Source organism: Macaca thibetana, chromosome 14 (genome assembly GCF_024542745.1).
Source record: "Macaca thibetana thibetana isolate TM-01 chromosome 14, ASM2454274v1, whole genome shotgun sequence".
NCBI classification, from domain to species: Eukaryota; Metazoa; Chordata; class Mammalia; order Primates; family Cercopithecidae; genus Macaca; species Macaca thibetana.
In genome coordinates, this window is record NC_065591.1 from 42,988,609 (window position 1) to 43,060,697 (window position 72,089).

Sequence of the window (72,089 nt, forward strand, 5' to 3'; positions counted from 1 at the left end):
GCTTAGCTTATATCCAGATCAGTTATGTTTTACTCTAACACAGTAAAACTATTCAGTGTTATCAATGAGTTCACAAAGTAGTCAAAAGGTAAACTATACCTGAGATATCAAGTATAAAGAAATAAGAGGTTTTTAGGGTAACAATATAAAACAAATTATAAATGTGCTGAGGTCAATAAATCAGTGACCAGATAATTAGGGCCAATCAGAACCACAGACATAACTGAGAAAGACTATCTGTAGGTCAGCTTCACTGCTTCCCTCCCAGCCTTACTGCCCCAGTCACTCTACAGCTCCCAGGTTTAGTCACACCAGACTAGTTTCATTTCTTTGCACACCTCATGCAATTTCAACATGTCTTCCTACAATTTGTATTTCCTTTTCATCTTTTCTTGTGCTTCTATTTTTTAAAAAAATGACTTACTTATCATTTTATTTATCCTTCAAAGTCTACTTCAAAAGTGTCCAAGACTGACAAAACTACTGTTGTTTAGGAACCCTCAACCAGTAACTGGGGCCTTCTAGGAATTTAAGAGACTCTAGGAAATAAGAAGGAAAAGTCAGTTAATAATAACTTCTCATCCTCATGAAGTTTCTCATCCTCATGAAGTCAGGAGACCATTAGAGACCAAGAAAGTGATGATGTGATGTTTCCTGCTCATCCCCTAATTCAACAATTTTATTGAGCACCAACTATTTTATTATTCTAAGTAAAAATGCATCATTAAATAAGACAAAAATTATCCTCTTATGATGTTTTTATTATGATAGCAAGGCAGACAATTACATATATATATATATATATATATATATATATATATATATAAAACAACACACATAAATATATAACTTAAAATTGTGGTGAGTGTAAAAACTCAAAAAGACAATAAGATTATATTTGAGGGAAATGTAGACATTTTGGTTGAATCTCCAGCACTTACTTCATCATCTCTTGATGAATAACAGCAATGCATGATTTGGAGAAGGATTTCAGTTCAAATGGTGATGACTCATATCTCATATTTATAAATTATTCCCATCTACTTTATCAATGATTGGTTCAAGCATAATCATATGACTCAGTTCCAGTCAAAAAATGTAAAACCAGTTTACTGCAGGCATCAGAGAAAGTTTAAAAAAAATTTTTTATAGAAGAACCATAACAAATTAATAGTTTTATGGTATTAACAAGGAGCCTTGTGGCCCAGAATTTTCCTGAAACCATTTTTACCATCATGAAGGGGGAACCAGCTGTAGGAGGAATATAATGATATGGAAGCTGGACTTAAAAAAGGAACGAACTTGTTAGGGTACTAAGTCAATCACCTGAAACTCACCTGACCTCAGGATCTCCTCCTGTAGGATCTCATATTTCCTGCTGTTAACATAAACTTGAACCACATTTTCTTTTACCTGTTCCTGAAAACAAATGGCACAAAAGGCTAGATGGTCAGGCAAGATCTCTCTAAAAGGTGACGTTTGGACTGAAACCTAAATGATGAGAAGTAGCTAACTGACCAAAGATCTGGAGGAGTTGGAGACAGTCAGGATAAAGAGGCTAAGGAGTAAAGAAATAACAATCAGCTTTTTGAGGGACAGAAGGAAAGCCAGTGTGGCTGGTGAAGTGTGAACCAAAGAGAGAATGGGATAGGAACCAATTGAAACATACACAAGAGTCAGAGTTTTAACTGAGATTTTAATAGATTCAACGCATCTCTTCTTTGAAAGGTTTAGCAGAAATCGAAGTTTTTGTTATTCTTTCTGAAGTCATATATTTGTCATGACATCCAAAGCAAAGAACACCTTAAATGCTCTCCAACCCCTCAGCTAAGATCCACGTCTCAAATTTGAAGATCCTAAATTAGGCGATTCTGACAGAATGCTGAGTAATATACACCCTTTTGTTGGGCTATAAAAATCCAAAAACATAGGCAGAAAAGATTTGATGGTAAAAAAAAAATTATTGTAAGACAAATGGGAAGGGGAAAGAGACAGTCAATATTCTGACATCCGGGCATACAAACAATTCTGCTTAAGTTATTTTAAATATCCAGAGCCAAATGGAGAATTACAGACAGTGTTAAACTATCACCGTTTATCTTCATAGTTTATTATTGCTTCTAAATCCTTAACATATTGTAAAACTAAATGCTCCATACTTTACTCACCTGTATAACACTTGTACGTATTCTATTTTAAACCTAATTTTGTTTAGTTATGTGCATATGTATCTATGTCTTTCCCAGCAGATTGTAAGTTCCTGGAAAAGAGACAACTTTGAAATCTCTTTTGTATTCCCTCATCCTCTGACAGCTCTATCAATTTAATAGAAACTCAGTTCATTTCTGATGAATTAAATGCTCCTTAGTTGCCATTTAACACTGGCAGACAGGTGCTAAGATTCCATTTCTCAATAATTATATTATATAGAATGCATACTAGGTAAGCTCATTCCAATAGTTTGTGACAAAATTTTATATAAAAGAAGGATTCTATTTCAGTTTATAAATAATTACAGGCTTTTTTGGTCTAACTTCAAAATTTAACTGATGTCTGAGTTTCTGAAACCAACAATTCCTTCATTTGTTTCATAGAAACAACTGCTCTAAATTGCAAACAACTGTCTAAAAACGTACCCACATTCACATGGTACATTCACCTCATTCTTCAAATATTGGTTTCCTTAAGGAATCAGTATCTGGCACCCAACATTTGGTTTTGATGTCCTTCCTATGTGTTCGCAGAGCAACCTGGTTTGTATGACTCAACCTATGTAGTTCAGTCTTACTCTGATAGATACACAATGCATGTTTGGTTGATTAATCAAGAAAAAGTCTGTGACATCCAACTTCCTTCCCATCTGCAAGCTCTTATCAGAGAGACAGTCAACATAATAATGTCTGCCGTGTGACTGATACAATAAATAAATAAATAAATAAATAAATAAATATTAATGCTGTTGATATTAGCAAAGTAGCATATATTATGCCAAGAGCATTCACACACATTATTTCGTTTCATCCTCAAGACTTCTTCTAAAGCCAGTGATCCTTCCTCTGCTCTTCTCCACTTCCATCTACAGGCTAAGGCAATGGAAATCGAAACTCAAAATGAGCTTTTTTTTTTTTTTTTTTTTTTTTCTGAAACTGAATTTAAGTCTGAAGGATTCTAGAAATATATATATATACACACACACACACACATATATTATATATATATATATATATATATATATATATATATATTCACTTGTGTTCAATGTACTCTATTTATTGAGTCTAAGAATTCCTTGAGAGCCAGGGGAATTATTTATTTATGGTATTCTTTTCAGCCTCCCACTGTAATGCCCAGCATGTGTTATGTGCCCATTAAAGGCCAATTGAATTTAAACAAGGAGGATCATTTCTTAAAATTCTCAACAGTGAGGCTACAAGTGCAAGAAAAATCTACTTTATTTTCTAGCCAAATCAAAGTTTTGCTTACTCAGATATTTCTTTTTTCAATTATTCTGCTTAACCAATATTTTACTGAAGTAAAATAAGTCATCAAATAAAATCAGTTTCTCTTGCAAACTAACATTTTTCGTTTTGCTTCACATATTCATTAGTAACCTTAAAGTACGCTATTTTAAATATATTATTGATATAAACTTATATATTTAAAACTGAGTATATTACCATGTTTATCTTGCTATTTGCTGGACATCTTAACAAGTAAACTTGATTCATTTTCAAGCTTTTGAAAGAAAATGTTCCGGCAACTGCTAGTTGATCTTGGTGAATCAGGACTAGCTCCCACAATTAACTTCTGAGATTTTAAATTTGTCAAAGAGAAAGTACAAATGACTTAATGTGTGGAAGAATGTCAGTGTCCACTGTATTATGATCTGATAGTAAGCAACCTCAGTTCCTCTTCCTGGTTCCAACTGAGGTTAAAATGAAACTTTCTGGATCTGCTTCTGAATATTCTCTATTTTCGGAGATAAAAACTACTAAATTGTTGACATCTCAGTTGGCTCCATAACTGATATATTTCAAACTGTGTATTTACTTTAAAGTATTGCTTTACCTTTACAAATTTAATACACTTTAAAAATCCCTTGAAAATGTAAGTTTAGATTTTGTCATTATTGGGTAATTTGACATCGAATAAGGAAAATGAAATATTTTTATCTGTTTCAAACAAATGAAGATATAAAAGATGCTGCCATTTTTTCCCCTGGTTTATCATGTAGTTGCTGTTATACAAAGAGGAATGAATTCAACATCAAACATCTGTACTTCAATGTCAACATGCGGTTCAGTAGCAAACAAATGATTCCATGATTTACATGAAGAGCTAGCAGGTTTTAATTTTAGGTTGAATCAGTTTCTAGAACTTCTTCTAAAATTTGAGCCAACAATTCTGGGAAAATCATCTCTGATAAGTGATGAAGATAATATGTCATTGTTGTTGTTTGTTTTGTTTGTTTGTTTGAAAGACATCCTGGGATTCCTGAGGAACATAAAACAGCTAGAGTCACTATCAAATCAGGCTGGGATTCTTTAGCTCTAATGCCAGTCCATATCACTGTTGAAGCATTCTCACCACAGATTACTCTCCTGTTAAAGTGGCAATTTGAATATTTCCTCCAAACCTTTTGTTTTAATTATTAAATACAGTTGCCCAGAGAGATTTTTGTTGTTGCTGTCAGACTTTATATCAGGTAGGCTGTATTCTCTGCATTCCCTAAAACATTTCGGTATCTCAATAATCAGCTACTTGGTTGTCTTTCAGTTTCTTAATAAGGACAGTCACATGTCACAAGAGAACTCAGCCAGGTATAAACAGACAATGAAATCAAAGCTGTACCAACCCCTTCCACCATAGAATCATGGACTTTAAGAAGTTTCAGGGACCATCTAGCCCAATGTTTCATTTTACAGATGAAAAATTCTGAAGGTCACATTGGTTCAAGACTTTTTTAAGATCATAGCGTCTACTAGCAGGTATATCTTCTGGCTCCTAGATTTGTTCGTCCTAAATCTCGTAGTCCTCAGATCTTCTCGTTGCCATTCTCGTATCCTCCTGTGAAGGACTAGCATCTTCCAGACTTCTTTTTCATATGGCTCCTGCTGGTTTAGGCCACTGGGAGGCACTGGTAGAGGACTGGAGGACTAGAAGAAGAAAGAAGCAAACAGTGCCTTAACAATATCTGTACATGGTAAAGCCATAATATTGCATTTTTCATATATGAGTATGATTAGAAAATCAAGATTTAGTCTATTAATCACAGATGGAAAATTTCAATGTTTCAAGGGGCTGGTTAGGTCACATAAATGAATAAGGCAGGCACAGTAGACACCATGGAGAACACTCAACCTATCTAGAGAAGACAGACTAACACACAGTTCCAGAAAACTACTGCCCTGTGAAAAGCTGGCCCATGCTGCTGACTTCTCTGAATTTTTCATTGAAAGGAAACACCTAGAACTGCATGTGAAATTTTCTTTTTTTCTAAGTGATAGCAAGCATTTCAATTTTAAAACACAACTATATGGACCAAATGCAATTTAACTGTGAGTTAAATCTGGCAGGCAGTTTATGATTCCGGCTTTGGGACAACAGCTCACCTCTAGGGAGGAAAAGTGTATTTAAATATTCACCAAGAAGTGCAGGATTAAAGCACTCACTGGAGTAGTTCCTTTTCCCCACTGCCCTGCACGTTGAATATGTGGTTATTTCAAATAATCATTCTATCTTGCTAAAACATCTTAACATAGCTGCTTAAATATTGCACTTTACTTAGTGTGTTTAAACACAGACTAAGCATGATCATACAGAGTTTTGGGGAGTTAAAAGGGCAACATTTGATAAAGACCATCAAACTGAGTTGCCAAAAAACCAAACAAATCCTGCTGTAAGTACATGGCATACCTTCAGTTATTATCTACAAATAAACCCTGGTAATGAGGTTTGGGATTCCTCTCAGTTGCATGTTGATGATAGATTCTCTGTGGAACTGACTCTAACCCATTAAGCAAGCTTGTTCCTGCCACCACGGCTGTTAATTTGACAAGACACTGTCGCATTAAGTAGAACAAACATGTTTTCATCCAGTCAGCCATCCAGAACCGACATGGCTGTTACTCTAACAACTGGATATTGATTGGAATCACTCACCCCTTCTGACCCTCCACTGGGAGGTGGAGACCAGGCTCAAGCTGGCTGAAGATTTGCCTCATTGGCACACATGGGTAGCATATTAAGGATAGCCACAAATTTTAAACCATTTAGCTCCTTGTCATGTTCATCCTTCAGGCACTGTCTGGTTCTCAGTTTCTTCAGTGGAGCAAAAGGCTCCCAATAAATCATTGTTTATTAATTTTATAGATCTACACATCCATTTGTGAGGATGAATTTGTGCTGTTTTAGAATTTAAAACTTCATAAATGCAAAACATCATAAGGCACACAAAGATATTTTACAAGAAGTCCAAAAGATAAAAAATTAAAACTTTTTAAATTCTAAAAGGTAGGATGGAGTCTTCCCTCTCTTTTTAATCTATGTGATTGAGAGACATCCACTTAGTTTTTGAATGACCAATCCATTTAACCCAGATATAATCTTAAAAGGCTATAAATCAAGCTAACTGAAAAAAAAAATGATATTTACCTGATGTTAACTGTTTTTAATCTGGCTATTTTTAACCTGCTTATTAATATGGGTACCTAACATTTAGTAGAGCTTGCTTTTCACTCAGTCATTCATTTACCATAGATAAATTTTAACATGTGAAATTGCTGGGGTATCATTTACCTGTGTCTCTATGTCAATCTCAGCATGTGTTAGGCCCTGCTCTGTTCACTAAACTTCACATGCATGACAGCATCCCATGGTTGAAAAGGACCTTAAAGGACATTTAGTCAAATTGTTCACCAGACTCCCTTGCCTGCTCTGGAACAGTCTCAAGAATTGGGCATTCAATATTTGCTTGAACACCTCCAGTGTCGGTAAACTCATTAAACTCATAACCATCTGGAGAATTCTATTAAAATATTAGACATATATCCTCTGTTTTTTCTAGTATAGGTCAAATCCTTCTTCTGCAGGGAAGTGATTCAAATATCGAAAAATAGTAATGATATTCTCTTTCTGTCTTCTTCAAGAGATATGGTTTGAATTTATGTCCTCACCCAAGTCTCATGTCAAATTGTAATCTCCAGTGTTGGAGTTGGGGCCTGGTAGAAGGTGACTGGATCATGGGGGCAGATTACCCCTTTGGTGTTGTAGAGTTCTCATGAGATCTGGTGGTTTATAAGTGTGTGGCACCTCCCTGCATCTCTCTTCTGCTCCGGCCATGTGAAGTGCCTGGCTCCTTCTCTGCGTTCCACCATGATTGTTAAGTTCCCTGAGACCTTCCCAGAAGCTGATGCTGCTATGCTTCCCCACACAGCCTGCAGCACCATGAGCCAATTAAACTGATTTTCTTTATAAGTTACACAGTTTCAAGTATTTCTTTATAGCAATGTGAGAATGGACTAATACACTCAGCTAAACACCTCAGTTCTTTGAACTACTTATCTTATAGCAGTCTGCAAACTGTGATCTAAGAGCTGTATCCAGCCTTTCACCTGTTTTTGTAAATAAAGTTTTATTAGAACAAGTCCATTCAATTACATATTTTCTAAGCTGCTTTTATACTACAATGGCAGAATTGACTAGTTGTGAGAGAGAGCGTACAGCCCCCAAATATTGAATAACCTGGCCCTTTAAAAAATAGTTTGTTGGCCACTGTCTTATACCATGGTGTGCTAAGAACCCTCATCATCTGTATTCTGGATGTCTTTCAGTTTTTCACTATTGCTATAAGCCCGTGACCTGCAAAACTCAAGAAGCTTGTGTTACTTGTTCTGGATACATTTTCTATTAATGTAGAAATAAGTCCTTTGGCTTACAAAAATTCTCCATCCTAAAGCACAAAGAAATCCTCAGTTAAACCATTGAGATTAGCCTGATTTATAGCAGAAAATATAAAGTTTTGCTGTTTTTCTCCAAGTGTATTCTCATTTTACTGTTCCATCGTTGCTTTAAAATATACTTTTGAGTACCTGTTATTGCAGAGCATTGTTCTAGACACTACATAAAATACTAAGACAGGGTTCTTCCCAAAAGAGTTTGCATCTGGTTGTATGGAGGAAAGTATTTATAAAATACCTGATATATTTGGGGTTTTACAAATCTCCCTTCACTGGATTATCAGCTGCATAAGGTCAGGCTGCCTTGTCTGCTTGGCCCTGTAACGTCTCCCCAGTGCCTAGAATGGTGCTCAGCATATGGTAAATTATCAGCAAATATTTGTGGGATGAGGGAAACGATTAGAAGAGGGAGACAAAATGTAATCAAATATTAAATTATGTGATTAAGACTATACAAACAACAGGAACTCTGGGAAGAAATAGATCAACATGGTCTGGACAGAGTGCTGAATGGAAACTTCATCATGGAATCTAGCTTCTCCTTTTAAAATAGATATCTCTTCTACAATCTGCAGATTGTTATTTCTCACCCACATCAGAATCCTCTAGTTGGCTTATTAAAAGGAGACATTCTTGATGCCTACGAGGACCTCCTGAATCAGAATCTGGCTGCCATGCCCAGAAATTATTCTTATGAATTCTAAAATTTGAAAACTACCCCTCTCAACAGAAGGTGACACAGTCTCTATGTGAATACCTCTAGTGATGAAGAACTGACACTCCCACAAGCTTCTGTATTTGTTAGCTTTAGTTGTTGAAAAATAATTTTTTACTGAGTTGCAATCTGCCTCCCATCATTTCTAATCATTGGTCTCAGCTGCATTCATTAGAGTCACAAGAGACAAATTTATTTTTTCTCTTGCATATGACAACTCTTCAAATGTGGAGAGTTCTATTAAATGTCTTCTCCTAAATCAACATGACTTAGATGCTCTTATCTTTGTAGTTGTTGTTCACTAGCAGAACTTCCCGAGATCTATCAGTTACTCCGACATTCTGCTGAGGTGCCAGAGGAACCCGGCACTCAGAGCCAAGTAAGTGGTTTGGGAATCTGCAGATGAATCTCTTTTCCTTCTATACCAAATGAAACTGTCTGCCACACCCATTCATCATTCACACCTAAAGCCAGAGTGTGTACTTCCCCCTCTAGCCCTTTATGTTCAGTCTCAGCAGACTCATTGGAAGGGGTTGAGGAGACACGTGTTCATAGATTGTGGATTCCCATCTCCACACCATTCTTAACACTCCTGTCAAGTTCCATATTTCCCAACATCCATCTTAAAATGTGTCTCCCAGAACAGACTAATGTAGAGGTCAAGGTCTAAGTCAGAGTTAGACTTCACCACTAATTAGCTGTGCAACATTGGGTGGTTATTGTTTAAATTCTTTTACCCTCCATTTGCTTAATCTATAAAATAGAAATAATAGCACTGCCTCATATGGTTGTAAGAATTTAATGTGGTAAAGCAATCAACATAGTACCTGGTGGTATACAGTAGGAAATATAGGTAAAGCAATCAACATAGTACCTGGTGGTATACAGTGAGTTTTCAATAAATGTCAGCCATTATTACTACCTTCTTGGTAGAATGAGACTATTACATCCCAGCAATCCTGTGAGTGTTGTAATATTTTTATTTACATTTCTGTCTCTTTGTGCAGATGGTGAACACAGGCAGGGGCCACATCTGACTTATCTCTAACTCCAGGTACTAAAGAGCCACTGGGGAGTCACGTAATCCAACACTACCTAAGTAAGTTTTCAACCTCTCCAGTATTTTGCATATTACCAACCCCCTACTTTGTGCTTCTAAACTAGGCCAACCTAATACATGCAACTCTGTGGGCAATCAATTTTAGAAAGCCACCATCACAACAGCCTCTTCTTCATAATTGTCTGAAATCCAGCTTCCCTGACCCTGCCCTTGAGCCTAGGCTGAGTCCATCTCCCTGTCTTACACCTGATCCCCTGGCTTGGTCACAAATTTTTACTTACATGCTCACTTATGGACATATGGACTAGATTTGAGCTTGCTCTCTGACTTGCCCATATTCTGACCCTTATGAGTAGCCATGCTGGTTTCCTGAGTTGCAAACTCCCAAGCCTAGAGCAGTACCCTGTGTTGGACGTCTGGCCAGCACTCCGGTCATGCCTGCCCTATCATCCCAGAGAAAAGCAGTCAGGGAATAAGAATGATGCCACAATACAGGGTTTACTACACATCAGACTGATCTGGCTCACCATGTCATTTTAGTTTCAACTCTTTTGCTTTGCAGACAAAGGGTAAGAGCAACACATCATTAATATGTTATTGCATTATCAGTGATGAGGTGCTAATAAAGTTAGTTCAACAAGACATGGGTTACACATAGGTAGGTCCCAGAAAATTTTATCAGCCTCAGCTCTGGAAGTCAGGATGATGATGACATCAGGTCTTAAAAGCAAACTGCAGGGGCTGAATCTGACCTCCTTTGTCTTTGTGGCGGTGGCTCAACACCCAATCAATCTTACAACAGCAGTGTGATGCTTTGCGCAAAAGAGGCTGGCACAATTCAGCTGAGGAGGCGGGTTGATGGAAAGTGACTCTGGCATTGCTGAGTTCAAAAGGAATTAAGGATTCATGAGAATGCTGCACAGGCAGGCAAGCATAGATCCCCGGATGAATGCTGAATGAGTCACAAGGGAGACCTGGCTGGGCTTCGAATCCCAAATAAGCAAGGAATTGCTTTTTGATGATGCCGAACTATAAATATCATCACCTCAGAAAACCAGGTTCTCCTCTTAGTGTCAGGAATCAGCAAAGAGGACTACAAGGCCAAATGTGTACGTTATTGACAAACATAATGCTTTACATAAAGAACACTGCCACTCTAAAACCAGTTGTGAAGCAATTTTGAATTTTTCTTAATATTTTAATTGTACTTTAATCAGAGTAAAAAATCATGGGTGGAATTCAAAAAATTTCATTTTTGGGGGCCACTTCACTGGCAATATAATTACAAGCATTTTCTCTGGTCCTAATCTGGGTTTGGTTATGAAATTGCTAATGTCTAAGTATCACATATCATAAAAATGAGTGTGTTTCAGGTTTGCCTGCCACTTTTTCACTCCAACTCCTTACATTTTTTTGAATTTCTTTCTTTTGACCACGGATGGAAAACAAAGAAACAAAAATTGTATTTTTTTGCCAAAATTTTCCAAAAAGCATTGAAAAAAATGTGTCCAAAATCCTTGGGTTTTAAATACTCGTCTCTGTTGTGCTTGTCACGAGCAGCTCTTGTGGAATCCCTCACTGCAGGACTTGATGAATTAGTGCAGACCTTGCTCACAATCAGGAAAGGTGTTAAGGGCTGTATCCTTGTGACTTATTCAATTCTGCAAGGGTGGATGGGCCTTATTTTCAGCAAAGCTGGGCCCACGTAATTGTCACAATAGAGGAAGTCAATATCCTGCTTAACATCCAATATGGTTCTGTATTCATCAAATGCCTGGGATAGGGTGATATGTGTCAACACTGGAGCTTTATGTATAATTTTTTAAGTGTATACAGAGACACATACGTACATAAACCTCATACAACACCATATTCTCACCATTGTGCCTTCAATATAACGTGTCAAACAATGGGACCTAATGTAGGGGTTAATAAATTATGTATGTAGAGACCTGGATCAACATGGCTATACTCAACCGTAATGTTCAGCAAGCTGATTAAACCAAGGCAGGTCTGAGCTCTAGACTACGTGACCAGAATTCCATGAACAGGGTCCCTGCATCATCTGGGAAGAATTCATCTACTTTCCCTGCTCTCTTCCAATTTCTGACTGTTCTTTCTGTAGTTATTTGTCAATTAAAAGGAAGGAGACAGTGTTGCTGCTACACTGTGTTCCTATCTTCACTAACATCTACTAAGAAAATTCCAGCACCTTGCCTGACAAATGCAAATAAATATTGTATCATTTTGATTAATCACAGTAATATACACAGACCACTCAACTTTTTTAAAAAAAGAATCACTGGCTTTTCAGGACTTTCTGGGAGTTTTTATTGTTTTCCTTCATTTTACGGTAATGTAAAGGAGAATCATGCTACAAAAATTTAATACTTATCTTTTCCTTGAATGTAATTTATACCATCTAAACTCCTCTTTGATACTTTAAAATTACTCTGTTGGCTCCTCACCTGGGATTTTTATAATATAAATAAAATGTTCTCTGCATTAAGACTTAGGCATATAAATAAATAAATTTATACATTCCTTTCTCTGAAAAGAGTTACAGATCGGAATGTACAATACATGATATATTTTTATTCTTACAATCTTCTCTCACAACATGCTTATACATTGTACATTAAAACCAGGTTTGGGCCCTGCTAAACTTCATCTGTGCATGTGACATATATTAATGTAAAAATCTTATTATTTTCCTCATAATAGAAGCACTTGAAAATTTGCTTAGAATCTCCAGAAGCAAATAATAGAAAAATTGGTATCTAAGAAAGTTGGGGGAGTATCAGAATAGCATTAAAGGCCTTTTTGAGTTTTAACAAAAAATGAAAGAAAGAAAAAAGAAAGAAAGAAAGAAGGAGAAAAAAAGAAAGAAAGAAAGAAGAGAAGAGAATGAGAAAGAAAGAGAGAGAGAGAGAGACCCTCCTTCAGCAAGGTGTTTAGAGGTTCAAGCTCTAAGATACCATGCGCCATCTGGCCTCAGCCCGTCTTCCCAGTCCTCTCTCTCCTCCTTACCCCTTCCACTAGCCTTCCTCTCCTGTCCTATTGGCTACTGTTTAGTCCCTGAATATATGCACTATCATACCACTATGACTTTGCCCATGCTGCTCGCTATCTTTCCACCTCCTCACTCCTCCTCTACCTATTGGGGTCCACTTAGTTTCTGAGACTTCATCCAAATCTCACTTTTTCTGTGAAATCGTCCTCAAGTATACCTTGTTCCACATCTCCTACTCACCCAACTAAAAAGAATGTCAGCCCCTGGTGCATTAAGTACAGTTTGTCTGTCTCTTTCAGCCTCTAGGACAGGAATTGGCATAAGCAGTGGATTATGAACAAATTAACCAATTGCCAATGTACAAACCTTACTTCAGTCTCTATGACCTTTCCTTTTAGAACCACACTTTGCATTTTATTATTTTTGTTTTTTAACTTTTATTTTAGGTTCAGGGGTACACGTGCAAGTTTGTTATATACATAAACTTGTGTAAAAGGGGTTAATTTACAGACTATTTCATCACCCAGGTACTAAGCCTAGTACTGAATAGCTATTTTTTCTGCTCCTCTCCCTCCTCTTAGCCTCCACCCTCAGGTAGGCCTCAATGTATGTTGTTCCTTTTTTTGTGTCCATGAGTTCTCATCACTTAACTCCCGCTTATAAGTAAGAACATGTGATATTTGGTTTTCTGTTCCTGCATTAGGTTTCTAAGGATAATGGACTCCAGCTCCATTTATATTCCCATGAAAGGTGAGATCTTGCTATATAGTATTCGATGGTGTATATGTCCCACATTTTCTTTATCCAGTCTGTCACTGATGAACATTTAGGTTGATTCCACGTCTTTGCCATTGTGAATAGTGATGCAATGAACATTTGCATGCATGTGTCTTTATGGTAGAATGATTTATATTCCTCTGGGTATACCCACAGTAAAGGAATTTCTGGGTTGAATGGTAGTTCTGTTTTTAGCTCTTTGAGGAATCACCACACTGTTTTCCATTATGGTTGAACTAATTTACATTCCCACCGATGGTGTATAATTGTTCCCTTTTCTCTGCAATGTCACCAGCATCTGTTATTTTTTTCCTTCCCTAATTTCCCAGTGAACTCTGCTGCTTATTGGTGTTTCAAGTGTCCTTGTCAAGCCCTGGATTTCTTCCTGTTGATGTAATATTCACGTTATCACCAATATTAGGTCCTCTACAATTTCTTTTGGAGGTTTCCGACATGTCTTAAGACTAGAGAACACCATACTGAGTAAGAGTTAAGAAACTGACAGTCTGGACCTTAATATTTTACTTACTTACTCCAAGGCCTAAGACAACCACTATTTATTTCTGGGTCTCTGAATACTCACTTGTAAAATTAGGAGGATACACTGAGTGTCTAAGGTCCTTTGCAATGCGAGAAAAATCTGTGGCTGGTAAGATTTTCAAGAGTAGTGCCTCCGGTAGGAATAATTTCAGCTTGATAAAGATTTAATTTATTCATGTATTCATTCAACAAATATTCATTAAGTACCTATTTCATGTCAAGCATTTTTTCTAAGATCTGGGAATACAGCAATAAGCAGAATGTAAATGTAAATACCATCTATGTAGCTTACATTCTGATAGAAGTAGAGAAAATAAATTATAACTCATCTATGTATGTGAATGTGTGAATGAATATTTATTCTATCTTTCTATAAAATCAAGCAGTTTTAAATGCTGTAGCAGGAAAAAGTTTAAGAGCAGTTTAATGTGGAGAGAGAGGGAATATTGTTCAGGGCAAAGGTAGAAAGATAGATGGACCTATGATTTCATTCAGTATATCCAGTGAGAGAAAGACAAAGTGTGTGTGTGTGTGTGTGTGTGTGTGTGTGTGTGTGTGTGTCCCAGGCAGATGGGACAGCAAGTGCAAAGGGCCTGTGGGGTCAGAGTACGACCACTTGCTCAAAGAAGATAAAGAGGTTAAATTGCAATAGAATTAGACAGTGAATGAGAAATGAAGTTAAAGAGGCAGAGGTAGAAGAAATAGGTCACTAGGGCCCTGTGGGCCATTGTAAATGCTTGACTTTGAGTGCTGAGAGATTCTTGGAGGAATTAAAATAAAAGAGTGACAAACTCAGATTCAACCCCTTGGAAAGATCACTGTAGCTGTTGACTTGAAAATAGACAAGATATGGTCAGTGAAGTAGGTAAAGATAATTAAGAGGTTATTATAATAATCTACATATAAAACTACAGATAACTTGGACTTGGAAAGAAACCATGGAAATGGTGAGAGGCTGTTGGATCCCACTCATATTTTGAAGACAGAGCTGACATAATTTCCATAGATTATTTATGTGCAGTGTAAGGCAGAAAAGGAGTTAAACATTGCAGTATTTGTGGCCTCAAAAGGGTAAGGAGATAGTTGGCACTTAGTGAAATAGGGAAGAGTGCAGGAGGAGCAGGGAAGGAATTCAGGAGGTTAGTTTGGGACAAGATAAGTTTGAAATGCCCCTCAAATATCCAAGTGGATGTTTCAAGTAGGCTGCTGGGTAAGAGTCTGGAATTCAAGAACAAGTTCTTTGCTAGAGATACAAATTTTAAAATGATTAGGACAGAGATGGCTTTATGAGATCTCAGAATGGATGATATTACTCAGGGAGTGACTACAGATAGAGAAGCGAATAAATGCCCTAAATATCAAATACAGTCCCAGGACACTCTGAAAATAAGAGATTAAGATGATGAGGAGAAATGGGAAGGAGTGATGAGTGAGGTAGCAAGGGAGCCAAGCCAACACGTCCCTGAAGCCAAGTGAAAAGTGTTTCAGGAAGCAGATGGTATACTATGTCCAATGCAACTGAGAAGTAAAATGTGGTAAAACTTGAGTCAACTCTCAATTCCCATTGAATTACTGAGAGTCTTTCTAACTGTGGTCATTGTAGATCCTGAGCAGATATACATGGCAGCCTGGGCCAGATATAAAGAGCCAACAGATCCTTGCCTCAAGGCCTCTTAACTTAGCATCAGGTAGGGGACTAGATAATAGCCAGCATATAAGCATTCCTCTCCACCATCATCACCACAACCACTATAACATACACACACACAAACTTGTCATATGTAATTCTAAATGTGAAAAGCAAATAACTTTGTAACAACAAAGTGTAACTTTCGTGTGAGTTATAGCACATCAAACGTTTGATGAATTACAAAGTATAACTTTGTAGCACTAATTGTTAATGTTGCTACTATGTTATTACTATTAACTGCTTTTTTGACTGAGTGATTAGCAACTATCTGGCATTATTTTAATCATTTTACATATATAATTTTGTTAAAACCTCATGATGCCTTCTGAGATTATTATTAATACCACTCTGATTTTCAAATGAGAGTATGAAGCCTTAGAGAGGGGAGGTGGCTTGTCTAAGGTCACATGGCAAGTAACTGGCAGATTCTGTTTCAAAACCAAAAGTCTTCTTCTAGGTCTCTCAGCCAAGAAATAAGAATGGGAATGTTCAGGTCTCCTAAATGCCCTGTTCTTTGGATAATACATGTATTTTCAACTGTCTATTACCAAGTTTACTTCTTTGTGATTCACAATAGGGATGGGTAATCTGGAACTAACTCCAGAAGTTTCCTGATGTTTAAAATACAGGCAATAGCTAGCTTTGCCATCCTTTCTTAGACAGTTAGTCATTGCTGAAACAAAGTGTTCCATGGTTAGACTGACCCATGAGTAGCCAAGAGACATTTGAGTGGTAGCCTTCCATTCCCTCAAGACTGTAAAGCTGACCTAAATAAAGTTACTAGCTATCATTTCTAGAATTACATGACCATGTTTCCCAGCCTCTGAGTTTACTTTTAAGAAATAATACTCCAGAGGTTAGATATCAGACCTCTAATGACTGGGCAGTAGTTGGAACTTTACTATTATCAAGTATTGATTTGGTAAGATATGATAGAATCCTTTTTCTTAAGTGATTAGTGGTTGAGATGCCTACTTTGAAAATAAACAACAATCATACAGTAGAAATGCCAAGCCATTTGTTAGAGAGGGAAAGGAATCACTCAAATCCCTTAGTAGACAGAAAGAACTTTAAAATGTCTACACTATTAAAAAACTGATTTAGAGCACCTTTCCCCCCAAAAAAGACATACTTATAAGTTCAGACTATCAGTTTACCCCTTTGTATGCTAAAAAAAATATATTCTTGGAAAATCTTATTTCATGGAGAATATAGTGAAATGACACTGAACTCCATGTTTGGTGAATGCCAACATGCTGTTCTTGGACTGTTTTCATTATTCTTTATGCTCTTCCATTTCCTATGACAACCTTGTTCAGGTAAACCTTTGAAGTATTAGAGAAGAGAAAGAACAACTGACTCATTCTCAGCAAGGCAAGTATGGCCTGAAATTGAATTTCCTAACAATGTGATAGGTTGTACTGAGTCATTCATATGCTCATCTGGTCTCCTCTATTCTTCATCAAGACCTTCCACATACCATTGGAAAAAGTCTCACTGGGATCAAGCCTGTGATGTCTAGCTGTAATTGTGTGTGTGTGTGTGTGTGTGTGTGTGTGTGTGTGTGTGCGCGCATGCACAGGGATATCAGAACCATTGGCCTTCACTAGGAACAAGATTAGGGGTCCTACTTCATTAACAGAACAGTCTAACTATAAGAGAGTTGCCTGATGCAATTTGAATCTGGGCTCTGATCTCATCTTTCCTTCCTCAGAGGCATAAGGTAACCAGAACACCAGATTTGAAGTCAGATACAACCAGGTCCAAATCCTCATTCTGCGGTCTTATTCCTGTAGCATCTTAGAAACTGATTTACATTCTCTGAGCTTTGGGGCTCTCATTTGATCAAGGGGAATAAGTAGACTCATGGCACGTGAAGTGTACTTATATATAGCAGGTGAACACATGTTCACCCCTTTATTTTGGACATCGGTGAAACTTGAGCAGTAGTATCTTTTGTCAATTTCTTTAAAATTATCATCCTGCTCTAGAAAGTAAAGTTATCAAGCTGTTCTTTACCCAGTGAGAGCATTTAACTCATCGCTAGTTCTAAATTTAGAAACCACCTCAAAATCCGGTCAAAGCACTTACACAAAAGGATTTGTCCAGCTTTAACCAACTGGAGCTTTATGGGACTCAAATTAAAAGATGGGTGTGCTCAGGTGCCTCAAAACAACTACTGAGAGTGAAGGAATAATAATAATGACTAACAAATCTTAAGTGCTTATTACATTAATCATCATCTGCTGCTGTATAACAAACAATGCCCAAACATAAAGCAACAAATACTTATTATCTCTCACAGTTTTTGAGGGTTATGAGTCCAGAAGTGGCAAGCTGGGTAATCCTAGCTCCGGGTTTCTCATGAGGTTGCCGTCAAGATGATGACAGTTTAGTCATGTGAAATCTGTAGGGTCTGCTTATAAACTTGTTCACATGGTTGTTGGCAGGATTCAATTCATTGCTAGTTATTTACTGAAGACCTTAGTTCCTCACCACATGCGCCTCTCAATTCAGCAGCTAAGTGCCCTAGTTACATACAGTTGGTTTCTCCCTGGAGCAAATGACCCAAGAGAGCAACCAGGACACAGGAAATGACTAGCACAGGAAATGACATATCATGAAAACTTCCATGGCCTATTCATTGGAAGTAAATCACTAAGTGTAGCAGCTGTCAATGGAATGCGAACTAAGCTCCACTTTGAAATTCACCACACCTATTATATGCTCTGAAGCCATTCCAAGTATGTGATGTAAATTATTTCTATTTAGTTTGTACCATAATTCCATGAGGTTAGAAATTATCATATTCCCCATTTTGTAGATGAGATACATGAAGCTTAGAAAGTTTGATATTCACTCCAAGATGCAATAGTGCTGGGCTTCTAGACCAATCAGTCTGAATCTAGAGATAAAACATTTTGAATAATCAAAAAATTTACTTACTTCAGTAAAAGTTTTAATATTTTTCTTTGAAATTGATAATGTATATCTAGAGTATTTAGCATGCTTTAGTAAACAGAATTTTTGATTAAGCAGAATATATCATTTTCTGACAATGTCAAGTAATTAAATATTTACTGTTTATGAATTAAGATGTATTGTGACAGTTAAATCTGAGTCTACAACATTTTTCTATATGGCTTATACTTCATTCTCAAACATCTATCCCAGAAGACTATTATTTAAAATATAAGCAGTAGTGAAGAAATTTAGCCACATATTCAGGTACAGAAGTTAAAAGTTGTAAGAGATTCTAATGGATTCTGGTATAAAATTATCTTAGTATCTTTTCACTCCCTTTTTTTAATTCTCACAGATTTATTTCCAATTATCTCATAAACGTGAGGGGGGAAAAGAGCCCCAGTGAGAAATAACTTACACGGTCATTTAAGAGCTGCTTTTCTGCCAGCAATTGCTTGAGTTTAATTTACCAGGAGACAAAATTGCAGTTGTTGAGACAGTCAAAGCAGAAGGGGGAAGAGTCAATGATCCAGATCAAGGCTTCAGTAACGGGCAAGAAAAATGTCAGAAAGATGTTACTAGGATATGTAGAAGAAATGGGAGGGGAGAGAGAGGGAATGGAAGGGAGTAAAGAATGGAAGGGCAGAAAGAAAGGAAGGAAAGAGGACAATGAACAAATGAATGAATGTATAAAAGAATGGATGAAGGAAGAAACTGGGGCCTGCTATGATCTGATTTGTCCCCCAAAATTCATGTGATAAAATGTAATGGGCAATGTGATAGCATTAAGAGGAGAGGCCTTTAAGAGACGATTAAGTCATGATGGGGAAGCCCTCATGGATGGAACCAGGTTCCTTACAAAAGCCTAGAGAGAGTGGGTTCAGTTTTTTTTTTTTTTTTTTTTTTTTTTTTTTTTTTTTTTTTTGTCATGTAAGGACACAGTGTTTAATCTCCAGAAGATGCAGCAACAAAGTAACATCTTAGAAGCAGAGAAACTTGGCTCTATTAGAATCTCAACATGCTGGCACTTTGATTATAGACTTCCCCATCTCCAGAAGTGTAAGAAATAAATTTCTGTTGTTTATATATTACCCCATGTCAGGTATTTTGTTACAGCAGAAATAATGAATGAAAGGAAGGCCTGAAAGTAAAAGAAGGGAAATAATGGTGTAGGCAAAATGCCCTGCGGTGTCATGGAGAACGAACAAGTTTTGTGCAAAAGCTTTCAATGGGCCTCCATTGTCTAGAGCAAGTATGAATGAGCAAACTACTGCCTACTGCCTGCTGCCTGTTCCCAAGAGGGTTAACAGCTGAAGGGTGACAGCCAGAGCTTGACAACAGCCTGGGGAATAAGTTATTTATTTCTAAAGTGGGAACTTGTAACTGTCCAATAGGTTCTTCCTGCCTGCTGCACAAGTAAAGACCACAGCATTTCAGTAAAGAAAGAGTTTAACTGACATGAGGCTGGCCACAGCACGTGGGAGATGGAGTTATTACTCAAATCAATCTCTCCGAAAATTTGGGGATGGAGTTGTTAAGTACAATTTGGTGGGTAGGGGGTTGGAAAGTGGGGAGTGCTAATTGGTCATATCAAAGATGAAATCATAGGGAGTGGAAGCTATTCTCCTGCACTGAGTCAGTTCCTAGGTGGTGGCAAGAACAGAAGAACCTGTTTATTGATCTGGTTGGTGCCAGCTGATCCACTAAGTGTGGGGTGTGCAAAATACTTCAAGCACTGATCTTAGGTTTTATAATAGTGATGTTATCCTGAGGAACAATTTGAGGAAGCTCAGAATCTTGCAGCCTTCAGCTGCATGACTCCTAAACCATAATTTCTAATCTTGTAGCTATTCTGTTAGTCCTACACAGGCAGTCTAGTCCCTAGGCAGGCAAGGGGTTTGTTTTGGCAAAGGGCAGTTACCATCTTTGTTTCAAAGTTAAACTATTAACTAAGTTCCTTCCAAAGTCAGTGTGGCCTATATGCAGGAATGAATGAGGATAGCTTGGAGGTTAGAAGGAAGATGGAGTCAGTTAAGTCAGATCTCTTTCACTGCAATAACTTTCTCAGTTATATTTTTTGCAATAAGAGTTTCAATCTTGAGGTCACAGCATAGAATCCTTCCCCATCCAATTATCCTTTTCTGCTTTAGACAGTACCATTTTTATGATGCTTTATCAATAAAGGGAAATATTTTCATTCAGAGAAGATACAAGACTCAAATCTCAGTTGTTTATCTGAAAGCTGAAGATAATACATGTATTCATCAAAACTAGTATAATGAAGATTCAATGAGATAAAACAAGTAAAGTATTTACCACAGTATCGATGTCAGCTGCAATTATTATTATTACTACCTATATTGCAGGCTTTTGAAATACATTTGTCTAGAAAAATGCTCCAAAGTTAAAAATGAATATATAGTTCACAAGATATCCAAATCCTGGGTTTACAGCTATTAACATCTTTAAGCCTGCTCAATAAATGGCACGTCTGTAATTTCCCCAGGATTTGAACAAATTAAAAAAAATAAGGCCAAGGAGTGACAGGTGGTTGCCCATATATCTCATTTTGACAGATAAAAGCTGAGGAGGGCCAGTTGATGTGTGTATCTGGGAATTAGGCAGACTTACCAATCTAATCTCAGCCTCAGTGAACTAGGATAAGCTCCCCCTTCCTGTCCCTCACAGGGGAAGAGCCTAGCCTTGGAGGAGCAGAGCAGGAAGATTCTTTCAAAAACTAGATGAAAGTAGGAGAGCTGAGCACGCCTATACCCTGTTCACTCTTTTCAAATGTACTAAGCAGATAAGTCACTCCTCCTCCTTCTCTAGATTGAAGTAAGCCAACATGCAAGAAAAATGTCAGAAAGATGTTAATAGAATAAATAGATGAAGTGGGAGGGGAGAGGGAAAGAAGGGAATAAAGAAAGAATGGGAAGGAATAAGGGAGGGAGGGAGGACAATGAACAAATGAATTAATGTATTAAAAGAATGGATGAAGGAAGACATGGGGGCCTGCTATAGTCTGATGTGTCCCCCAAGAGATAGACTAAGGTCTGCAGATTCACTGAGTTCCCTTCATATGGAAGAAAACAACTAGCATGCTAGGTAAGTGTTCCCCAAAACAGATTTTCATAGAGAAATTCTGAATGTTCCCACCCCTGGGTCAGGCCTCAACTAGCCAGAACACTGGACCTTGGAACAAAGACACTAAAGGGAAATTCAAAAGTTCTTAAATTCTCTAGATTTAATACAGTGTGTACTCTATAACATTTTTTTTAAATTTTAGTAATGTACTTTCTTTTTTTGCAACATTTATTGGAGAGATCATTACCAGTTTTAAAGCCTGAGGAATCACTTTATTTTAAAAAAATGTAAAATATATAACCAAGGAAATAATTGCATTAACAATTACCACAATCAGAGAGAGCCCTAAACTAGTAATGCGAATATCTGATTTTCTATCCCAGTTCCACCACTTCCTAGCTAAATATCCTTGACTAGTAATTTAAACTCTAAATCTATTATCACATCTTTAAAATGCAGAGGATACCAGGATGCATAAGATTTTTCACATGCTGCTGAACAGATCACTAAAGGATATATGAGAAAGCACTTTAAAGGTGTTGCGAATGTAAATATGGCATCTTCAAGAATGCCAAATATATTTTAATATAACAGAATTTTTAAAAAAAAAATCTAGTATATTGGAAACATAGACCAAGAAAAAGCATCAGTGTTTTAGCAGTATGTAACAACAAAACACAAAGAGAAAAGAAAAAAAAAGATTCCATTTTCTCCCACTCATAAATCCATTAATTTTTCATGATGGGCTTGGCCTTGGAGAGATTTTACATAGAAGAGGAGTTTCTCATTATGTTGTCCAAGGACCAAATATTTGGGAATCAACAAATAGCCAAACAATTGGATATTTCATATAAATGTAAAACCACTGTATTTATCCTTTAAAAAAAAAAAAAGTCAGACTGAATCTACCACGAGCTTCTTCTTTCAAATGCTTTTCATTCAAAAATGAAACAAAAGATGCTGCTGCTAAGAGCTTCAAGGTCTAGAATGCCTATGTGCTCCTTATTATAATTCCTTTCTTCAAAATAGGCATCTTGTGTCCCAGAAGGACAAGCCTTGTGTTCACTCAGCTCTAGGAATTGATTAATGTCTCGGGATGTGATGTATATTTAAGCCAAACTCGCGGCCTATTAGCAATTCACAAACCATGACTTGCACAGTGCTGTGCTCAAATCTATTTTGCATTACAAAATGTTTATAAATCAGCCTCTATTCCCAGAATGTTATATAAACACGTCAACAAATCACATGTGTATTAAGGGGAGAGAGGTAGAAGGCTGGGAATTTATCATAGCCTCAGGCTGTTCTAGGACAAATTAAATACTACCCTGGCCACCGAGGTCCCCACTAGGCAGTCGTTCAGAATGAACTGTAGATAAATTGAACTTCTCTTATTGGAGACAAGCCAGCAGCTCACCCAAATATGAAAAATTGTATCCCCACACTAAAAAAATTAAACCATGCTAAACACAAGCTTTTCATTTCTGCAAGACTGCAGTTTTCCTATTTCTTTAGAAAATGAAGATATTTTATGGCTCAAAAATAAGTCACAAGAAGTAGGTGAGTAACAGGGAGAAAGGATGGTGAGGACATTACCTATTTGTATTCCCAGCACCTGAGACATTTTTGTGGGGAGATCTGGGAAGGCGGCTTCAGATTAATTAAATATATATAGTCAACTATATATATATATATATATACACACACACACACACAAATACATATATGTAATCGCATAGTTTAAATGTAGAGGATGCCAGTTTGCCTAATACATATATATTATGTTTCTAGCAGGTGAATCATTTTTCCTCTTATATTTGGAAACTTAAAATCATTTCCTCTTATATTTCCTCTTATATTTGGAAACTTAAAATCATTTTCCTCTTATATTTGGAAACTTAACAGGCAACAGAAAGTGGATAGAAGAAAGGCCCCTAAGCAAAGGGCTCACAAATTGTCCCTGAACCCCCCCCCCCCAAGAGATAATTGCATAGATTCTGGTCTTCAATGGGATTTAGTCTCATACAACCCTCATTTTTCTCTGTTAATCTAAAAGTATGCAATTGGACATAAAACATAAGTGGTTTCTGTGCAGTGACTGGTGTGAAGATATGCTTTGAATATGAACCAGCTCTCCTAAAAGGTCTTTTAGTCAATTCAAAGGTTCATCTGATATAACACTTTAGCTTATAAAATAAGGTGTGTTCTTTTATATTATACATATTTTACCACAATTTTTCAAAAAAAGAAAAACTGGTTTCTCCTGGAGAAGCACACACACTAACTTATAAAGGGGGAAATGTTTTGTGTAATTGGATCATAAAATTGCAGACTTTCAGAGCTGGAAGGGCTGGAAACTCATCTGCTGCAGTTTTCCAGAATGTAATTCTACAAGCTAGTTATAGCTTTTACAATAATAAAGAGTTCCACAGTTGTAGTCATTAGTCCTGTTCATCGCCATCCAATTTCTCTGTCCTCTAGGCTCTTCCTATCTTTCTCCCTCTTAGTAGACCACAGTCATGTGACTAGTTCTGACCAATGAGTTGTGTGTGGAAATGAGATGCATCATATTTGGGAGGTAACCTTTAAAGACTGGTTTGAGACTCCCCTAAACTTCTTTTCTTACTAGCAAAATGACCTGCAAGTTTAATTACGGTGTCTACTCCACCAGCTGGTATCCCTAAGTAGCTATGAAAAAAAGAGCTCTTCTCCATGGTAGTTAAACTATGTTAGACATATAATGGGTAGGGGGAAACTTTCTTATTTTAATCTGATGAGTTTTTCATGTGTTTTTTTATTTCAGCATAGCCTAGTCTATACTGATTTATACAATGGTCAGTTAAGTTTGAAGAATACAGATTTACACAAGTTTATTTACTATGTAAATCTATAAGGCTTCAAAATGCTAATAGGAAACATAAGTCTTCAAGAGAGGAATATATTAGGAAACGTTTATCACACCTGTTTGACTATGAGAATTTTTGCTTTGCTTTATTTTAGTATTTGTGTGTTGTGCAGAGCACGTGTTAGGATATCAATGATCACAGTGTTCCACAGAGCAATTACGGAAATCACTTTTGGTCCAATTTCAGCACTTTACAAAATAATTTAACAAAGTTCTAAGGAATGAAGGTCTTTTCCAAGGCCATCCTCAGTGAGGTAATCAGTGAGTGGCAGACATGGCAGCTGATGCCTCTTGGTCATGCCCTGGACCTAGTAGAGTAGCTTTACAACTAACTATACCAGGTGTTTGCCTCAGCTTCCCAAGTAGCTGGGATTACATGCACCACCACACCCAGCAAATTTTTTGTATTTAGTAGAGATGGGGTTTCTCCATGTTGGTCAGGCTGGACTCCTGACCTCAGGTGATCCACCCGCCTCGGCCCCCCAAAGTTCTGGGATTACAGGCATGTGCCACCACGTCCGGCCAATGATCAAACTTTTTACAGAAGTCTTTAAAGAGCCACACCAGTGGAAACATTCATAACACCTTACCACCCAAATTAACATCAACTCAAAGTTATGTTTTGCCCACAGAGAATTAATATGAAGAAATACCTATAAGAAAACCTCAAAAATTTCACATCAAAGACAAAAGCCAGAGATTACAGAGTTAAAATATTTTTGGAGCTGAGGGGGAAAAGTCTCTCAGCTAGATCTTCTGAACCAGAGCTCCACAACCTCTTGCAAAAGATCATTTCCCCTGCTAAAAACCTGGCAATAAGAACCTCCTTTTTTTTGGTGGGGGGCGGGGGGGAGTATTTGACCAAAAATGAGATTTCAGCCAGAAACAAGGGGAAAAATTTCTGATTCACTGAACTTGTTAAGCCACTGAAGACACTGCTTTCCTTTGAAATAACTTATTTTGACTGATGCTACAGGCGCTAGTAGAATTTCCTTCCCTTCATAAAATCACTGTAGTTGCAATGATAGCTCTGAAGTTGTGGGAGTAAAGATCTGCTAAAACATCATTTGGATTTAATCACAATACCAGAGGAAAAGAATAAAAGCTGGTTTTTTTTTTTTCAACAACAACAACAAACTGCTGGATGGATATTGCCAGAAATTAATTGATCAAGAAAAGCTCCTAGAAATCTTTTTCTTTTTTTTCCCAAAAAAGTACCTTTTGTGACAGCTTCAAACTTGATCTCTGAGCTCCAGCAAAGCACAAATTACTGTGTGGCATTTTATCTCACAGATTAGAGCAGGTCCTAAATAGCATGCTGTGCCTTTCTTAAAATGCTGTCTCCAATGCAAGTTTTTTTTTTAGCTTCTTTGAAATTTCTCGTATTGCACTGGGTTCTTCACCCAAGGGAAATGACATTTTTAGTTAAAAAGTAATAAAGTATAATTAAAACATAAATAATTTATAAAGATTTTGAAATAAGCCTGAAAATGGGCATGTGAATAAATTTGCACCATGTCCCAGGAAGTATATTGGTAGACATATTTGGGAAGGATGAACTCCAAGTACTGCCTGGAGGGGTCCAGACATAATGTCTAATACCCCAAGTTCTCCAAGTACTCTCTTGAGGTTTCCAGACAAACTGCTTTTTTAGTCACAGAGCCTCTACAGAAAGCCTGCTGCTGCATCACCTCATGGAGAAGAGAGAGTCCCACCACTTCTCGTCAGCTGCAGAAGCACTCTCTCTGCCTCAGCAAACACAAATAACTGCAGTATCTAGCCAGAGAGGTCCTTCCCACAAAACAGGAGGTGAAATTAGCATAAACAGGACTTGGGGAAATAATTGATTTTACAGAATGTGGCTACTATAATAAATGGTTTCCTTGGAGGACCTAAAATACAGACGGAAACCACAACTAAAATATGGACAGAAGCAGTAGACCTGAACCTGGAAGCCTACAAACCCTTTTTCTGTTATCATTCATTCACATATCCACCTCCTCTCCTCTCCCCGCAATAGGATACACACAAAAGGGCTACTTGTCAAATAGCAACAATTATGCAATGACTAAGCACCATTGCCTGCCTTCCACATTAAAATGTGATTTTAAAATAAAATAGAATTGGAGACCCTTTTCTTGCTCTTGCGTTGTGTCCAAGCCTTGCACAGAGGTTCATTTCAAAGCTCATTTTGCCTTCTTTTTTTTCCTTGTGACCCAGTTCTTTCATTTTCTCTTTGTCTCTGAGCGGATAAATGTATTCTCAGGAAAATATGCTGGATTTAACAGTTATTCTTCCCAGACCTGTGGCTTCTCAAGAGATAATTAGTCCACAATAATATGAAATAATGAATCTCTAATGGTGAGCTTTTTAGATTCACTACCATTGATTGATAAGGAGAGAAGGTAGACCTATCTACTAACCTAGTCATGATTATTAGGTATTCACCAGTTTGATTCAGTCTCTCACTCACTCATTTATTTAACAAACGTATTATGAACTCCAGTAAACCAATCACTGTACTCATTATTGATACAGAGAATCTTTAAAAGACACAGATCCTGATGTAAAGAACTTTAGAGTGAAGAGATAGATATCTAAACAAATATCTATAACACAAAGCAAAAAGACACAAGACATATGATAGAGGTAGCAGCAACATACTATAAAAGACAGAGTGAAGAAATAATTCTGATCAGGATGATTCAGGCCTCATTAGAGCCTTGAAGTAGGAGTAGCAGCTTCATACAAAGAGTAGGAGGGTAGTGCAGATGCACAGAACTGAGAAAACAGCATAAGTGATGAACAAGAAGCCTAAACATAGTCTGGTCAAAGCACAAAAGGTCAGATCATGGGAGTCACTGTGTGCTGTGCTAAGTACTTTGGGAAAGTCTATTAGTAACTGTATTAGTTTCCCACTCATGCTGCAACAAATTACTACAAACTGGTTGACTACAAGCAACAGGAATTTTTCTTCTGCTGTTCGGAAGACCATAATTCCAAAAGCAAAGTGTTGGCAGGGCCATATCTCTGAAGGTTATAGAAAAGCATTCTTTCTTTCCTTTTTCTAGATGGCAATTCTTAGCATTCCTTGGTTTGTAGTTGAATTGCTCAAATTCCTGTCTTCTTCTTCACATGGCTATCTTCCTTCTGCGACTGTCTCTGTATCTCTGTTTTCTCTTATCAGGACACCAGTCATTGGATTGGGGCTTACCTTATTTCAGTATGGATTCATCTTAACTAATTCCAATTGCAAAGACCCAATTTACAAATAAGATCACATTCTCAGTTTTAAGGTTTCAAGTGGACCTAAGTTTTAGGGAAACACTAATTAACTCAGTAATCAATGTCCTTTACCATATTTGAGGCCAGTGGTGGAATAACCTAACTGTTACAACTTCAATCAGGCAAATTTTGTGTCTAATATCTCTAATAAAATTTCCCCAGTAAAACAAGTAGGAATAGGAACAGCTCCAGCCTCCAGCTCCCAGCGTGAGCGACACAGAAGACGGGTGATTTCTGCATTTTCAACTGAGGTACCAGGTTCATCTCACTGGGGCATGTCGGACAGTTGGTGCTGGTCCATGGGTGCAGCCCAACCAGCGAGAGCTGAAGCAGGGTGAGGCATTGCCCCACCGGGAAGTGCAAGTGGGAAGAGAATTCCTTTTCCTAGCCAAAGGAAATTGAGACACACAACACCTGGAAAATCGGGTAACTCCCACCCTAATACTGCACTTTACCAAGGGTCTTAGCAAACTGCACACCAGAAGATTATATGCCACACCTGGCCCAGAGGGTCCCACGCCCACGGAGCCTCCCTCATTGCTAGCACAGCAGTCTGAGATCTAACTGCAAGGTGGCAGCGAGGCTGGGGGAGGGGTGCCCGCCATTGCTGGGGCTTAAGTAAGTAAACAAAGCCACCTGGAAGCTTGAATTGGGTGGAGCCCACCACAGCTTAAGGAGGCCAGCCTGCCTCTGTAGACTCCTCTTCTGGGGACAGGGCATAGCTAAACAAAAAGCAGCAGAAACCTCAGCAGAGGTAACTACCCCTGTCTGACAGTTTTGAAGAGAGGAGTGGATCTCCCAGCACAGAGGTTGAGATCTGAGAACGGACAGACTGCCTGCTCAAGTGGTTCCCTGACCCCTGAGTAGCCTAACTGGGAGACATCCCCCACTAGGTGCAGACTGACACCTCACACCTCACACGACGGGGTACAGCCCTGAGACGAAGCTTCCAGAGCAAGAATCAGATAGCAACACTCACTGTTCAGCAATAGTCTATCTTCTGCAGCCTCCGATGCTGATACCCAGGCAAACAGGGTCTGGAGTGGACCTCAAGCAAACTCCAACAGACCGAAAGCTGAGGGTCCTGACTGTTAGAAGGAAAACTAACAGAAAGGACACCCACACCAAAACCCCATTAATACGTCACCATCATTAAAGACCAAAGGCAGATAAAACCATAAAGATGGGGAAAAAGCAGTGCAGAAAAGCTGGAAATTCAAAAAATCAGAGCGCATCTCCCCCTCCAAAGGAACGCAGCTCATCGCCAGCAATGGAACAAAGCTGGAGAGAGAATGACTTTGACGAGTTGAGAGAAGAAGGCTTCAGTTGATCAAACTTCTCAGAGCTAAAGGAGGAACTATGTAACAAGTGCAAAGAAACTAAAAACCTTGAAAAAAGAATGGATGAATGGATAACTAGAATAATCAATGCAGAGAAGACCTTAAAAGAACTGATAGAGATGAAAACCATAACATGAAAGCTACGTGACAAATGCACAAGCTTCAGTAACCGACTCGATCAACTGGAAGAAAGAGTATCAGCGATTAAGATCAAATGAATGAAATGAAGCGAGAAGAGAAGTGCAGAGAAAAAAAGCATAAAAAGAAATGAACAAAGCCTCCAAGAAATATGGGATTATATGAAAAGACCAAATCTACGTCTGATTGGTGTGCCTGAAAGTGACAGGGAGAATGGAACCAAGTTGGAAAACACTCTGCAGGACATCATCCAGGAGAACTTCCCCAACCTAGTAAGGCAGGCCAACATTCAAATTGAGAAAATACAGAGAAGGCCACAAAGATACTCCTCGAGAAGAACAACTCCAAGACACGTAACTGTCAGATTCACCAAAGTCAAAATGAAGAAAAAAATGTTAAGGGCAGCCAGAGAGAAAGGTCAGGTTACCCACAAAGGGAAGCCCATCAGACTGAAAGCAGATCTCTCGGCAGAAACTCTCAAAGTCAGAAGAGAGTGGGGGCCAATATTCAACATTCTTAAAGAAAAGAATTTTCAACCCAGAATTTCATATCCAGCCAAACTAAGTTTCATCAGTGAAGGAGAAATAAAATCCTTTACAGACAAGCAAATGCTTAGAGATTTTGTCACCACCAGGCCTGCCCTACAAGAGATCCTGAAGGAGGCACTAAACATGGAAAGGAACAACAGGTACCAGCCATTGCAAAAACATGTCAAAATGTAAAGTCCATTGATGCTAGGAAGAAATTGCATCAACTAGCGAGCAAAATAACCAGCTAATATCATAATGACAGGATCAAGTTCACACATAACAATATTGACCTTAAATGTAAATGGACTAAATGGTCCAATTAAAAGACACAGACTGGCAAACTGGATAAAGAGTCAAGACCCATCAGTCTGCTGTATTCAAGAGACCCATCTCACATGCACAGACACACATAGGCTCAAAATAAAGGGATGGAGGAAAATCTACCAAGCAAATGGAAAACAAAAAAAAGCAGGGGTTGCAATCCTAGTCTCTGATAAAACAGACTTTAACCCATCAAAGATCAAAAGAGACAAAGAAGGCCATTACATAATGGTAAAGGGATCAATTCATCAGGAAGAACTAACTATCCTAAATATATATGCACCCAATACAGGAGCACCCAGATTCATAAAGCAAGTCCTTAGAGACTTACAAAGAGACTTAGACTTCCATACAATAATAATGGGAGACTTTAACACCCCACTGTCAACATTAGACAGATCAACGAGACAAAAAGTTAACAAGGATATCCAGGAATTGAACTCAACTCTGCACTAAGTGGACCTAATAGACACTACAGAACTCTCCACTCCAAATCAACAGAATATACATTATTCTCAGCACCACATCGCACTTACTCCAAAATTGACCACTTAGTTGGAAGTAAAGCAATCCTCAGCAAATGTAAAGGAACAGAAATTATGACTAACAGTCTCTCAGACCACAGTGCAATCAAACTAGAACTCAGGACTAAGAAACACAAAATTGACAAATAGGATCTAATTAAGCTAAAGAGCTTCTGCACAGCAAAAGAAACAACCATCAGAGCGAACAGGCAACCTACAGAATGGGAGAAAATTTTTGCAATCTACTCATCTGACAAACGGCTAATATACAGAACCTAGAAAGAACTCAAACAAATTTATAAGAAAAAAACAAACAACCCAGAGTGGGCAAAGAATATGAACAGACACTTCTCAAAAGAAGACATTCATACAGCCAACAGACACATGAAAAAATGCTCATCATCACTCATCATCAGAGAAATGCAAATCAAAACCACAATGAGATACCATCTCACACCAGTTAGAATGGCAATCATTAAAAAATCAGGAAACAGCAGGTGCTGGAGAGGATGTGGAGAAATAGGAACACTTTTACACTGTTGGTGGGACTGTAAACTAGTTCAACCATTGTGGAAAACAGTGTGGCGATTCGTTAAGGATCCAGAACTAGAAATAGCATTTGACCCAGCCATCCCATTACTGGGGATATGCCCAAAGGATTATAAGTCATGCTGCTATAAAGACACATACACACGTTTGTTTATTGTGACACTATTCACAATAGCAAAGGCTTGGAATCAACCCAAATGTCCATCAGTGACAGACTGGATTAAGAAAATGTGGCACATATACACCATGGAATACTATGCAGCCATAAAAAAAGATGAGTTGGTATCCTTCGTAGGGAAAGGGATGCAGCTGGAAACCATCATTCTCAGCAAACTGTCACAAGAACAGAAAACCAAATACTACATGTTATCACTCATAGGTGGGAATTGAACAATTAGATCGCTTGGACACAGGAAGGGGATCATCACACACTGGGTCCTATTGTGTGGAGGGGTGGGGAGGGATAGCATTAGGAGATACACCTAATGTAAATGACGAGTTAATGGGTGCAGCACACCAACATGGCACATGTATACATATGTAACAAACCTGCACACTGTGCACATGTACCCTAGAACTTAACGTATAATAATAATAAAAAAAGACAAGTATACTGGCTACTTCAAATGGAGCACAGACTGAATAGTCAATAAGGCATGGAAGGATGAAGCTGAAAAGGAAAGGGTCAATCATAACAAAGGTTTCAGGTGGAAGCCATAGTATTATGATGATGATGATGATGATGATGATGATGATGCTGATGGAACCTAACATTTGTTGAGAGTTTCCTATATGCTAGGCATTTTTCCAATTGCTAGTACTTTATTCATGTTCATAACAATCCCAGTAAGAAAGAGTTTATCATTTTGCAAGTGGTGAAGTGTTTACCATTTTTCAAGTGATAAAATTGAGGCACAGAGCAGTTACAGAGTCTGCCCAAGGTCACATAATAATCAATGTGAGTGCTGGAAATTGAAGCCAGGTGATCTAATTCCAGATCCTGTGACATTAACCACTACAGTAGAACTGCCTCCCTACGAAACATGGTGATATTACATTTAACTAAGAGAACTCAGGAGACATCCTATTAGGGCAGAAGATTAAAAAAGGGGGAAATACATGAATTGGAAGAAGATTCAAAGAAATGTGTTTCCTAGCACTTACTTCACAATCACAATTACATTTGATGCATTAGGGTGAGCATTATCTCCCTAACAAAAATGTAACGTGGGTAAAAGATCCAAATGTTCAGAATGAACACTGTGTTATAGCACAGCAATACAACATATCAGGAAATTGTAACATATTATCAGAAGCAGAAATAAAATGATAGAAAACATTTTCCTGAGTTTCCCTTTGGACTTTCTTTTCAAATCTTTATCTTCACATTAGTCCATGGCATAGATTCCATGTTTTGCTCCTCTGCAACTTGTATAGGTGACAGCGGAGGCCTTGGCCACTGGGATGAAGGACTGCAGTATCACATTCCACATGGCTTTTTTTTCTTCTTTGTTAGTTATCCTACAGAGTCACCTTATCATCAGAAAGGGTTTTGTATGTTGCATCTCTTTCTTTTTAAAGTCTCTTTTAAGCACAGATAACCTCTATTTAGCACACACTCTTCTTTCATCACAACAGGACTCTTTTGAAAAAGTCACCTGTTCTCACTATTTTTACTCCTTAACTTCACTCTTCTATCCATAGTAATCTCCTTCCACTCCCCTATAGTAATGCAATTGCCCTGCCTAGATTACCAATGACACTCTGAGGGGTGGCTTCTGATATTAGTATAGTATTTGATATTATTTCCCAAAACCTTAGTGGCTTTTGGAAGCCCCTTCTGGCTTCTCTCTTGCCTCTGTAGTTTCTTATGTCCCAGTTTCCATTTTGAGCTCTGATTTCTCTGCCCATCATTTAAATAAGTGGTTTTCAAACAGGATATTATAGTGTCCTAAGAAAGGGATGCCATGCAATAAAGACTTTGATAGGTGGCCTTAAAAACGAATCCCACTGATCTCTATAGTATTCATGTCCTTGAGTAATCTCCTCTTCCTGAGGGTCAACTGGACTTACGGACTCTGATACAGTTTGCCTCTGTGTCCCCACACAAATCTCATCTTAAATTGTACTTTCATAATTCCCACATGTTGTGGGAGGGATCTGCTGGGGGTAATTTGAATAATGGGGGCAGTTTTCCCCAGACTGTTCTTGGAGTAGTGAACAAGTCCCATGAGATCTGATGGTTTTATCAGGGGCTTCCACTTTTGCATCTTTCTCGTTTTCTCTTGCCACCACCATGTAAGAAGTGCCTTTCACCTCCTGCCATGATTCTGAGGCCTCCCCAGTCATGTGGAACTGTCAGTTCAATTAAACATCTTTTTTCTTCCTAGTCTCAGGTATGTCTTTATCAGCAGTGTGAAAACAGACTAATACAAACTCCCTTCTAATGATTGGAATACCACAGATGTGATATGATGTCACTTCTGAGATTAGCCTGTAAAAGGACTGTGGCTTCTATCTCTTGGATTGCTCATTCTGGAGAAGCCAGCCATCATACTGAAGGTCCATGTGACAAGGGACAGCGGCCTGACAAAATGCATGTGAGTGAGCCTGCAAGAGGGTCCTCTGCAAGACAATCCTTCAGATGAGACCACAGACATAGTTGACAACTGGACTGCAATATAATAAAACACCTTGAGACAGAGGCACTCAGCTAAGACTAACGCAGATTCCTGACCCATGGAAACTGCAAAGTAATAAATACTTGTTGTTTTAAGCTGCTAAATTTGGGGTTGATTTGTTATGCAACAATAGACAATAATACAGGACCCTACATGTTAGGCTTCATCATTCAGGTCATCTGTAATATCTTACTTTCACTCCCCACTATTCTTCCAATAGCCATTTAAAATTCCCTAAAATTTACTTTCTTAATATACCTTGGATTTATATCCCTTATTTCTACTATCACTCTGTTAGTTCAGGCCACCATGACTTCTGCCTTGATTATTTTAACACACCCATAGATAGTCTACCCATATCTATACAACACAGAGGTGAAGAGCTCAGGTTCTTATTTCAGACTGCCAAGTCTGAATTCAACCTCTGCCACTTACTATGTAAGTAATATTAGACAAATTATTTAACCTCTCTCCTTAGTTATATCATCTATAAAATGGGAATATTAATATTAACAGTACTTCATGCAGTGGTTCTAGCATATTAGATTTTGCTTGTAACATGCTTAGAACACTGCCTGGTATAGTGAAAGCTCTCAATAAATGCTGTAGTTATTGAAAGGGAGTCTAACATAATGGTAAGAACATGGACAGCCAGACTGTTAGATTTGAGTTGTTATTCTATCATTCATTATCTGAGTAAACCTGGAAAAATTGCTTTATAGCTCTGTGTCTCCATTTCTGTATCTGTAAGACAGAGATAATAATAGTACTCAAGAATAAAATTGTTGTGAGGATTACATGAGTTAGTGTCTAAAAAGCAAGCTGAAAAAGACTGGCATTGAACATTACCAAGTGTTTTCAATTATTACTATTGCTGATCATTCTGCTGCTTTTTGATTCATTCATTACCTTACAAAAGTGATATTTCTTAACATCAGATCTGATTATGGCATTCTCCTGTTTAAACCTCTGTGATGGTCCACCCATTAGCCCCTCCGTGGCCTAACAGAACCTTCATAATCTGGCAAAACTCTCAAACCTCACATGTCTCCACTCTTCCCCACTAAACCTTAAACTCCAATCAGACTAAGCTGCTCGACCTTCCTCAGATGAGCCATGTTCTCCTATATTTCTCTATCATTGCAAATGCTCTTTTCTAGCATAAATACCCTTTCTACTATACTGCCAGGCTAACTCCCACTCATCCTTTCAAAATTCCATTAATAGTATTATATTTCACAGGAATCTTCTGTAACCATCACTGACATTCTTTGCAATACACATGTATACACACACAAACACACACGTAGGTGGATCCTCCATTAAGCACACATAGTTCTCTGTGCACACCTCAATATCTAATATCTAAGAGATTGTAACTAACTATGAACATTTCCATTTCTCTCCACTAGACATGAACTACGGAGTCCCCATCCAAGGCACTGAACAAGTACATCTGGAACATTGTAAGCACTCAATAAATATTTCATCAACAAATAAATGAAGGCTCTAATTTACCATTTCCTTTTTTCTTTGAGAAGCCATATGAACTTCCTTTATTGTGTTCCTACAGTTGACTTTTGTGGCACTACTTTGATATGGGGGTGGCAAAAACTAAAAGGGTTCTTCGTAAAGATCAAATAAGAACATGCTTTCTAGACAACTAAGAACCCTGAGAGGCTCCAGACACTTTGTACCCATGTGTTCAACCCAATTCAGGGGAATTAAGTCATAACAATCTCTTCAAGCCCATATGTTCCATAGTTTTGAGAAGGTGCATACCTGGCTAGAGTCTCTTATTTTAATTCCCCATTCCCACAATATACTATAAGAATTTGGGGCAAGGCACAGTGGCTCATGCCTGTAATCCCAGCACTTCGGGAGGCCAAGACAAGCAGATCATGAGGTCAAGAGATCAAGACCATCCTGGCCAAGGTGAAACCCTATCTCTACTAAAAATATACCAAAATAAGCTGCGCATGGTGGCACGTGCCTGTAGTTCCAGCTACTCAGGAGGCTGAGGCAGGAGAACCACTTGAACCCGGGAGGCGGCGGTTGCAGCGAGCCGAGACCACACCACTGCACTCCAGCCTGGCGACAGAGCAAGACTCTGCTTCAAAAAAAAAAAAAAAAAAAAGAATTTGTATGAAATTGAAAGTGTTTGAGTACTTCAAACAAAAGCCTCAGACCAAAAACTCCAATGTGGTAGGTTTTGTATCTCATCTTTCAACAACTCTCTAAGTAGGCAGGTGGCCTTGTATTGGTACTCCATTAGCCAGGCAGTGTATTGATTTCCAAATGTGGGGAGGGTCAAGGTCTAAATCACTTCAAAAGTACCAAGAAAAATAAGTAAAGAGACCAAAGAGTTTCTTGTCTTTTTAGATTTAATCAAGGAACTGCTAAGTCCCTCGTTCTTAAGAACCTATAACAATGAGGAAGTTATGCTTTTTTCTCTCCCAATACCACTTGATCTTTTTATATATCCTGTAAAAGGAAAATAACTGATGAGAAATGACATGTACTGCTGACAGAAATGGGAAAAACTGTCGAGGTCTCACCAAAAAATGAGCAGTGTCAGTGTTACTAATAAGATCTCCCACTGAATTCCCTCATTTCATAAAGGTTCTATCTATGTGAGATGAGCAAATTTTTTTTTTCAAACAGAGCCTATGTTCTATAACTAGGATAGAGAAATGAAGGGAAAACATACCTATAAAACTGACTTAAAAAATAAAGAAAAGCTCTCCCTAAATTTGTAATACAGAGAAATTGAATCAATTTTTAAGAATGTATTTTCATTACTAGAGTAAGTAGATCAGGGTAAGAGTGACAGACAGTATTTGCATTTTTTTGCAGTATATACATAGTGAGATCTCTGGCATTTCCTTTGACACAAATAATTTTCCCACAGATGTTTGCTTGAAGTTTCTATGCTACCGCACAAATGGAAAATAGAAGCAATAAACAAGTGATTGGAATGTTTTATGTAAGAAAATACAACTCATAAAAAGTGATGGCAAATAGCAAACTAAAGTGTTGATCAGACTAAGAAACAATATTTCAATTTAAGTTAAAAACTAAGAAATGTGTCCAATAAAGTATATACAGAGCTACACAGTGTAATTCAACTCACTCTGTACCATAAAATCACTCTAAAATATAGAGGGAAAGGAGTTAATGCTTTTCAAAAAATGCTTTGCACTCTTATCTTCAAATCTGTGATATATCCTTGTTAAATGATCTCCCTGTAGAAGATACTGACTTTATTAGATCTCAAATGATATATTAATGAAAGCCAGTCTTGCCTGGAGAGGATATTATCAAGATATTTATTCGGCAAGAGGATGATATCACAGATGATAGAAAGGACAGTGGAGGAATAGACAAGGGTACTGAACAGATATGCGACAGAAAAGGATATACAAGTGGCCACTTGGCACATGAAGAAGCTGTTCATCAGGGACATGCAACTTAATAAACAATGCCATGCCACTACGCACTCACAAGAATAGCAAAATTTTAAAGGACTGACCATAACAAGTGTTGGTGAGAATATGGAGCAATTAGTACTCTCATATATGGTGGTGAGAATATTAAATTGTACACTTTGAACAAAAGTTCTGAGAGTTTCTTATAAAACTGAATATACATTTTATGATTCTTCACACCAAGATAATTACCCAAGATAAATAAAAAAGTATGTTTACAAAATGCCTTAATAAAAATTGCTTATAGCAGCTTCATTTATAATTAGCCAAAACCTGGACAGAATCAGAATCAATAGAGTGTTTTAGTAAACTGGTTCACGTGATCGTGGGGCTAGCAAGGCCAAAGTCTGTAGGGCAGGCCAGCAGGCTGGAAACCCAGGCACAAGTTGATGCTGCAGTCACAATGCTACATTTCTTCTTCAGCAAAGTTCAGTTTTTACTCCTCAGGACTTCAACTGATTGGATGAGGCCCAAAGACATCAGTCAGAATAATATGTTTTACTTAGAGTCAATTGATTGTAGATGATAAATATATACACAAAATACCTTCACGGCAACATGCATATTGGTGTTTGAGAAAATAACTGGGTACTATGGCCTAGCCAAGTTGACACATACAACTAACTATACAGAGGTCTTGCATGAGATACTATACTGTCTGATTTTATTTATTTAAAATTCTAGGAAAGGAAAACTAACCTAGAGAAGCATCAAATTAGAAGAAAGTTTGCCTCTTGGGGTTGAGTGAGGAGTGATGAGAAAAGAGCATGAGAAAACTTTCTATGGTGATGGTAAGTTTCTATGTATTGAGAGGAGTTTGAGTTACACAAGTATGTGCATGTATGAAACGTCAGTGAATGTACACTTGAGATTTGTTCATTTTATTTTGTAAATTTTATAACAAAATAAAAAATCTGTAAACAACATTCAAATCTATTTAATAATATATGTGATGACGTATTTAGGGAGAAAAGTACTGATATAAAATGAGACTGATGGATGGATGTAGCATTGAAGACATAGATAAGTAATAAGGTGAGTATAGTAGAATGTTTATGGCAAGAGTATAGGTCAGGAGTTCATAGAGGTTCACTGTAAAATGCTTTTGGTTTTGCTGTATGTCTAAAATTATCACAACAAAATGTTGGGAAAACAAACCAATCTCTCAAAATAAGTTATACATATATTTTCTTCAACCAACTGGAAAGCAGCATTTTATCAGTGGTGAAAACCATCTAATTTGAGGTTAAGTGACCAGGTTTCAAATCCCAGCTCTGCAATTGTGCTGGTTATACAGCCTCTACTATGCTATTTAATATCTCTAAGACCTAGTTTAATCATTCGTAAAATGAGAATAGCAAATGGGATTTGCGCATCTGGGTGCACGTGTGTGACCAAAGTATTTAGTGTGGTATATATTAGGTGATCAATGTGCTTTGTGGCATGGTTATCATTATATTGCCTGAAATGACTTTTTTCCACACTTTTCCAGTGACCAAAATGGCCGACTGGTCTCTTCTGCTTGACTAACCTTTAGACAGGTTCCTTCCTGACTTTAGGTCCCTGACTTCTATTTTATTAGAGGGTTTGCTTTAGAAAGCTTGTAACTGTAAATCCTTCCTCTGCCTTTTAGAAATGTAAATCTTCTCCCAGTCTCTTGCCAGTTTTATGACCCAGGAATGTCTTTCTTTAGGATCTGAGAGCCATGTATTTGAAACACAATCATCAAGGAAAATAGCGCCCCTATCTCCCCTATCTCATAGTCTCTCTTGGGAGAGCAGGAGCCTAACTTTGGTGGGCAGTTTGTTCCATGCAGTGCAACAATGTCCTATCACATTGATATGAGAAGTTTGTTTTCTCTTTTGGACAAAGCCAATTGGCAAATATCGGTGGCCTATGACTTATCTCTAATGTCCCACAGTACTTTTCCACTAGCTCATCCCAGCACTTAAAATCCCTCCCTCCTTTTGTTTCAGTGGAGTTGAGTTCAGACTGAGTTCTTTCCTCTTTTGCCTATTTAAATAGCCTGAATCAAGTCATCTTTGCCTGTTTAACTTTGTCCCATGCAATTTTTTCTTTGACATAGGGTAATTGTTACTTATCCTTTTAAGGGTCAGCTTATATGTCACCATTTTAAGGAAGCTTTAGCATCCTCCACATTACCTTCCTCACAAAGATTTGATTGCCTTCTTCACTCTCACAATACTTGGTACTTGCTTCAAATAAGATATATTTGTTTTTGTTTATCTGCTTCATCTCCCACACTGGGAATTCCTTGATATGCAAGTGCTTCTTGCATCTCTGTATCTCAGCTTCCAGAACCACGATTATTCCATAATAAACATCAATTAATGGTGGCTGAATGAATAAATAATCAAATGAACAAAGATATCAGGTCCAGTTCTTGCCATAACACGACGCTGAGCAAAGGATGACCAGAAGGCTAGCAACTGCTTATTTAATGTCTGATGGATCTGAGGCAATCACGAAGAACACATTATCTGATAAATGTAAAACAAACAATCTGTACTGAGCAAGTGGGAAAAGAATACCCATCCTTCTCTTGGAATGCATCTCATTTTATGCTGTCTACTAGTTTCTAGCATTTTTGGATTTTAAACATCTCCCTACCACTAAGCTATACTTTTGGTTTAACAAACTTATACATATATGTGTTAAAGCATTTTTATTTTCTTTTAGATAAGGAATAACATTACATCTTAGCTCAATTGCTTAAGCTATAAGCGTGCTAAACTGAATGTTAGAGCGTTGTGAGTTACATGTTTGCCTCGACAGTGTTTTTCTAAAAAAGAATACAATAACCTGTCTTTTATGCCTCAAAGTTTGTGCATACCAGGAAAAGACAGATTTCAAAGCTGATAGAACACATAGTTTCACCACATACACAAGTAACACATGCTGCATTTATTGGGTGCTAGGTAGTAGGAAAGTATTGAGGTAAGCACTTTATAAGCATTATTTTATTTAAACACCACTTCTGTGATTCAGATATTATTTTTACTGACCAAGCTCATCTTGAAATCTTCCTTTGCTCACTTTGTCCTATCCATGTGATCTTCTTTCTATTCTTGAATTTCCCACCTCTGAGCTTTTGTATTAGCTGTTTTCTCCATCAGAACTCTATTTTTTCCTGCAAGTCTTCCTTTGGCTGGTTCCCTCTCATCCTTCATGTCTCAGCTTAAATCTCATCTTCTTACAGAGGCTTTTCCTGACCATCCAAGCTAGAGTCGCTGCCTACTCTCCCCAAGTCAATTGATAGGCCTTCCCCTTGAATTATCTTTATTATATCAGTGGTTCTCAAAGTGTGCTCTACAGCCCTGTGAGAATCTCAGGCTCTTTTAGGGCATATGTGAGGACAACCGTATTCACATAATAATACTGACATCTTATCTGCCTTTTTTGCTGTATCTACATTTGTACTAATGGTGTAAAAGCAATAAGAAAACAAGTAAATAAGACCCTTGGTGCCTTGGCACGAATCAAGGCATTGGCCCCAAGCTGTGCTAGTGGTCATTGTGTGTTTCACCACCATGCAATTCTAGATACAAGACAAGCAATCCCATTACTGGGTATATGCACAAAGGATTATAAATCATTCTACTATAAAGACACATGCACACACGTGTTTATTGTGGCACTATTCACAATAGTGAAGACTTGAAACCAACCCGAATGCCCATCAATGATAGACTGGATAAAGAAAATGTGACACATATACACCATAGAATACTATGCAGCCATAAAAAAGGTTGAGTTCCTGTCCTTTGCAGGGACATGGATGAGGCTGGAAACCATCATTCTCAGCAAACTAACACAGAAACAGAAAACCAAACACCACATGTTCTCGCTCGTAAGTGGGAGTTGAACAATGAGAACACATGGACACAGGGAGGGGAACATCACACATCATGGCCTGTTGGGGAGTGGGGGGCTAGAGGAGGGATAGCATTAGGAGAAATACCTAATGTAGATGATGGGTTGATGGGTGCAGCAAACCACCATGACACATGTATACCTATGTAACAAACCTGCACATTCTGCATGTGTCTCCCAGAACTTAAAGTAAATAATAATAAAAAAGAACGAAAAACAAAAAGCGTCACTTAAGAATTTCCTTGACATAATAGTAAAATCTGTTACTTTTATTGAACCTCCACCCTTAAATACACATCTTTTCAATACTCTATGTGATGAAATGGGAAGTACACATAAAGCGATTTTGCTGCACAACAAAGACAATGATTATCTCAAAGTAAAGCACTTATGTGATTGAGTTGAGAACTGAAAACTCAACCATTTTTCATGGAGCAGCATTTTATTCAAAAGAACAACTGAAACACTTGAGTATTTGGCAGACACTTTCTAAAAAATAAACAAAGTGAGTCTGTCGTTTCAAGAAAAACAAGTGACAGTATTTGTTGCCAGCGATAAAATTTGAGTTTTCCAACAAAAATTAGAATTTTGGAAAATCTGTATATGCCATCATGAGCTTGAAAGCTTCCCAATGCTTAAGACTTATCTGATGATAACACTGGTCATATTAACAAATGTTTTCTGATATTTTAAAATGAAATATGTCAAAATTTGGAAGATGTGCATAATTCAGTAAACTAATACTTTCCACATGGCCAATACTTGATAGTACAAAATCATAAATGCATAAAAGATTTACTCAGAGTGCGAGGCCAACTGATGGCTTTTAATGTAACAAAGTATGAAAAGTTCATTGATATGATTTTAGACTTACATTGTAATTAACATTAAGGAAACAACCACTTGTCAAGTTGTGATGTAGTATTGGGGAACAGCCACAATTACCTGAAAATGCTATTATAGTAGTCTTCCCTTTTCCAACTACTTATCTGTGTGAGGCTGGATATTCTTTTTTTAATATTTATTTTTTAGACCCAGGGTCTTGCTCTGTTGCCCAAGCTGGAGTGCAGTGGTGCAATTATGGCTCAGTGGAGATTCAAGCTCCTGGGCTCAAGCCATCCTCCCATCTCAACCTCCCGAGTAACTGGAGTACAGGCACGTGCCACGATGCTGTTTTTGTTTTTCTTTCTTTTGTTTTGTTTTTTAATTTTTACATTGACAGAGTTTCACTATGTTGATCAGGCTGATCTCGAACTCCTAGATTCAGGTTGGCCTCCTAAAGTGCTAGAATTACAGGCATGAGCCACCATGCTATATTCTGTTATGCACATATTAAAGACACTTGCAAAAATGTGGAAAATGACACTCTTCCCACTAATTTGTTTTTAATTTGTAAACCATAGTCATTTTCAATGAAAAATGTCTTTATGTTAACATGTAATGGGATAATTCTTGTTATTTTTAGATAAATTAATAATTTAAGAATTTTGTTTTAGTTTTTAATATGATAAATATCAATAGATATAACCTATACAAACAAAATTTCCTTTGGGTATTTTGTAATTTAAGATTTTTCAAAGTTTCAAGACAAAAAAAATTAAGGATCAGTCATTTATAGCAGATATCACCAGCTTACATTCTATTCTATATTTTTAGTTATTGTTTATTGTCTGTCTCCATCTATCAGATTATTAGCCATGAGAAGACAGCTATATCTGTCTTGTTTGTTAATATCTTCTGTGCCTAAAAGAATGACTGGCATATACTAGGTGCTTCATAAAAATATTTGTTGACATGAATGAATCTTAATTTTAAGGATTAAGAAATGGCATCTGAAAGAGGTTTTCAGTTATGTACCTAAGGTCACATCACTAGTAAGTGACTGAGGAAACATTCAAATACAGCTTTGTCTAATTTCAAAGCTCATGCACTTAATTAAATTATTCAATGAAATTGCCTCTGCAGTGGGGATTTGGAGGTGGTCTTATCACAGCGATATTTAGCCTTAATGTCAAAAGACTTGTAGTCTTTACAAACTTCTATAGTATTTTGTCTTAGACATGAAATTATTATAAAACTACAAAGAACTTTAGAGGGTATTTCAACTTCTCACAGAGTTGGGTCATACAGTTACTTATTTATACAACTAAGGGACTGAGCCCCAGAGCTTCCATCCATACCCATTAGGGCAATATGTTGTGGAAACAAAGTCATGAGAATCACATGAAGTTACTTTCATTTCTTCTGCCTCATCCCAGATTTCTTTTCTAAAATCCCAGATGATAAGTAAAGGCATGGAAGAAATGGAGCCTGGCATGGTAAATTGAGGGCTCTGACTTTCTGACCCCAGCAAATCTATTTTTCCATCGCTGACGATTAGGCCACACATCCTTTAGAGGTGTGCCTTGATCAATGACACCCAGCTACACAAAGCAGGCCCTGCCCTCTGAGTGACCACTTCATCTAAAATGGATGCAAATTCTAGCTTTTCCTGTACTAGGCCGAGGTGCAGTGTATAGGTCTTTAGAGACCAAGGTTCTTTGGTAAGGCCCTTGCCAAGTCTCTTTTGTAATTGAATTGCTTTTCCTTTACATTTGATACTTAAACCAACAAATAAAAATGTTTTATTTCCAAATCAGTTCAAATGTTGCAAGGCAGCAACCAGAGCAAATGTGACTCAAATCATCACTAAAGAATATGTTCATGGGAATGTGTACATGAAACATAGCTGAGTAGTTGTAGAATATAATAAAAAGGGGCACTGTGCCTCCTATACTTTGCTGTCACTGTGCTCAGGGCAATACCTATTTCACACCAATTCCAATGCCCAGGGAAACATCCGTGATCAGTGCTGGCTTTAAGCACTGAGTGGCTACTTAGGGTGGTAAGCTCCCCAGCTTCTAGCATAGAGCAGATGATCAATAAATAATCATTGAATGACTAATTTTCCACAATGCCAGTACATATTTCAAGCATTCACCATGAGTACGGCCCCTCTAATCTGGAAACAATATGCTTGTGCTGAAGATCCAACAAATCCTGCAGTCTGTAGCACAGAAGGTTAAATTCATAAATCCTGGAGGTTTATGTACTTCTGTTTGTAAAGATGATAATATTTTACCTTTAGAGAGATGTTACATCCAGATCACTGCCGTCAGATGAAAATATCGACTTAGCCTACAGCCCTACTACAAAATATAAAATCGTAACATCTAGAGAAAACAAACACATTGTCATTTAGAGGGAGGGGTGTGGTTAGGAAAGCAACAAATAAGCCAGATAATTAACTCAAATTGACTTAATAGAAGGTTTAAAGTATCTTAATTGCTACTGTCTGAATGTGTTTCCCCGAAATTCATGTGTTCAAACCTAATCACCAATGTGATAGTATTAGGAGGTAGGACCTTGGGAGGTGATTAGGTCATGAGGGGAAAAACCCTCATGATGGGATTAATGCCCTTATAAAAGAAGCCTCAGATGAAAGTTGGGGTGAAATCGCAGCATATAGCAGATGCTACAAGATTGTACTACTGCACTCCAGAGCAAGACTGTCTCAAAAAAAAGAGGCCTCTGAAAGCTGTCTTGCACCTTCCACCATGTGAAGGACACAGCAAACAGTTGCCATCTATGAGCCAGAAAAGGGGCCCTCACCAGACACTGCATCTGCTGGTGCTTTGATCCTGGACTTGCCAGCCTCCAAAATCGTGAGAAATGGATGTTTGTTTATAAGCCATCCCATTTATGGTATTTTCTTATAACAGCCTGAATGGACTAAGCACAAGTTATTGCATTTTGTAGTTATTTTTCCCCACCCTTGGTATTACTCTTTTATTTCTGTATTTCAATATATGTATTATCCAGACATTAGCACAAACTAAGTGCTTAATAATTTTTGTTGAATTAACTTAATACACTGGTTCTCCCATTACGGTTTGAGGATCCCTGGAGGCAATGGTGTGCTGGAGCAGCTTCTATCATCTCTTAAGGACCCACTGTCAAATTTTATTTTTTATTATTATTTAGTTTAGTTTTTTGAGACGGAGTCTTGCTCTGTCACCCAAGCTGGAGTGCAGTTGTGCAATCTAGGCTCACTGCAAGTTCCACCTCCCTGGTTCACACCATTCTCCTGCCTCAGCCTCCCAAGTAGCTAGGACTACAGATGCCCTCCACCACGCCTCGCTAATTTTTTTTTTTTTTTTGTAGTTTTAGTAGAGACAGGGTTTCACCATGTTAGCGAGGTAGGTCTTGATCTCCTGACCTCATGATCTGACCGCCTCGACCTCCCAAAGTGTATATTTTATTTTATTTTAAGTTCCAAGATATATGTGCAGGATGTGCATGTCTGTTACATAGGTAAACATGTGCCATGCTGGTTTGCTGCACCTATCAACCCATCACCTCGAGATTAAGCCCCACATGCATTAGCTATTTATCATGATGCTCTCCCTCCCCCAAACCCCAATAGACACCAATGTGTGTTGTTCCCCTTCCTGTGTCCATGTGTTCTCATTGTTCAGCTCCCACTTATGAATGAGAACATGTGGTGTTTGGTTTTCTGTTCCTGTGTTAGTTTGCTGAGGATAATGGCTTCCAGCTCAATCCATGTCCCAGCAAAGGACATGATCCTGTTGCTACTTATGGCTGCATAGTATTCCATCATACACATGTACCACATCTTCTTTATCCAGCCTATCACTGATGGACATTTAGGTTGATTCCATGTCTTTGCTATTGTGAACAGTGCTACAATGAACATATACATGCATGTATTTTTATAATAGAATAATTTATATTCTAATATCCTGAATCTACAAGGAACTTTAACAAATTTACAAGAAAAAAAAATACCCTATCAAAAAGTGGGCAAAGGACATGAACAGACACTTCTCAAAAGAAGACATTTATATGGCCAACAAACATGAAAAAATACTCAACCTCACTGATTAATAAGGAAATGCAAATCAAAACCACAATGAGATACCATCTCACATAAGTCAAAATGGCGATTATTTAACAATCAAGAAACAACAGATGCTGACGAGGCTGTGAAGAAAGAGGAACACTTTTACACTATTGGTGGGAATGCAAATTAGTTCAACCATCGTGGAAGACAGTGTGGAAATTCCTGAAGGATCTAGAACCAGAAATATCATTTGACTCAGCAGTCCCCACTGTCAAATTTTAAAGAATTTTGTGAGTCAGTCCTTAAACATAATCATTATTAAAAAGTATATTATAAAAACATTCAATTAAATTATATTAACATAAAGATAATAAATATTCACAACCCATCATTTCCTAATCATTTTACTACAATCTTGTTAGGCTCTTGCAGTTATTTCTAGCTATTGTATTTGTATGGTAGAAACACTATATAATAATGTGCTACTGCCTGTCTTTTCCCAACTTTGCATTATCAGCCATGTTGGGAGTATTTACACCAGAGAAACTGGCAGTGCTACAAAGTGGCCTTTCTCTCCTTCAATAATGAACTGGTTTTTAAAACACTGTCCACAAGTGGAGCAGCACACCACTTACTGAGAGTTCTCAAGAACCTTTCCGGTATTAGGTCCTCTCTTTTTGTACGAGTGGCTAGATTTCTTCATGTATGTTAATCAAAGTAACACTCTAAAACAGATTGAATGCAGAAGCAGAGATGAGACTCCGACTATAAGTTCCCCATTAGTTTTCAAAAAATGGAAATCTATATATCTCTTCTCATTAATTTTCCTCATAAAAATGAGTTATTTGGGTTATCATATAATGTTTTACTATTTTAAAATGAATTAGTATTTTTATTTCTAATTTTGCATTTTAGTATGATAAATAGTGATAGATACAACTCACAAAAATGAAAGTCCTTGGGGTCCTCAATAATTTACAGTGTGAAGGAGACTGAGATCAAAAGTTTTCATTTTTCAAAGCAGTTAATTCCACACCTCGCTTTTTTTGACTTGGCGTAGTTAAACCAGAAAAGCAGGTCTGTATTCTTACGGCTTTGTGACCTTGGTAAGTTAATTCTTTACCTCTTCAAATCTTCATTTCTCCAACTGTGAAAAGGCAATGTTGGAAAAGATTTTGTCTCAATGAATCATTTTTTTTTTGCTTTTAGCTTCTGTAACTACGAGAATTATAAACGAGCTTTGCTCCTAGCTTGAGGGCAGTACAATTATTTCTGCTTTGTCATCCTTTTTGTACCTCCAAATCCCATCATCACTGTCTTTAACAATCTGTTCTGCCTAAACTCCTCCCCCCACCAAAGATTTTTCATTGCATTACATCACTGTGCAGTAATTACAGAAGTTACTATTTCCAGCTGTCAAAAAAAAAAAAAAAAAAAAAACCGTTCTGCACTAAACTGCATGCATGCAGCACATACAAAACACAGTGCAGACCAAGAAAATGCCAGTTTAGTGTCACCCCATCCATAAGGTGGAAAAATGAAATGCCTAAAGCAGGCACTGCGACCGAATTTAATAAAGCATACTATTACTCAGGCCCTGCCTTGCATCTCCTCACTGAAGCGGAGTGAAATAGAAAGACATGTGCTGCCTATGCAGTTTCTCTTTTCTGTGAAAACACCACGGATTGGTATCTGCTTGGCGTCCTTAACGAATGTGTGAATATGTGTCTTAATTCCAGGTTAGTGCGCGTCTGGTTTGCCTCCGACATGACTGCGGCAGAATACAAACAATGTATAAAATAAAAAGCCTTTGCCAAGTGCGCCAAGACTACAGCCTTCACTTACGAATCACATCTGCGTCTCCTTTCCCTTTACGCACCCGCAATAGGATCAACATGTGAAATCGCACCCCAGTCTGCCGGGAATTTGATTTCCACTTCCCCTCCCAACATCAAACCACCACGAAAACCAACCCTTCCGGGCGCGAAGCTGCACGTAAGGTGGGGAAGGCAAAGAGACTGCGCGGCGAGCGCGCACTGTGGGGCGCGCCCGCCTCCCGCCGCAGACCCCGGAGTGAACTGCGCTCCACGGAGGCCTGTGCTAGGAAGAAGCCGAGGAGTAAGAGATGCGATAAAATGGCTGCCAGGAGGGGGTTGCTCTGTGCTAAGGACAGCATGCCCTCCCCAAGGGATCCAGTGTGCTCCCAGCCAGCCTCCTGGCAGCGGCCGAGACGCCTCACATTTGGGGCGCATCCCAAGGCCAAGGCGAGGCGACTTTCACAGCTTCATTTAGCTCTGCAGAAGGTCACCTCCGTCCCCACCCCCATGCGGCACGTGCGGCAAGGCATCGCCATGGCAACCTTGCTTTCCGCCCCTCTCTTGTTATTGAACAGCTGAGACACCCAGCGTCCCTGAACTTGTTACTGCACAAGTTAATGCGGTCCTCTGAGGGCTTGGTTTCCTAACTATTGTTCTTTGGGCAACTGACTGCTTCCTGAAACAAAAAAAAAAAACAAAACAAAACCCTACGCGTGTGTCTCAGACGTTCTCCCCACCACTCCTGGCCACAAATGTGAGCGAATCCGGTCATTCTCCTCCTAGGAAGCCCAACAGAATAAGCTGGAAGGAAGCAAGGATTCAAGTCCAACCGTGATTTACTGACACTAATGTTGTCACCATTTTGACGTTTGCAGCCTTCAGTTTCACTAGATATAAACCATTAATAGTTATATGACTACCTCTCTCATATATGGTTGGTGAGTGAGTAAATTGATGCAATCTTCCTGTAGGCAAATTTTTCAAGAAATAAAGAGGCTTGAACAAAATATAGCTACAAAGATACTCATAGCAGCAAATGTTTATAATAGTTGTTTCTAAATCAAGCTAAATGTAAGAAAACAGTTGGTTAAAGTAATGAATACAATGAGATAACCACTGGGTGACGCGATTACAGGTGACTTTTTCTTATTCTTTGTTTGACAGTGGTAAGAATTATATAAGAACAAAAACATGTTTTGTTTTATTGTTTCAACAGGTCTGATGTGGTTTATAAACATATAAACGGATCATTACTTATAGATTATACATAAAAATGTTTTCATCAAAGGAAAGTGTGAAGATTAAAATGGAAGAGCTCTGGATCACTTAGATCATTTGTTATTGTTTTTGTTTTTTTTCCCCCCTCAGATAGCAAAGTATTTGCATTTGGTTTGGGAAAAATTATTTTTAATTATTTATGTTCTACCAAAGAAAACAAAATGATTTTCCATTGAACACATGATAATATTAAGAAATACTCAAAATCATCTTATTGTCATAAACCATTAAGGATAAAGGCTTTCATTTTGTTCTTGTTCTCTGGCTATAGAATTTCAGTTCAAAGAGCAGTTGTTGTTTTAAAATGGAAATTCATGAGTGCTGAGAAGCCTGGCTGCAGAGCCAGATTGTGCTCAAAGTGGAATCTTTCAAAACCGCCTTATCTGAGGTCCCTGCACCCCGGCCCTGAAACAGCAGGGAGTAGCTTGTCATCTCATTTACACAGAACTGCGTGATCCTTCAGGGTAACCACTTTCTTCCCACTGTAAGAGTGAACCTGGCTGTTGTCAAGTAGCCTGTAAGAAGCCCTGCAGTATCACACTAAAGACACCTCATCTCTGAAGAGGGCTCAGGGAGAGCCCAGGCCTGACCAACAGTTGCAATTAAATCAGGACCTTTTAAGGCTTGGAAAATGCTCACTGTGAATTATTCTGAAAGAAAAAAAAAAATCATAGACCTGGGCAAAAATTTAGCTATGCGAATTTAGTTTTTATACTATTTTATAATAGTAAAATTTTAGAATCCACATAAATGTCAAAGAACTAAAAATAAATCTGTGTTACAGCTGGATGATAAAACTATATGCAGCCATTAAAATTGAACATATAGGAGAATATGCAGTCATGTGGGAAAGTGTTCATTGTGCCGTGTTAAGTGAAAAGAAAGGCATGTTAAAAATAGAATGTTCATCATGACCCAATTTTTATAAAATATTTTGTAATGCATGCAAGATTTAATGTGTTACATACATCACTCAAAATTTAAGCTCCAAAATTGTGGATTGCCAGTTGTATTTTTTCTTTTTATTTTTCCTTCTCTAATAAGTCCATTAATAATAAGGTATTAATGGCTAAGTGATTGTTAATAGGGCATTAATGAGAGAGGGTGTATTTTATTAGTACCCAGGAAATGGTACTACACACTCTGATGACTTTTCAGGAATGCGTTTTGCAGACACTTCAGAACATTTCCAAAGCATACATTTTATAAGCTTAGTAATTAGAGGATGATTGATTGCCTGAGTCACATTACCCACTTCACATATCCATTCATCTGGACTAAAGCGTTTACACCTTGTGTTTCTTTCCAACCTAAGTTTTAGAGCAAATGTAACACAATTTTCCTGAAGACATCTGTTTACAGCATTGAAAAGATTAAATCAAGCTAAGGATTGTCCAGGCACCTAGTAAGCACATTCTATACTCAGAGTGCACGTGTGCTCTGGATTCAGGTCTGATTTTCCATAACCCTTCATTTATAATTGGAGAAGCAGTTGCCCACATGACTCTCTAATGGAAAATCCACAAAGGCTGTCCCCTCAGGGTGGATGGCCAAGCTTTGCAGCCCAGCCCGGTAGGCCCTTTATTTCCTGGTTCCTGCTAACCTCTTCATGTCTCAACCCTGCCTTTCCCACCTCCTGTGCTCAGTCGCAGTGAGACTATCACAGTGAACACAAATGGAATCTTCCTATGTGCTGGACATTTTTTATGGGATAGGTATTACTCTAATATTATTCCTCCCATTTTACATATGGAGATGCTGAGGCATGGACACATCAATCTCATCATTCACAGTTCCTATCATTTACAGTTAATAAGGATTAAGATGTAAACCCAGGAAGCCTGGCTCTTGTTCATAAGTGTTATATCTCCACCCGGGTAATATGTAGATTCCCAAATGAATTATTAGCTTCAATGACTTTCTGCTTCAACCTTTCTGTATAGGCTCCTTCTATGTAGAAGTTCTTTCCATTTAGCCAAACTCTGATTCTTCTTTCAAAACACAGATGTCATATATCTCCTCTGGAAAGTCTTCCTCAGTGCTCCCATATGTGCCTCCATTATGGTTCTTATCACCTTGCTGTAAAGCATGATTTACCTCCTGCCTCCGCCATGTGTCTTCAAAGACAAGTTTCAAATTTCTATTAGTTTTTATAACTCCAGTGCCCAGCACAGTGTCTCTGACACATAGGTGGTACTTAATCACTGATGCATGTATGAATGATTATGAACAGCACCATAGAGTTCTGCTTGCCCAAAACTATCATCTTCAACGTCACACCATAACAGCCAGTGTAACACCATTGGAGTTGGTGTTATGCAAACAAACACTGGATAGGTACCCACAAGAACAGTGCAGTGCCAGCTCCTAAAGAACAGCCTTTTTCTTGCTGGGCTCTAGTTAAATGTGGACATATTCTTTGGAAGGGGAGAGAGAGTGTTAAGAAGAACTATTAAGATATTATCAGGCATTATTTTTGACAATTTGTCAGGTCCCCAGAATGGTGGGACAGAAGATGAGTAAATCTGGTATCAGGCTTAGGGCTTGGCCAAGAAAACACACCTGTTAATAGGGCACTGTACTTTGCAACTAACACAAAGAACCAGAGATGTCTACCTAGAACAGTTGACACTTCCCCTGTCTCACAAGTTTCATGAAGACAGTCTTGAAATTCACGGCATATTCATGTCAGTGTTCTTAAATAGTTAATGATTATTTTTGCTCATTTTAGCCAGGGCACTAGTAGGACAGACTGAAGCAGTGGAAGACAACTGATATTTATGCACTAAAATCAATACTTAATGAATATTCAACATAAAAGCATGTTTCTGCTTGCATCATTCTTATTTACTATTTGCATCATTTTCCTGTTAATGTCTGTATCTTTTTTTTGCCAAATAATTTATTATTATTATTATTATTATCATCATAATTATTATTTAGTTCTGGGACACATGTGCAGAACGTGCAGGTTTGTTACATAGGTATACATGTGCCACGGTGGTTTGCTGCACCCATCAAACTGTCATCTACATTAGATACTTCTCCTAATTCTATCCCTTCCCTAGCCCACCCCTTGAGAGGACCCGGTGTTTGATGTTTCCCTCCCTGTGCCCATATGTTCTTATTGTTCAACTCCCAGTTATGAGCAAGAACATGCAGTGTTTGGTTTTCTGTTTCTTTGTTAGTTTGCTGAGAATGATAGTTTCCAGCTTCATCCATGTTCCTGCAAAGGACATGAACTCATTCTTTTTTATGACTGCATATTATTTCATGATGTAGATGTGCCACATTTTCTTTATCCAGTTTATCATTGATGGCCTTTTGGGTTGGTTCCAAGTCTTTGCCATTGTGAATAGTGCTACAAGAAACATATGTGTGCGTGTGTCTTTACAGTAGAATGATTTATAATCCTTTGGGTATATTCCCAGTAATGGGATTGCTGGGTCAATTTCCCCTATTTAATAAATGATGTTGGGAAAATTGACTAGCCATATGCAGAAAACTGAAACTGGACCCCTTCCTTACGCCTTATACAAAAATTAACTCAAGATGGATTAAAGACTTAAATGTAAGACCTAAAACTATAAAAACCCTAGAAGAAAACCTAGGCAATACCATTCAGGATGTAGGCATGGGCAAAGACTTCATGACTAAAACATCAAAAACAATTGCAACAAAAGCCAAAATTGACAAATGGGATCTAATTAAACTAAAGAACTTCTGCGCAGCAAATAAACTATCATCAGAGTGACCAGGAAACCTACAGAATGGGAGAAAATTTTTGCAATCTATCCATCTGACAAAGGGCTAATATCCAGAATCTACAAGGAATTTGAACAAATTTACAAGAGAAAAACAACCCCATCAAAAGGTGGGCGAAGGATATGAACAGACACTTCTCAAAAGAAGACATTTATGTGGCCAACAAATGTATGAAAAAGAGCTCATCATCACTAGTCATTAGAGAAATGCAAAACAAAGCCACAGTGAAATATTATCTCATGCCAGTTAGAATGGCGAGCATTAAAAAGTCAGAAAACAACAGATGCTGGAGAGGATGTGGAGAAATAGGAATGCTTTTACACTGCTGGTGGGAGTGTAAATTACTTCAACCATTGTGGAAGACAGTGTGGCAATTCCTAAAGGATTTAGAACCAGTAGTGCCTGTATTTTTATTAAAGTAAAGACATTATCTCAAATATCTTTTGGAATAAAACAGGGAATAAATAATTGTATAAAATGAAAATAAACATCCTGTTGTTTCACTTTGAGGAACTGGTTTAAACTTTCCTTTGAGCATTTAGGTTTATTTGTGATGACGTTTATAATGGAATCGAGTATGTGCTTCACAGATGTCAAAACAAATGCTTTGAAAGAAAGTGTCAAAATCCCAGGAGCCTCATGTCCACTGATTTGGAAGAAAACAAAATTATTTTCATCCAAACATATTTTCTGCACTTTAATTATAGAAATTGAAATATGGGATTTAAAGGTTCATTTGACCATTGTTGAAAATTTTATTTTGTGTTGTAGTGCTATTTGCACATTTAAAAAGTTCTTTTCTGAAGTTTTGCAAAGTTCTCATAGATGTCTAGTGACTCCTTGTGGAGTTTCCCTGCACACATACTAATTCACTACAAAGGTTAAGAAATCACAGAATCTCAGAGTTGAAGGGACCTTGGAAGTACTTGATACAAACTTCCACCCAGTTGGGTGTCTATTTTGCAATAGCCATGAAAGATGATCGAAAATATCTGATGACAAGAAGGAGTCTTTTGGATTGCTGCCTATTTTCTGCTCTTCTAATGGTGACAAAGAGTTACAAATCATTTTGCAGTTTTCCTGGGATTTTGCCTCAGAGATAATCATTTCAACAAGGCTTAGAATGAAAGTAAAAAGGAAGAAAATTTCACATTGGCCCAAATCTATGACTCCCATTGTGATTCTATGGAGAATTAGACTCTCATGGAAGAGTTGATTTCACTTAGAATCCAAGAAATTCACATTCCAAGTACAAAGAGGTGTGTCTAGCCCCCTGAACCCTCAAGAAACAATATCCCTTTTACTCTGAAATTTCACCATTACCTTATATTTTTGTTTTGCCTTTCATTAATATCCAATAATCTTGGTAATAGATATCTGTCATTTGGGTCTCTCAGTACCTAATCTCTTACCCTGATAGTACCCTAATCACCTTTTGTGGAACAACTTTCTGCCATGTTGTGTGTAGTCTACATGGCATAGTAAAACTGATTGCCCAACTTTACACACCTGAAGCTTCAGTATAGTCAGGTGGTTATCAAAGCCAATGAGACAGCTTCTCCCAAGTCACTGAATCTTAGGCAAGAAATAAAAACCATAAGAAGCCATTTAAAACTGTCATTGTGCCAGTGTTGCCCAATCAGACTCTTCCAGCTTTGAGGCCATCTCTTCACTTTACAGAGGCACCTTGGATCTTGCCTGGTTTCAAGACTGGTCCTTTGGGCTTTCCATCCTTTCTTGACATTCCTGAATCCTTCTAAAATATTCCCCCTTTTGAAAAAGTTAACCACATTCTAAAATTGATCATGGTTATGTTTGCACAGCTCTGTGAAGGTACTAAAAAACCACAGAATTGCACACTTTAAACAGATGAATTATTTGGTACAGGAGTTATATCTCAATAAAATTCTCCTTCACACACACACAAAATCAGAGAGAGTTGGATTCCATTGTTTAAAACATAATAAGATCTAACTGACATTTGACTCCTGTCAAAATACAAATATCTAACTGTAAAGGATTTCATATCTCATGTCTTTTTAACAGTGGGTTTACCAGGAAAAAGTATCAAGGCACTAGTTTTGATGTGTGTTGAACAAATTTAGCAAATACAGTGTCATTCCAAGAGATCAGGCAACAAGGAGGCACCTCATGGGAGGTGATTTTAGACATTTAGACTAGCATGAGGACATTGAATGGTGGGGATGTTGGAGAGAGTGGTGTGGAAATATGTTGTGGTAGTCCAAAACGAAAGGTACATTTTTTGGTCACTAGTCCCAAATCCAAATTAATCTTAAGTCATAAATCTAGTGCCAACTGTATTATGCTCCGACTGCAAATCATTTAGTATCTACTCTATTATTTCTATAAAAAGTGTAGGATTTGAAGATAAAGGATACAGATTGAAAATGCGTAACTAATAATTAAAACACATTGCAAATCCCGAGGTAAAAGCTTTCTATGTTTTATTTTATTTACAACTCACAAAACCTATGTACTTCAACTTAGAATATTTAGTGGTTTTCTCAAGTTTACAGAGCCAAGGTAAAGGAGATGATATTTAAACTTGTATCCATCTGATTCCCAAGGTCATTTTTTCTCTTAATGCCTCCCATTATGCTTGCTCTTTCAAGGTTCTAAAATAAAATTTTCATTCATAACTGAGGGCAAGAAGAACTAGATAATGACATATATAAATCCCTACTAATGAAATATCAATTTTTCAATTAAACCAATAGGATGATAAATGTTTTTTACTTTTTGACACATACATACCAAAAAATACACATTTTCTGGGAATATGAGAATAATTTAGTTTCTCCCTAGCTTACCTCAGCTTCATCTCTTCTTACCTGCACCCTATATATTCCTTACACCATGAGTTATTTACATTGAGTTTGCATATATTTTTGTCTCAGCTCAAAATACCCATCAGATGCCCCCAGTTGTGTTTAATCATTTCAAGAAAAATGTGTTCAGTTTAACCTTATTTTAACTAGACTCTCACAGTGGGTGACCCTAACACTGTCTACTCTTTTACAGACTTTTAACATATTCTGTGCCCACCTCCAACATGGAACATTTTAGTCTGTATTGTATTGGTGGCTTGCCTTTGTCTGCCACTAAAAGGCAAATTACTTAAGCCTACAAGCTGCATGTATTTGTCTTTAAACTTCAGCTTCTATCTGGTTGGTGCCTGGGACATATTAAGCACCTAATAAATGTCTGTTAATAAATTGAATAATTAATCATTCAGTGATTTGGAAAATGAAAACTTTTTTCCCCAAAGTCTAATAAACTCAGTTTGGTTTATGATAAGGTGTTTTGGTTAAACAAATAATCCATCTAAAATATTATCTATAACATAAATGTTACAATATCATAAAAAATAAAAATCTTACAAAACATAACTTCATTCCTCCTTAATAAAATAATTTTGGATGCTATGATAGTTGAAAACATCATAGGCCCTCATTGGTTGTCATCAGTAAGGATGTTTCAGCATCATTTAATAAAAAGGTCTTAGCAGGGTGTCAAATTCCAGGAAACTTACATAGTGGCATCATGTCAATTATTCTAAAAGTTGATCAAAAAATATTCCTAAACCTAGAAAAAAAAGTTTATTTTGGGAGAGCCTGTAGAGTTTCAGTAATTTTCTGAGTATCTTTATCTTCTGATACTGTCATCTTGTTAAACTGAACTTAAGTATGTCACCAATATTAAGGTTGTTCAAGGCAAAAGTTCATGCTTGGAGACTACACCAAGGATCTCCTGTCTATGTATTTCCAATTTTCTTGCCCTGTCTTTATTTTCCAAGCTCCAACTTGGGGTTTGAAATCCTAACTTAAAACCACATTTCCCCCACTCATATTTAACACCTTTCATTCTGTCCCTGGCACTTAATACTTCAGTAATCAGGAAAGGTTTTGATTCTAGTTCCTCCTTGACTTTTGGCTTTCCATATTGCCTTTACTGGGAATTCTATTCCAGATTCCACTGGACTTTCCCTTTTCCTGGATCATTGTTTAACTTGCTGCAGGGAGAGTGAGAGGATAGAGGAATTAGACAGGCAAAGCTTTGATAAGTGTTATTCCTCTTCGCCATCACAAATATGCAATAGAAATCCAGTGACTCTTAACCAATTTTGAATAACGAGCAATTAACAATGAACTTCACATGGGGAAAAGCTGTGCTCTCAGCATTTACAGAATTCTAACCCTGACTTTGAATATTTGTGTTTGTGCACAAGCATGACGGTTACCTTTAGTGTCTTAAGATCTTCTGTAAAATTTATTGTGCGAGTAAAGAGATTTCTTGAAGAAATAATTATCTAGATTTTCATTTATGAATAATTATAATTACATTTAAAAGGTTGCTATAGGCTGATTTTTTTTTTCTGTTTTATTTGGGGGAATACCAGAAAGTCTTGATGGAATTTTTAGTGCTTTTGTATGCATGTAATGCCATAAAATATTTATATATTGAATTATGTCATATGAACTAGACACATTCTAGCAGAAATTATGACTGTTATATGTCTGCCATAAAATCACAATCATGGGTGCCAGGGTGTTGAGGGTTTAGGGAGTCAAGTAGTCAAAGCAAGCATGAACTTCCATTTCTCAGTTTTCCCACATGCTTGTTCTTCAATCATTTCTTTCCTTTTTGTTTTTTAAGAGAGGCCATAGAAAGTATCAAATATCAAGAAATATATATGAAATAAATTTTAAGAGTGAGCCATTACTACCCTCAAAAATCATTCTCACTTTTGGAAGCAGAATGCTGCAGCATGGTTTAAAAAGATCACAATATCCACACAAGCATAGTTTCAGAATCATGGTGCTCACATCCCACGTTGAACCTCTAAAACAAATACTATCATTTTTTCCTTAACATGAGCTGCAAGTTAAAATTAGATGGTTTTACTCAGGTAGGAATTGAGATGCTAATATTTCCAAAGACAATGAACATAGACTTCAGCACAATACCTAATGTATACATTTCTCATTCTTAATATTCTTTTAAATGTTGACATAGAGCATTCACACTATACTCATTCATGGAATCGATGCCTAATTTGAAACATATTTTCTGTTACAGCGATGATTGTATATGGAAAAGGAAATAACTCCCTTAGTCCCACTGTGTATATCAAAAGAGAAATCTGGAGCCATTACATAGTTTATGCTTAAGATTTTGATGAAAAGATTCCATGAAAATCCCGTGAGAGCTCAGTCCAAGGTAGACGATTTGAACTGAACATATTGGAAAAAGATTGGGTGCCCAAATACCAATTTTAAGTATCTTTTCTTACTGAACTGTATATTAAACAATCCACATGAATGTAAAAACCAGCCACTTCCTGAATAATGGCCACATCTGTTTTCAAGTCAAACTTAGATCCCCTATCTCTAAATTTGGTGAATGATTCAATTTTAGAGCTGGAGGGGAATTTAGTCCAATTCCCTCATATTATAGATGAGGAAATTGAGGCACAGGGAAATTCCTTTTTAATAACCCATAATAATCCTTCCAATCTTATCCTGAGTCACTCCATGGGGAGGTCTTTTCTGCTTCCTGTCACCACCAAAAAATGAGTCTCCCCTAACATATACTCACAAATTCCTCCACATTTTTACTTCATAGTACTTAATGTAGCTTCTGATTATGCAAGCGAAAGTCATGATTTTTGGCTTAGCATCTGTTGCCACAAATAAATGCTCCATTAGCTCCATAAGCTGGGTTCTCACTGCCTAGCACATTCAGACACATAGAGGGTAACCAATAAACATTTAATGTTTGAGCAACATGCAATGACACAAACACATATTATTTCATTTATTAAATGAGCAGTTAGACTAGATTATCTTTAAAGAATATTCCATCTCAAAAGGAATGTATAAATGTTTGGTGAATGTGATGTTCTTTGCACCATGCCACAAATGTCAGAAGAGACATTTTGTTGCTATCATAGTTTCTCCATTTTCTATTTGCATGACTTAATCAAGTCCCATTCAAATAGTGGAATGTACATTGGAAGGGAAGACTTAGCCCAAATATGTGTGGAGAGTTTGTCTTAGTCTCAGTCACTAGTGAGACTTCACACTCCAGAGACCTTAGGTTAAGCCAGTGTCTTTTCTGTGTAAATTACAAGTCAGATATACAAAGCACTCAAAGAGGGGTGCAAGAAGTCTTGTCTGATAGTGTTGAAGGAACAAATGTAATTGACATTTTGATAGGAATACATGTGTTCCCAGGAAGAACCATTTTGAAGCAAGCTACTGAATAGAGATTGAAGTGAGATGCAAATAAACACCACTTTCATCTTTGACCTCTGGAGAAGCCTGATTTATTAAGATCGCAGGAAAACAGAATGATGTGACTCCTGGTGTTAGCATAGACATTGCAGTAGGATCATGGAAGGATAAGAAAGTGGGTTTGTTTTAATACATTTTGCTCTATCCCTCTGCAGGCAAGCCTGTAGGTTGCCCATGCATAACAAAGAAATGTTTATTGAATATTAGAACATAGTTCTTCCTGCCACCTCCCACACTGTAAATTTCTGATGAAGGATGAACACCTTTTGAATTAAGAGATAGGCAAGAGTGAGAGAAGGTAGAAATGGCACTGACTTCTTCGAATATGGAAAACAGCAAAAAAATAATAATAATAATAAATAAGGATATGTGACTAAATGTTGGCTTTATGTTATAGACAGTCTAGATTAGAATCAATATATTTGTTACGATCTTTAAGATAAATCCATCCTTCATTTTAGTAATCAAGGAATATTAACAAGGTATAATGTTGAATATCTTATTTCTGCCCTAAGAAAAATAGTTATACAGCAATTATAGTATTAATCTCTCATTCTTCAGACATCAGACTTTACTTCATAACCCTATGTTAAGACCACAGCTTGTGGACCAGGACAAAAATACAAGAAACACACCAGACTCCACTTGTCCTTGGCTGATGTGCCATCAGACCCATCTCTTTAGACTTAACTATGCTAGCCATTGTGTGAGATCTGTGTATCAGTTGTTTACTGTGATTATATAATTACATTTTATTTACTAAATAATTAACTCTGGCATATCTTGACACACTCATTTTTCTTAAAAGCTTATTTTCTTAAAAGCTTATTTTCAAGAACCTTTCAATTACAGGTGAAGTTTCTGGAAACTGGGGCCACAACAAGGCAAAGAAAAGTAGAACAATTAGTTAGGACTTTGCATAGTACTCAGCTTTGCTTTGTTGAGCACTTAGTGTGGTGTCTAGTTTCATGTCAACGGATCAAAGCTCTGGTTCCCAGCTGTTTAGTTAAAAATTAGTCTGGATGTTGTTGTGAAGGTATTTTGTAGATGTAATTAAATATATGCAATCAGTTGACTTTAAATAAATGAAAATTTCAATTATGTGAATAGGTCTTATCTACTCAGTTGAATGCCTTAAGAGCAAAAACTGAGGCTTACTGGGAAAAAAGAAATTCTGCCCCAAGATTGTAATATGGAGGTCCTACCTGAGTTTCTGGCCTGCCAACCGATCTACAGATTTGACACTCAAGACTGCAACATCTCATATACCTGTTGGTCATCTTTAAGTCTGCTTTGAAAAAAGAATGGGTTATTTATTTATCTATTTTTTGCTATTGTGTTTGTGTGAGTTCCTTATATATTTTGGATATTAACCACTTACTTAGGTATATGATTTGTAAGTATTTTCCTCACATCTATAGGCTATATTTTCATCTGGTTATTCCATTTGCTGTACAGAATCTTTTTAGTTTGATGAAGTTCTACTTTATTTTTGCTTTTGTTGGTGTGATATCAAAAATATCATTGCTGAGGTCAATGTGAAGGAATTTTTCCCCTATGTTTTCTTATAAGAGTTTTATAGTTGAAGGTCTTAACATTTATGTCTTCAATTCATTTTAAGTCAATTTTGTGTATGGTGTAAGAAAAAGATCCAATTTTGCTCTTTTGCCTGCAGATATCCAGTTCTCCCAACACCATTTATTGAAGAATCGTATCCTCATTGTATATTCTTGGTGTTTTGGCCTAAGATTAGTTAATTGTACCTACTTGGGTTTATTTCTGGGCTCTCTATTCTGTCACAATGGTCTACATGTCTGTTTTTATACCAGTACTATATTGTTTTGATTACTATAGCTTTATAACAAAATTTTAAATTAGGAAGTGTGATGCCTCCACCTTTGTTCTTTTTTCTCAAGAATTGCTTTGGCTTTCAGAGTCTTTTTTGATTCCATGAGATGAAAAGGTACTCAGTATCACTAATCAGAGAAATGAAAATCAAAACTGTAGTAAGATATAACCTTACATTTTTTACGATGGCCCTTATCAAAAAGGAGAGAGAGAGATAACAAGTGTTGGCAAGGGAATGGAAGAAATGGAACTCTTGTTCACTGTTGGTGGATCTCTAAGTTGATATATCCATTATGAAAAACACAATTGAGGTTCCTCAAAACATTAAAAATAGAGCAACCGTATGACCCAGCAGTGCTTCTTCTGGGTATATACCATAAGAAAATGAAATAAACACTTCTTATATATATCTGCATTTCCATGTTCATTGCAGCATTATTCACAATAGTCAAGACAAGGAAATATGTATCTATTGATGGGTGACTGGATAAAGAAACTATGAGATAGATAAATGATTGATAGATAGATAGATAGATAGATAACAAATATTATTCAGTCTTAAAAAGGGAGATTCTGCCATTTGCAAAAATGCTAGTGATCCTGGAGGAAGACATTATGCTAAGTGAAATAAGCCAGGCAAAGAAAAATATTGTATGAGTTCACATATGTGTGCAATCTTTAAAAGTGCTGAATATCTAGAAACAGAGAGTAGAACTCTGGTTAACCAAGGGTTGGAGAGAGGAAATGGGACAATGTAGGTCAAAAGGCATAGAGTTGCAGTTATGTAGGATAAACGAATCTAGAGGCCTAATGTACAGCATGATGTAGTTATTGTTGTACTGTGTATTGGAAATTTGCCAAGAGATTAGATTTCAGGTGCTCTTACTACACAAATACACCCCTCTACACACATGAAATGCAGCTCTACACACATGAAATGTAAGAAAGTGGATATGTTAATTTACTTGACTGAACAATTTTTTATGTATGTGTTTATAAAAACATCATGTTTTATGCCTTAAATGTATATAATAAAAATAAAGACTGCAGCATCAACTCTTGCCTGAGTTTCCTGCGGGCTGGCTTACCCTACAAAATAAAAATTTTCCAGCCTGCATAATCATCTAAGCCAATTCTCTAAATTCTCTCTCTCTCTCTCTGTCTCTGTGTGTGTGTGTGTGTGTGTGTTCCAAATTTCTACTTACTATCTTTCTGTAAGTAGAAGATCCAGATAAATGAGGCTTCAAGCTAGTTAATTAGGAAGGCCCTTTTGAAGAAAAAGAAACACAATATTACAAATACAAAATTAGGTAATGACTTTGGAGAAAATCTGCACAAATGAAACATCAAACCTTAACCCTTATTGGTGTCATGGTAAGTACCTCTTTTTATAACAACCTTTGAGATTAAGTACTATTATTTTTGTTTTTCCCAACTTACATATAAGTGTGATGAGATTTAGAAGATTGACTTGCCTGTTTCATATTTTTGAATTCATCATGAGTCAATGTAAAATCCTAAGATAAATTACATGCCATGCTTGAGGCTTGCAGCTCTTTGTGGTAAGTATGCTAGGTAACATTTCAAGCAATAAGTTTTTATATTTGTTTTAAAAGAGGCAATTCTGGGAGATCTGTGCCTTCCAATTTGATATGGCTTTTAAATTTCCAGTTCTAGAGCGTACCACCTCCACCCCTGACCAAGCAGAGAACATAATAAAACAACGTTTCATATAACTAAAGGTTTGAAACCTTCATGGTGCTGATACATTAAGATTTATGGGCACAAAACAGTTATGATGCATTTTAAAAAATGAAACCAAAATGAAGTGGTTTTAGTACTTTTAAGTATGGAAGCAGAATTTCTTTTCCCTTCTTTATTCCCAAGCAAATGCTAGATATTAAATACAAGAGACTTGGCTTTAAAACAAACACCCTTGGCTGGGCACGGTGGCTCACGCCTGTAATCCCAGCACTTTGGGAGGCGGAGGCGGGCGGCTCACAAGATCAGGAGCTCGAGATCGTCTTGGCTAACACAGTGAAACCCCGTCCTACTAAAAATACAAAAATTAGCTGGGTGTGGTGGCGGATGCCTGTAGTCCCAGCTACTCAGGAGGCTGAGGCAGGAGAATGACGTGAACCCGGGAGGCGAAACTTGCAGTGAGCTGAGATCGCACCACTACACTCCATCCTGAGTGACAGAGTGAGACTCTGTCTCAAAAAAGAAAAAACAAACAAAAAACCTTTGTACCTACAATAAGCCATATATATATATATATATATATATATGTGTGTGTGTGTGTGTGTGTGTGTGTGTGTGTGTGTGTGTGTATATATATATATAGAGAGAGAGAGAGAGAGAGAGAGTCTCACTTTGCCACCCAGGCTGGACTACAGTGGCATGATACTACAGCCTCAACATCCCAGGCTCAAGCAATTCATCTACTTCAGTGACCCCAAGTAGCTAGGACTACAGGTGTGCACCACCAATTTTGGCTATTTTTTTTGTTTTGTTTTGTTTTGTTTTTTTTGAATTTTTAGTAGAGGCAAGGTCTCACTATGTTGTCCGGGCTGATCTCCAACTCCTGCGCTCAAGTGGTGCTCCCGCCTCTGCCTTCCAAAATGTTGGGATTACAGATGTGAGCCACCGTGTCCAGCCCTACAATAAGCCCTAAACAAATCTTGATATTTTGCCATACTTGTTTCAGAATTTTAAAATAAAATGTGAAACATAAAAATTAAGCCACCATTTTATCTCCTTCTCAATCACATTTCTTTCCACTTCATTATTTTCTGAATAAATGAGTGAACTAATGCATTAATAAATATACTTGCAGTAATACACAGTCATATGTCTCCCCCTTTCCTTCTCAGCAAAGCTATAAGTGCTTCCATCCTCCACTCTACTGAAACACTAACAAACAAAAACATCCTGTAGATTTGATGCTGAAACGTGACGTGGGTATTCTGATTCATTCAAAATGTCAAAAAACATCATTTGGCAATATCATCAGTTATTGTGAAACCCTAATTGGAAAATCTTGACTCAACTCAGGCTTTGCCCATTCCTTAATCTATGATCAATTTACAGGCACTGTATGCATCTTTTAAAAGATTGCTACCAGTTTACCCACATCCATCTTTAGAATCATAAAATCACTTCTCTTTCATTTCTAGTAAGATACATAGGGTTAGGTGAGGACTAGCACCACCAAAGATTATTAAAAATCAGCATCTATATATGAAAGTCACTTTTTAGCATTCAAAGCTGTGATATTTTGTACTGTGTTAGAAAGAGGAGTATAATATAGACATAGGAAACAGAATTACATCAAAGTTCTATGACCTATAACATCTAAAGAATTCCTGTCTTTGTGTTCAGCTTTGGCTTTTTTGTTCAAGATAGAACTGCTTGCAATCTCTGGCTGGCCTAAACACTGGAAGGAGAGAAGAATAAGCTATTCCCCCATCTATACAAGGTACACACTTCTTCCTCTAAGTGAGGGGAAGTAGAATTCTGGTCTGTGTCTGAAGGGGACATTAATTAAACTAAATGTACATAATAACCAATAGCTCAAACTCTGAGCCAGGCAATCCTGGTTTGGTATTATGGCTTCTCACCTAACTGCATGAAACTTGAGCAAGTGACCCTTTCTGCGGAGTTTAGTTTTGTCATCTGTGACAAAGAGATAATAAGAGTAATGCCCTCCCTAGGTTAACACTTATTAGATAATGAATCTAAAACTTTTACACGGTGCATGATATATAGTAGATATGTACCAAAGATAAGAAATTTTAATTAATATTACTAAGAACCAAGAACTGGACTGCCTCTCCAGCTCTTTTCCCCTTCTGCAAACTACCTCCCGCATCAAAGTCATTCCAGGAACCACCATGAGAGTACATTATGACCTCACTCTCTGGCCACAATTGAGGCCATGGAGTAGGAATCTGACCAGTTCTTTCCTGAGACTTTTGGAACTGTAATTGAGAAAAGCAAACTTTCTTTGAGTAAGGTTTGGCCAAAGATGTAAACCTCAGAAGCCAACTTCTTGGGAGGCCATGTTCATCTACTATGAGTAGAAAGTTGGTGTCTAGTGGGAGGAAACAGTAAATATGGAAATGATAAATAGATATGTTTCCATATCTATTTCCATCTACATGCAAATGGAACTAGATATGAGAAGCAGTAGTGTCCCAGTGGCATTTGAATCTCTGATTGCAGTTGGTCTTCAGACACGGTCATATCCCTCCCTTCCATAAAGTTTTCATGTTCTGTGGCATATCCCAATAACCTTGTAAATCATTGCCTTTTACACGTAAACTGGCTGATGCTGGATTTCTATCACTCGGTAACAATCAAGCTCTTTATATATATTACCTCATTTACTTTTCAGTAATGCTGAAAGATAAGTATTATTATCCATATTTTCCAGATAAGTAAACTGAGTTTTAAAGAAGATAAGTGCTTGCCAAAGGTCAAACCACCAATATGGGAGAGCCACTATGGAATGCCACTCCTCTGACTCCAAGCTCTCCCTTCTGCCTGTCACCTTCTTGCCTTTTCTTTCTTTTCTCCTTTCTCCCTTCAACTAACAAACTTCTATAAGCCCTTCAGGTGTGAGCCTATCATCGCTCCTTTCAGAAGCTTTTCTTGACTCCAAGGACCAGGTAAATGTTTCTGTTCTATGCTTCACAGTTTTTACGTTTCTCCTTATTATAACATTTATCACTTTGTATCCTAAATGTCTCTTTTCCATAGGCTCCGCTATATTGTAAACCATCTATAGGTAAGAGGCATCTCTTTTCTCCTTGTATCTCATACCTTGTACAGCCCCTGACAAATGCAGGCCCTTTGTCAGAGCGGAGAGTTCGCCATGTCTCCAAAGTCACACAACTGTGGGAGCCACACACATTCTCATGCAACAGATTAGTCCAGCACATAGAGCCTTCTTTTTCTGGGCTTGATGCTCCTGTCCCATAAAATAACATAATTCAAGTCATCCCTTTTCTTAGCAACCTCCACTTTCCCTCTCAATTCCCTGCAGCTTGGCAGTTCTGCTCTAATTGGGAGGTGAGAGTGAAAATAACACATAAACCAAAGACAATTTAAACCCTCTGAGCCGTCTCATGGCAGCTCAACAGCATGGAAAAATGCGCCTTGGGCTAATAATATATTCATAAAGTGTTTTTCTTTCAATTTGGTCATTCTGTTCTTGTACCCTCCAGGAATAGAAGCCACTGTATTTTTCAGTATTACCTCAGAACATAGCAAATTGTCTGGTTTTTATATTTTTTTCTTGACACCTAGGGTAATACATGCAAAAACACAGTATACAAAAGAGAATAAATATTTTCAACAAAATAATCAAGATATAAAATAATAAAAATATCATTAAAAATTCCTCAAAATTAAATGAATCATAAGATAGAAAATTTAAAGGATAATATTTAAGAAGACAGTTTTTTAACTAATTAAATTTTTAAATTGATAAATTAAAAGTGTATATATTTATCAGGTACAACATGATGTTTTAAAATATGCACACATTTTGGAATGGCTCAGTTGAGCTGATATATTCATTGCTTCACATACTTATTTTTTGTGGTGAGAACACTTAAAATCTACTCTCCTAGTGATTTTCAAAATAACAGCTTGTGATTAGCCATAATAATTATATTGTGCAGTAGATCTCTTCAACTTATTCCCCCTGTTTAACTGAAATTTTGTATCCTTTCGCCCCAGCCCTCACCACCCTTTAGTTTCTGGTAACTACATCATTCTACTCTCTGCTTCTATGAGTTCAGCTGTTTAGATTCCACAGACAAGTGAAATCATGAGGTGTTTGTCTTTCTGTGTCTGGGTTATTTCACTTAAGATAATGTCTTCCAAATTCATCGATGTTGTTGCAAATGACAAGACTGCCTTCTTTTTGAAGACTGAACAGTATTCCGTTGTGTGTATATACCACATTTTCTTTACTCCTATTGATGGACACTTAGATTGATTACGTCTTGGATGTTGTGAAAAATACTACAATGAACATAGGAATGCAAATATCTCCTTGAAATACTGATTTCAGTTCCATTTGATATATATACCTAGTAGTGGGCTTACTGAATCATCTGGTAGTTCTATTTTTAATTTTTTTTTTTTAGGAATATCCATACTCTTTTCCATAATGGCCATACTAGTTTACATTCCCACCAACCATGTGCAAGGGTTCCCTTTTCTCCAACACCAGGTATTTATTATCTTTTTAAAAAATAGTCATCCTAAAAAGTGTGAGGTGATAAATCATTGTGGTTTTAATTTGCATATTCTCGATAATTAGGGATATTGAACATTTTTTCATATAACTGTTGCCCATTTGTATGCCTTATTTTGACACATGTATTCAGGTTCTTTAGGCATTTTAAATTTTTTTCTTGCTATTCTGTTGTTTTAGACCTTATAAATTCCTTATAAATTTTGCATAGTAACTCCTTATAAGACTAATGATTTGCTGATTATTTTTCTCATTCTGTAGGTTGTCTCTTCACTCTGTTGATTGTACCCTTTGCTGTGCAGAAGCTTTTCAGTATGATGTAATCTCATTTGTCTATTTTTGCTTTTGTTGCATGTACTTTTGGGGCTATATCCAAAAAATTACTGCCCGGGTTAATGGCAGTGAACTTTTTCTCTTTGTTTTCTTCCCATTGTTTTACAGTTTCAGATGGTATGTTTATGTCTTTAATCCATTTTGTCTTGATTTATTTTTGTATATAGTGTGAGATAAAGGTCTAATTTTATTCTTCTGTCTGTTGATATACAGTTTTCCCAGCACCGTTTATTGAAGAGACTGTCCTTTCCCCATTTTGTGTTCTTGGCACCCTTATAAAAAAATCAACTGACTATAAATATGTGGATTTATTTCTAGGCTTTCTATTCTGTTTCATTGATCTATGTATCTGTTTTTTGCCAGCACTATGTTTTTTGATTACCATAGTTTTGTAATATATTTTGAAGTATTGTATACTTCCAGCTTGTTCTTTTTGCTCAAGATTGCTTTGGCTATTTGAAATCTTTTGTGGTTTCACATAAATTTGAAAATTGTCTCTTCTATTCCTCTAAAAAAATTATTGAAGTTTTCATAGGGATTGTATTGAATCTGTAGATCACTTAGTGTAGTATGGATATTTTGACAATATTAATTCTTCCAATTCATGAATGTGAGTGATATTTCCATTTATTTCTCTCTTCTTTGATTTCTTTTATCAATGCTTTATAGTTTTCAGTGTATAGATCATTCTTCTCTGTGGTTCAATTTATTCTTAAGTATTTTTATGTATCTATTGTAAATAGGATTGTTTTCTTTATTTGTTTTTCAGACAGCTTGTTGTGCCAGGCACTGTGGCTCACACCTGTAGTCCCAGCACTTTGGGAGGTCGAAGTAGGAAGATTGCTTGAGGCCAGGAGTTTGAAACCAGCCTGGTCAGCATGGTGAGACCCCATCTCTACAAAAGAAAAATAAAGAAAATATCCAGGCATAGTGGTGTATGCCTGTAATCCCAGCTACCCAGGTGGCTGAGGAAGAGGACTGCTTGAGTTCAGGAGTTTGGGACTGCAGTGAACTGTTATTGCACCACCACACTCCAGCCTGGGCAACTGAATGAGCAGATCCTGACTCCAAAACAAACAAACAAACAAAAAACCAGATAGCTTGTTGTTGGTATACAGAGATGCTGCTCATTTGTGTATGCTGATTCAGTATCCTGCAACTTTACTGAATTCATTTATTAGTTTTAACAGGTTTTTGTAGAGATGCTACTGATTTGTGTATGCTGATTCAGTATCCTGAAACTTTACTGAATTCATTTATTAGTTTTAACAGTTTTCCATATATAAGATTATCTTTTCTGCAAACAAACAGCATTTAATTTCTTCCTTTCTGCTTTGGATGACTTTTGTTCGTTTATCTTGCCTAATCAGTCTGGCTACAACTTCCAGTACTATGTCAAATAGAAGTGTCACAAGTGGGCATCCTTGCCTTGTTCCTAATCTTAGAGGAAAAGCTTTCAAGGTTTTACCATTGAATATGATGTTAGCTATGGGCTTTTGTTATATGTCCTGTATTATATTGAGGTGCATTCTTTGTATACTTAATTAGTTGAGTTCATGATGAAAATGTTGAATTTCATCTAAAGCTTTTTCTACATTTATTGAGATCATACGGTTTTCGTCCTTCATTCTGTTTATGTTGTGTGTTGCATTTATAAATTTGCATATGTTGCACAAAACTAACCTCTGTGAGGTGTCACTTGACCTTGGTGAAAGATCCTTTTGATGTGCTGTTGAATTTGTTTTGCTAGCATTTTTTTGAGGAGTTTTGCATCTATGTTCATCGGGAATATTGGCCTGTAATTTTCTTTTTTTGTAGTGTCCTTGTCTGGCTTTGATATCAGAGTAATCCTGGTCTTGTAAGATAATTCTCAAAGTACTACCTCTCCTTTAATTTTTTGGAAGAGTTTAAGAAAGATTGGTACTAGTTCTTCCTTAAAAGTTTGGTTGAATTCAGCAAGATGCCATCAGGACCTGGGCTATTCTTTGGCAGGAGAGTATTTGTTATGGATTTGATCGCCTGACTCCTTATTGGTGTGTTCAGATTTTTCTGTTTCATCGTTATTCAGTCTTTGTGCATTGTATACATCCAGGAATTTATTCATTTCTACTAAGTTATCCAAATTTTTGGTGTATAATTACTCGTAATTATCTCTCAAGATCCTTTGTGTTTCTGTTGTATTTATTATATTGTCTCCTCTCTCATTTCTGATTTTATTTCTGACTTCCCTCATTTTATCTCAGTAAGACTATGTAAACTTTTTAAATTGTGTTTATCCTTTTTAAAAAATTAACACTTAGTTTCTTTGACCTTTTCTATTGTTTTTCTGGTGTCTATTTCATTTATTTCTGTTCTGATTCTTATGATCTCCTTCCTTCTACTACTTTTGGGCTTAGTTTGTTCTTGTTTTTCTAGTTTTTTAGGTGTAATACAAGGTTAATTGTTTGAAATCTTTCTTCTTTTTTGATATAGGCATTTATCGCTAGTACACTTCCCTCATAGAATTGCTTCTGCTGCATCCCATAAGTTTTAGTATGCTGTGTCTCTGTTTTTGTTTCTCTCAAGATATTTTAAAAATTGGCTTTTAATTTCTTCTTTGACCCACTGGTTACTCAGAAGCATGTTGTTTAATTTCTGTGTATTTGTAAATTTTTACCAAATTCTTTGTTATTGACTTCTAGTTTTATACCATTGTGGTCAGAAAAGATACTTGATATGATCTTAATCTTCTTAAATTTCTTAGCACTTGTTCCTGAAGAATGTTCTATGTGTGCATGAGAAGAATGCATCTTCTGCTGTTGTTGAATGAAATGTTCTATATCTGTCTGTGAGATCCATTGGTCTAAAGTATTGTTTAAGCCCAGTGTTTCCTGATTGATTTTCTTTTTAGATGATCTCTCCATTGCTCAAAGTGGGGTACTGAAGTCCCCTACTATTATTGCATTACAGTTCATCTCCCCTTTCAATCTGTTAATATTTTCTTTATATATTTAGGTGCTCAGATATTAGGTTCATATACATTGTTTAAAGATGGGAATATGTTCTAAGAAATTAGTGTTAGGTAATTTCACTGTTGTGTGAACATTATATAGTGCAGTTATATTTATATTTACCAAATTTATATTAGTATATTGTATATCACCTAACAAATTATAGCAGCTATTATTTTTAATAGTTTTATTTTTTAACCTTTGTGCTAAAGATATGAGTGATTTACACACCATCATTATAGTATTAAAGTATTCTAAATTTGGCAGCACCCTTATTTTTATCAGTGAGTTTTATACTTTTAGAAGATAAAATTTTAATGATTACTGTCCTCACCTAATTAAATTTTTCTCCCAGAAAACTTCTGAATTAAAAGAAAAGCCATTTGAATGGATGCTAAAATGAGCTATCAGACATAAGAGTTTTTGTTATGTGTATGTGTTTAAGTTGGTGAGCCTCATTTCTCAGCTTGATAGAGAAGAAAGCATGTCTTTTTGTAGGAAGAACATATGAAATGGTTTTCAATTATTAGGACTTCTGGTAAAAATGTGCTATTTTAGATAGGTGAACTGTTCTGAAGCTGTGAGTCTGTCACCATCCTTATTAAATCAAATCCTGAAATTTCAAATCCTCATGCAGGTTGGAGTCAGAAGGTTTCAAACAGCGACTGAGCAGTGAGGGGCCTACTTTGTGCCCAATAGCTATCCTAGATATTTCTTTGAAACCATTGTCTCCTAAGCAAATGGAAGGAAGGTGCAAGAGCTCTTCAGCAGACATAGCAAACAAAAAAGCTATGTAGCTTGAGTGCTTTCAGAGTACTGCAGCTTAGCTCTGCAGCACTGAGATGTCGCTTTTCTTCTTGTGGGGGTGGGGGCTAGGGGAGTGGGGGAAGTCACAAAAGTACAGAGGGTTAATGTAATTAAGCCAAATCTCTCACAATCCAGAAAATTTAGTTTGAGTGAAGGAACATATTCCTCAATCACTATCAACAATATTTTCCACAGGAAACTTCTTTTTTCTTTAACCTGCAAGATTAATTGTATTGAAAACCTTCTATACTCTATGTACACTTTCTTTAAATCTTTTTTTTTTTCTGAAAGTTGCTATTTCTAAATT

The 72,089-nt window shown here is 37.2% G+C and overlaps 1 long non-coding RNA gene across 2 annotated transcripts; it reads right to left on the reverse strand.

Annotated features, from left to right (window-relative positions):
- Positions 1-3,259: 3,259 nt before the first annotated feature.
- Positions 3,260-48,370, reverse strand: LOC126934723 (uncharacterized). Of its 2 annotated transcripts, none has more exons than XR_007719091.1 (3): positions 48,239-48,370; positions 47,304-47,506; positions 3,260-5,156 (listed from the first exon to the last, which is right to left on the reverse strand). It is a non-coding gene; the product is annotated as an uncharacterized LOC126934723 (long non-coding RNA). The 2 variants fall into 2 exon arrangements; XR_007719092.1 differs by having other exon boundaries at positions 48,205-48,370.
- Positions 48,371-72,089: the final 23,719 nt, after the last annotated feature.